This window comes from Helianthus annuus, chromosome 7 (genome assembly GCF_002127325.2).
Source record: "Helianthus annuus cultivar XRQ/B chromosome 7, HanXRQr2.0-SUNRISE, whole genome shotgun sequence".
Lineage (NCBI taxonomy): Eukaryota > Viridiplantae > Streptophyta > Magnoliopsida > Asterales > Asteraceae > Helianthus > Helianthus annuus.
This window is the reverse complement of record NC_035439.2, coordinates 93,537,140-93,609,016: the sequence shown is the minus strand read 5'-3', so window position 1 is coordinate 93,609,016 and position 71,877 is coordinate 93,537,140. Positions and strand designations below refer to the sequence as shown.

At 37.8% G+C, this 71,877-nt stretch overlaps 5 protein-coding genes and 1 non-coding gene across 6 annotated transcripts; 5 read left to right on the top strand and 1 right to left on the bottom strand.

Annotated features, from left to right (window-relative positions):
- The first annotated feature begins 31,588 nt into the window (after positions 1–31,588).
- LOC110868009 lies at positions 31,589–39,549 on the top strand. Its single transcript, XM_022117085.2, has 13 exons — positions 31,589–31,831; positions 31,954–32,112; positions 33,169–33,420; positions 33,501–33,620; positions 34,163–34,243; positions 34,991–35,086; positions 35,216–35,311; positions 35,384–35,437; positions 35,958–36,167; positions 36,610–36,735; positions 37,220–37,285; positions 37,387–37,686; positions 38,867–39,549. The coding sequence occupies exons 1-13, from the start codon at positions 31,769–31,771 to the stop codon at positions 39,341–39,343; spliced, it is 2,100 nt and encodes a 699-aa protein (XP_021972777.1). The 5' UTR covers positions 31,589–31,768; the 3' UTR covers positions 39,344–39,549.
- A 363-nt stretch (positions 39,550–39,912) lies between these two features.
- LOC110868010 (monothiol glutaredoxin-S6) lies at positions 39,913–41,664 on the bottom strand. The gene is made up of 4 exons (XM_022117086.2): positions 41,424–41,664; positions 40,419–40,492; positions 40,203–40,301; positions 39,913–40,115 (listed from the first exon to the last, which is right to left on the bottom strand). Exons 1-4 carry the CDS (start codon positions 41,615–41,617, stop codon positions 40,060–40,062), a joined length of 423 nt encoding a protein of 140 aa, XP_021972778.1. The 5' UTR covers positions 41,618–41,664; the 3' UTR covers positions 39,913–40,059.
- A 4,690-nt stretch (positions 41,665–46,354) lies between these two features.
- On the top strand, positions 46,355–48,271 carry LOC110866293. The gene is made up of 2 exons (XM_022115505.2): positions 46,355–46,547; positions 47,745–48,271. Exons 1-2 carry the CDS (start codon positions 46,476–46,478, stop codon positions 48,141–48,143), a joined length of 471 nt encoding a protein of 156 aa, XP_021971197.1. The 5' UTR covers positions 46,355–46,475; the 3' UTR covers positions 48,144–48,271.
- A 616-nt stretch (positions 48,272–48,887) lies between these two features.
- On the top strand, positions 48,888–51,351 carry LOC110866622 (protein FAR1-RELATED SEQUENCE 5-like). Its single transcript, XM_022115764.1, has 3 exons — positions 48,888–48,923; positions 48,997–51,246; positions 51,322–51,351. The coding sequence occupies exons 1-3, from the start codon at positions 48,888–48,890 to the stop codon at positions 51,349–51,351; spliced, it is 2,316 nt and encodes a 771-aa protein (XP_021971456.1).
- A 4,910-nt stretch (positions 51,352–56,261) lies between these two features.
- On the top strand, positions 56,262–62,361 carry LOC110868011. The gene is made up of 8 exons (XM_022117087.2): positions 56,262–56,551; positions 58,372–59,883; positions 59,958–60,122; positions 60,211–60,262; positions 60,356–60,504; positions 61,370–61,456; positions 61,660–61,788; positions 61,997–62,361. Exons 1-8 carry the CDS (start codon positions 56,480–56,482, stop codon positions 62,069–62,071), a joined length of 2,241 nt encoding a protein of 746 aa, XP_021972779.1. The 5' UTR covers positions 56,262–56,479; the 3' UTR covers positions 62,072–62,361.
- Positions 62,362–63,996: 1,635 nt separating this feature from the next.
- TRNAG-GCC lies at positions 63,997–64,067 on the top strand. The gene has a single exon. It is a non-coding gene; the product is annotated as a tRNA-Gly (tRNA).
- Positions 64,068–71,877: the final 7,810 nt, after the last annotated feature.

Genomic DNA, 71,877 nt, shown 5'->3' with positions numbered 1-71,877 from the left:
CTATATATAGTGGTGGGTTTTCACTTGTTCTTTCAACCATTTCTTGAAGCTTTTGCTCTCTAACTCAAATATGAGGATCCTAGTTATTGGGAGCCTCCTTTTGAGTTCCTTTCAGTCCTTTGGACCCTTTGTAAGTGTTCATTCGTGCTTAGTTTAATTGTTTGGCAATTAAAAACCGAAAAGTCAAGCGTTTGCGATAAACGCTTTGACTTTCAAACGATTGAGCCATTGTTCGCAACGAGCATGGCTACGTGATCGTAATTAGGTAGGTATTAAACCCTTTCTAGGGCACCTCCTAATTACCACGTTTGCTTAGTTAATTGTCGGGTCAATGTAATTAGAATAAAAGTCAAACGAGTCGTTTTTAAGTAAACTTCATACCTATTAATATAGAAACCATAAAATCAGTTTTCTCATTTTAAATAACTTGGTAAATATTAGTTGAACATGTCTAAACATGTTAAACCCGACAATTTTGAGTTTAGGCTCGGTACGGAACCGAAAGTCGCAAAAGTTGACTTTTGCTTTAACTTTCAGTTCTGACCTGATTTAGCTTAGTTTAGATATGCCTTAGGATTCCTTTAGGACCATGTTATAGGTTAGTATAACCCTCTGAGGTTATACAACTTGGATCCTTAGTTATACGATTCATACGCATGTTTCCGTTATATGCCTAAATGTTGACCATTATGCCCTTTTGACCTTAAAATGATATTTTTGAAAATGTGAAAGAATAGAAACCTTTATTACTTAAATATAAACATGTCCTTAAATTTTCACATCAGTTTGAGGTCTAGGTTAGGAGTTATGCTCATTAGCGTAAATGAAAAGCTTTTTATTAATTAAACGGCATAATTAGCATATAGCCTATTTAAACCCAAATTTTGATACCAAACTTTTTACCCACTGATGTAAAATAATATTTTGGGATTTTTGAAGATTTATATTTATTTTTAGGCTGAGCATTAGATAGGGTTCTAGCTTTGATTCTGTAATTGCCGGTTTTACCCTTTTGGCCTATAAAATGAGTTTTACATAACATTTTGATACCAAACTTTTTGCTACTGACTTTATATGATAAATAAAACATTTTAAGCTTTCTGGAATGATAAAAATATCAGCTTTTCTTATAAAACCCGGAAATCGCTTAAAATCGCCTTTTTACGCGTTTTTAACGCATAGTATAAGTTAAAACTATTTTTAAGATATAAGGTTTGATCCCTATTGATGTTTTAAGTAAATTTTCATAATTAAACAGTAGGCAAAAGTTTTAAACTCAGAATTCTAGTTTTGACCTTTAAAGCTTATGTGAAATTACCAAAATGCCCCTTCGGTGCATAGTTTGGTTATAATTAATAAATTTCACATATATGCAATACCATACTAATATAACTTATTAAAGTAAGTATTTTTACTGATTATATCAGACCTGAAACTCAGATTTATATTTAAACTCTTTTATAACCTTTAAAATGACCAAAATACGCCTTCGGGGTTAAATTTGAGTTTAAATTCGTTTTGGGCATAATGGTAGGTATCCTACTGATACCACAACATGTTTAAGGCATATTAACTTAGGAAACCTGTTCATGACTCTTTTGGTTACCCATTACGCACTTTTCGCGTTCGGTGCGGTTTATGTAACTAGTTTGCATAAATTAGCCAAAACGGGTCAAACCTTATCATTTCTATCTCAAAATCCAGAATGTGTTTAGTTTACCCATATTAAACAAGTATACAAGCTTATCAGGTCTAAACCACATTCTAATTCGGTCTTCGCTTAATCTTGCGTTTGAACCATAAACTTTTCCTTAAAACTAACCGGTCTAAGTTACGACTTAAATAAGACCCGTTAGGAATCTAATAGGTTAATAAAACCCTTCATTCTAGATTAAGAGCCCTGGTAAAGGTACTTGTGCTTGCTGATTAGGATATACGGCTGAGTATAAATTTCATTTTTAGGCTCAGGTAAATACTTTTAACTTATTTTCCCTATACGGGCTTGGGATACGATATTATAATAATACCGCTTGGTCGGGTGTGTAGTCATTTAAATCGTAATGTGATTAATGCATTTACATAACCTGTTTTAATTTGTATTATTTGGTGTATGGCCTTTGGGGGTTAAATGACCATGTCCCGGATATCATTGGCATCATTCAAAGAAATGGCCACGACCTAAGCACGGGGTGTAGGCATACACCTGACAGTTGCATATGTAAAAACTGGTAATCCACTTAAAGGAATCAACCTTGTGGGCATTATACCTGTGGCGTGTCAATTAATCTTAACCAGCTCTTCTAACCGGTACTAACGGACGACAAATAAGTAAAAACTGTATACAAGATTATTTTTAAATAATTGTCCCAAGTTACAAAAGAATTTTGTGCCTTGAGCATTCAAATCAATTTTCTAAAACATTTTCAAAATGAGTCGGTTAATTATATTTACCAATGTAAACTGACGTATTTTCCAAAAAGATTAAGTGACAGGTACTGTACGTAATTGGCTGGGAGCTCAGGGCGTTAATAGGGAATCTTGCAAGTTCTAGATGCCTAAAGTCTGTTGAACAATGTTATCTTTCTGTTTTAAGATCCGCCTGTGGATCCATCTTACATTCCGTTGTAATATTTGATATTACTTTTGAATCGGTTTGTAATATAATTACTTTAGACTTCTGCTGTGCATTGAACTCTGATTATTTGACTATGATGATATCAACTACGTCACGATACTCCCCACTGGGCCCACCGGTAATACGTGGAAATATCGGGGTGTGATAGAGCTTCATCTGATCCTCGCGTTCCCACGTGAACTCCAGTCCACGTCTTGAGTTCCAACGAACTCTCACGATTGGGATTCTACTGTGTTTACGAACCTTTACTTCCCGGTCCATGATTTCTATAGGTTCCTCAACAAACTGCAACTTGTCATCGATCTTCAGCTCTTGTAAAGGTACCACAAGTGTTTCATCGGACAAACACTTTTTCAGATCAGAGATGCAAAAAACGTCGTTTACATTACCAAGTTCGTCAGGTAATTCTAGCCGATTAAGGAACCCTGCCGATTCTTTCCAGAATTTTGAATGGACTAACATGACATGCATTGAGCTTGCCTCGTTTTTCCCAAATAATAGAGGTTGGCACCCCGTGCCTAGAAACCACTTCCTTCAAGTAAATGCCCGCTAGTTGCGAAAACTTATCGGTTTCCTTGATCGCATGGAAATGTGCAGATTTTGTCAAACGGTCAACGATCACCCAGATGGTATTGTTTCCACTTTGAGTTCTTGGTAGTCTGGTGAAGAAGTCCATGGCAATCTGTTCCCATTTCCACATGGGTATCTCTGGTTGCTGGAGCGAGAACCAGACGTTTTTGGTATTCCACCTTGACTTTCGCACAAGTCAAGCATTTGCTCACATATGTCGCTATGTTGGTTTTCATGCATGGCCACCAGTACAAGACTTTCAGATCCTGATACATCTTATCAGAACATGGACGAACAGAGTATCGAGACTTGTGTGCTTCCCCCATCACAAGCTCTCTAAGGTTACTGTTAGGATCTGAGTTTGGATTGATTGTGATTTATGTTTGAATTTAGATGAACAAATGAAAGAGTAGTGCAGCGGAATTTAATGGAACCAAACTTTTCACAATCAAACAGAAGAAATGCTATCAATCATACATTTTCTAACACTGAATCAAATGATTAAATTTATTTTTAAACTCTGATTACAATGTGTGTATGATATGCAAACTCCCCCTCAGCCTGAGCTCAGTGTTTGTTCGTGCAGAAAGAAGATGGTGAATGAGCTAAACAGAACAGTACAGAGTACTGTTCTATTTATAGGCACTTGCAAACCACTGAGCATCAAAGCTGACGTCACCATGAAAGTGACATCTAACCTCCTAACAAACTCTAACCTCTGATCTATACAAACACTGCTATGCTAACTACTGATATTACATTTCAATGCATAAACTAAACATAAACTGCTGCTGCATCCTTCCACTGCTATGAACCCAGCAGTACTTGTCATGATCAGCAGAGCTTGAACCAAGGCAGTAGATTGAGCAGCAGAGCTTTAGTTCTTCTATCAGACTTTGTCTTGGTCAGCAGTTGTAGGTCAGCAGATTGCATGATCAGCAGATAGGAGGTCAGCAGATGTTGAAACCACTTTCAAGGGGAGAGACTTGCAACCAAACATCTGCTTATTCTGAATCTACTGCTGTGATCCAGTTTTGGCTTTTATTATCTGTTCCTTTGGTAGGGTTCAATCCCAACAATCTCCCCCTGGAACAGATAATGCCAAAACTCTCCATTATTGTAGATATTTATTGCCTCAACAACAGTTCCCTTATTTGCCCTTTGAATTATAGTTCAAAGGTTAAGGCATTTGTATCATCTTCATCCCTGCTAAGTGGAAGATCAAGGAGATCCTGCAAATCTTCAAGTCTCAGGCCAAGAGCTTGTTCCCTTGTAAATTTTTTCACTTCAACCATCTGCCCTGACCATAGTCAATACGTGGTTCTGTTTATCAGTTTTCCACTCTTGTATTTTTAGGCGAGATGGGTTTCTTAGGAGATTATTATTTGTTGAGGAGTTTGGTGAGGCTGGCCTATTCATAACTGGCTGAGCAGTATGTGCAGACTTTTCCAGTTCAGATTCTTCTTTCAACATTAACAACATGCCCTTTTTCACAATGGCAGTTCCAGTAAGAATCTCTTGAACTGTTTCAGAACCTAACTGGCTTTGTCTCCTTCTTTTGTAGATGGCAATACTAGCAGGAGCAGTGGTTCTTTTGGGATGTGGCTTTGATGATCCTTTCGAAACCTCTGCTTTGGAGTAATCAGGCTTTTGTGGAGCTGTTGGATCTTTCTTCCTTAGCTCTTCCAACCTTTTGTAGGTGGCCCTGACCCTCGCTTCTCCCCACTTAGACACAGAGTTCTTTGACCCATACTCAGCAATTATCAGCTCCTCTTTCATTCTCTTCAGCTCCAAAGCCTTATCAGCTTCAACCTTTTTGAATTTTTCTAGGGGAGTCTGCTCGACCTTATTCTTGATCATTTCATGAATCCTGGCTACTTCCTCTTCAAGCTCAGGAATGGTCTAGTTTCTGAACATGTGTTTCTCCCCCTTGTATGTCTTGTAGGTCATTATATTTTCAATGTAGTCTTTTCTCAAGGACTCATCTGCCTTCTCTGAGATTTGCTGACATACATTTTTTGCAAACTGTTCCAGAGCTCTGACCTGTGTAAGTAGAAACTGACAGTTTTGTTGATACTCTCTATCAGATTTCCCTTGTTTGTTTTTGATTGAGATATCCTCTGCTTGCTTGGCCTTGATTTTCAAGTACTCTTCAATATTGGTTGGCCTGAGATATCCTTCAATCGATGGGAAGGTCCTTTTGGCAGGGTCATCCTCATAGTAGAAAGACTTAATTTCATCTCTGACTGTTACAAGTTCAAGAGGAAATTGAACACCTGCAGGAGGTAAGGGTTTGTACAATTGAGCTGAAGAGAGAGGAATGGGTTTTGAAACTGTGACAAGTGCTTGGGATTTTGAAGCTTTTGGTGGTGGTGATGGAGAATCATCATCTGATATGACAACCCTTCTCCTTTTTATTTTAGAGAGGGCAGATGATGTTCTGGGTGGATCAGTGGGAGTGATTTGGGTGGCAGTGGTTTGTGGCTGACTAACAGCTGTTGAAACAACTGGTGTTTCAACCACTGTTGTCACTACAGCAGATGTTTTAACATCTGCTGTCTTCTGCTTTAGGGCACGAACAGATGGTGGTGGTAAGGCAGTGGTGGTGGTGTGTGTTGAAGTGGTGTGTGTTTGAGTGGGAGCAGTTGTTGTAACAACTTTTTGGATGGAGGTTTGATGTTGGTGGCTTTTGGACAGTGGTTTTGGAGTGTGCTTAGGAAGGCTGGATGGAGTGGATTTGGGTATCCTTACTTTTCTAGTAAGTTTTCCTTTTGGAATCGGATTTTGACCATCCTTTTCACCAGAATAACCCTGCGCATTCAGCTTCATGAAAGCTTTCTTCTCCTCATTCCACCTTGACAAGGCCTTTGCCGCTCTATCCCTTTTTACACTTATGACAGCATCATCAAGTGCATTCTGGGTAACATCAACCTTTTTACTACCATCTGGCAAAGGAATTTCTCTGAGCATTGCACCTGTTACTGTATCAAGATATAGCCCATTTTCAATCCTTTTCTTTGTCCACTCCTTAATTTTCTCCCCCTTTTTGGCATTATCTGCAGGGAGGTCATCAATATAAAGCACAGTTGGAGGAGCAGTGCCAGTGGTTGTCAACAAATGGGCCTTAAGAGCCTTGATGTCATCGTTTGTATCCCTAAACTTAGACTCCATTGCCTTTTTGAGATTTTGAACATGTTTTTCATGTTGTTGCTCGGCCAACTGAAATTGTTGATGGAGAAAAGGTTGAAAGAGGTTCCAGAGCTCATTTGTAACATCTGCTGGTGGTGGAGCAGGTGTATGAGATGGAACATCAGTGGATGGTACCTTTTGAATTGTTAACAACTGTTGCAGCATTTCTTTAATTTCTGCAACAGATGTATCCAATTTTTCAACACGTTCCGTCAATTCTTGGTACTTTAAACCATCACCCAATTGAATGGGATCATCTAACTAGCAGTGGCTTTATCAGAAGTGGAGGTAGGGAGTGTACTCCAAACATCAACAACTGATGCCCCTTTTTCTTGGTACTGGGGTCTTCTTCCTTCAACACTTGATAATCTTTTGATGTTACCAGTGGTTAGTACAAACTCACTGGCAGATAAAAGAGGTGTTATAGAAGGAATTGCCTCCAAGCAAGTCTTATTGATGTAACCACTGTCCAAGTGTAAACCTGTAGGTTCAACACTTGTAGTGGCTGCTTCACTTGGAATACCACCGAGAGTTACGTGTAACTCAAGGGGTGTAACCTCCTCAGGTTGTGTTGGTGGGTTAGCAAAGATTGATACATCAAGCCCAGTCTCTTGTTGAGGTATTTTCTCATGAACGGGTGATTGAGAAGGACTGGTTTGTGCTAGGTTCAAATCAATTGCATCCAACAACAGTTTGGTGTTTGGTGGAATTGGGGATGTGAAGGTAGGTTTAGAAAGTGGAATTGCCCCGGATATTGGGTTGTGGAGGATGGAAACGAGTGCTTCCAGAGCCTCATGATGTGGTGACCCTGTTTGTACAACCTGTTCTTTTTGTGAAGAGACAGGAGGAGTTTCAGGTATAGGTTGAGATATTTCTACCAACTGCTGTGAGGAAGTAGCAGCAGTGGTTTGTTGTGATTTTTGTGCAATCACAGGCAGTTGCTCTGGTATCTCATCCTCCAGAGTTGCCTTTTTGATGGGTTTGGGGGGTTTTTGATTTTTCTTTTTCTGTGGTTTTTTGGTGATTTTAGGTGTGGGTTTCAAGACAGTTGTTTGGCTGCCTTGATCACCTTGAGCAGTGGGCTCAGCAGCAGATACCTGAGGAGCAGTGTTTGCTGCTAAAGTCTGCTCAGGCACCTCTGCTTGTGTTTTACAAGGTGCTAACATTCTTGAAAATGTTTCAGCAGTTAAGCTGTTTATTTGAAAAGATTCACCTTGGTTTATTACCGCAATATCATCCTTACTGAACGTTTTCTCAAAATAATAACTTAAAAATCTTGGGAACAGTAAGAATGATTTTGTTTCAACATTTTTAACCAAATCATTGAAAATTGCCTTGGAGTAATTAAGATTTTCTCCTTGTAAAATAGCATACCCCAAGTTTTGAATTTTCATTGGTATTTCATTAAAGGAAGTGGTTTTGTTTGAAACACACATGAGAAGGGTATGAAATAAAAATCTGGTTGCAGAAGGGAAGAAACCTTTTTGTAAGGTGTCCCTCTTCATTGTGTCTACATACCCTCTCTCAATGAAGTCAATTTTTAACTCGTTTTTAGGGAAAGAGTCTTTACCTTGCAGATCATCGAGTTGAAAGACTTCAGATATTGATTGCGGTGTTATTCGGACTGCTTTCTTCTGTAGAGTAGAGTTAATGGCTATGACATCTTTTCCTTGTTTTTCAAGGATGCAATTTTTCCAAAACTCTCTCTGAGTTTGCAGGTAAATCGGTGCATCAGCGGTTAACAAAGTTTTGTACTTTGAGGCGTTGAGCAGATCGAGGATGGAATCAAATGTGTCGATGGTACCGGGTTTTGTGAGAAGACCCAGTAGATTATGAGATGGTTTGTGTGGGATTTCGAGGGAGGTAGACTTTTGAGAGGCCCCTTTAGAAGCTTTTGCGGATGATTTCGATTTTGTCATTTTGAAGATGAGAATCGAAGATGAAATTGTGAAGGAATTTGATGAAATGTGATGGAAACTGCTTTGAGAAGAGAATTTTTGAGAATTCAATTCGACAGTGAAACCTTGTTTGTGTGTTGAAAAGGGGGTTTTATAGAAGAAGAGTGAATGCTGACGTGGCAGCAGTTACAAAAGGTCTGACCCCTAAGTACTGCCCGCATGCCATCCCCTGGTGAAGTGAAGGACAATACTTTTAAACAGTACAGGTTGTGAAAACAACTGGTGAAGACAGTAGTTGTAGTGATAATGGATGACAGTGGATGCTTTTTACCATCAGTAGATAGCCTAGCAGTGGATGCACCACTGATTTTGACCATCAGTGGGTAACCAAAAAAAATGATAACAGGGGATGACTTTCAGCAGTGGACAGACTTTTGTAGCAGCACAGACTTTTGAACCCATCAGTGGTTATGGCAGACTTTTAGGATTTTAATGAAAAATTCATTTTTAGCTATTTTTAAGGATGGATTTTTGATTTTCTGAAAACATTTTAATGCTTTTATTCATGGAAAAACAAGATTTTGCCTGTTATTCCATGTTGAGCATACCAATCCTAGAGATCAAGCTTTCAAAGGTAGATGTGTCTAATGCTTTGGTTAGCACATCTGCCAGCTGATCCTTAGTTGGAACATGATGCAGAGAAATCAAATCTTTTTCATAGCAATCCCTCACAAAGTGATGTCTGATGTCGATATGTTTGGTGGTTGAATGAGAAACTGGATTTTTGATGATATTTTCTGCTGCCTGGCTGTCCAACATGAGTGGTGTCTTCAAGGCAGTGATACCAAAATCCAGTAACTGATTTTGAAGCCAGAGCAGTTGGGCTGTACAGCTTGCAGCAGCTATGTATTCTGCCTCAGCAGTGGATGTGGAAACAGCTGCTTGCTTTTTTGCTTTGCCAAGACACTAAGCAATTGCCTAGGAATTGGCACCCTCCTGAAGTGGACCTCCTTGTTTTATCACATCCAGCAAAGTCACTATCTGAGAAACCTGAAAGCTCAATTTTACCATCAGCTTGATACCAGATACCTAGTGTGGGAGCACCTTTGAGGTATCTGAATATCCTTTTTACAGCAATAAGGTTTGACTTTCTAGGGGATGATTGGGATCTTGCACAGACACACGTTGCAAACATGATATCTGGTCTAGATGCAGTTAGGTACAATAAAGACCCAATCATGCTTCTATATAAGGTCTGATCAACCAAATCATCCTTTTCTTCAGACATGACCAATTTGTTGGTTGCAATGGGTGTACTATGTGACAACCCGTACTCTAAACTTATCTTGTGTAACGTTATATGCTCACGTGAACTATATTACTTGAACGAATACATGATATGTTATGTGTTACATGGTTATGTGATTGCGTGATTTGTTGCTTAAACCGAATAGTATTGGATTACACGAAAACCCACTCGGTCCATTTAGTGGACTCGAGACCATGAGATCGCCCAAGTGGGGTTTCGGCCCACTTCCCTTTCACACGTATATATACACACATTACCTCTAGGGTTTTGGTTTTACAAACTTAGCAATCAAGAACACACACACACACCAAACGCTCTCTCTCTCGATCGGAACTCAAGGCAGCCGACCCTCTCAAGTCTCGAAGTTCCTTGTAATCGGATCATCCCTCGTGCATACTCTAGAATCGGTTAGTATTTATGGTTGGTTGCTTATACATGATGTTTTATGATTTCATGTTTGGTGATGTTTCTTGCATGATAATCTAGGGCTATTGTATGTGATTGATGATGTTCATGTAATCGGCTCATGTATAGATCTGATAGTGTGGGTATAGCTTGAACGGATTGATAATCATATTAACAGATGTAATTACACACAGGCTAGGGTGCATGCTAGTTAGAATCGGCTGGTTTGATAAATCCGACTGGATGTTTGTTTGATTTAGTTGCTACTGTTCTTGATGATAATATGAATGTTCTTGAGTACTATTCATATGTCCGATTAGGGTTCATAGAGTTTATGTAAATATGTTGCTAAAGACTCTATTTGATCGATAATTGCCATATTTTGGAACTGTTAATTATCATGCTTGATCTGTTTCCGAAACTGATGAATCTGTTTGCTGAAATCACGGATTAGTTGTTATTGTTATTTAAGGAATTCAGGAAAGCTGTTACACGTATGGTTGCGACTCAGATTGCGAGTCGGGAACCCACAGTCTCGACTCGAGACCACAACGACATCAGCCGCAATCATGGTTGCGAGTCCCGTTGCGACTCGTAACCGGACCATGATGAACCAAGACCAGCCATTGCGACTCGCAACCTACTGTTGCGACTCGTAATCTCCTGATGTGACTCGTAACCCGGTTGCGACTCGAGATTCCCGTTGCGACTCGAGACCACCTTTGCACGTATACTGTGTTGGGCTTTCACTGTCACGAGCCCAATCAGTTGGGCCAAATAATTGAACTTATGACTGCATGTTATTGGACTGTTTTCATATCTGCTATTGGACTACTTATCTGGTTGGACTGATATGTTGTTATGGGCTATTATTGTCATTGGGCCGGGTTATGGTTGGGCCGAACACTTAGAATTCTTATCGGATTACTAATACGTGTGCGTGTTTGCCATGATTATACGTGATACAATATACGTGCTATATGCGAACCTGACCTATGTGATAACCCTGTTAGGACGTGGTTGACCACTGTTAGTTCAAGAACTCTCTTTCTCTTTGTGTATCTGCCGAGCAACCCAAGGTGAGTTCACACAGCCAAGGCATGGGGTTCCCAGGGTGGGAATGGGATTTGAATGATTTATTCGTACATACTTAGTTAATAGAACCTAATGGTATGACCCTCAGGGTGAGGATGGTGAATGATAAGATACGGCTAGACTAGTATACCTTCTTGAACAGATCTTCGCACACACGCCAAGGGTTGGCTGCGATAATTATGACTGATCTTCGCACACATGCCTCGGGTAGGCTGTGAACTAAATATATTAGAACTTCGCACACATGCCAGGGTGGCCAACGATACAAATATACATAGTCTAGGATATTTGGGAGTATTAACCCAAATCTTCGCATACATGCCGAAATGGCCCGCGATACGAACCAATACTATACATGAACAATGAACGAACTAGTACGATGCATGATTAGATAAACGAACGCAATGCTTGATATACTATTCTATTACTGAACTTACTTTCTGTGAACTCGCTCAACTAGTGTTGATTCTCTGCTGCATGCCTTGCAGGACTTTAGGTACTTCATGGAGCTTGCACAGGGAGGAGCAGGTCGTTGTGGGCAAAGGATCGTGAATACTATTTTAACACTTATGATGATTCATACATTAATGTTATTGTTTGGGTTACTTAAATGCTTCCGCTATACTTAACTATATTATACGTTCAATATGATTGGTGGTTAAGATCCTGGTCATGTCACGCTCCCAAGCGGTGATACTCCGCAGGTGGAATTTGGGGGTGTGACATACTACATGGCTTACAATCATCCATATCAAATTTCTTTAAAAGTTCTTTTGCATATTTGCCTTGATGGATGAAAGTGCCATTTTGCAGCTGCTTTACTTGGAGACCAAGAAAGCACTGGAGTTCACCCATTGCACTCATTTCAAACTCAGCTGTCATGAGTTGCCTGAACTCTTCACACATTTTATTACATGTGTTCCAAAAATGATGTCATCCACATAAATCTGGACAATCATCAAATCCTTTCCTCTCCATTTTAAAAAACAGTGTTTTATCAATCCTGCCTCTGGTGAAACCAATGGAAAGTAAAAAGGTGGAAAGAGTTTCATACCAGGCTCTGGGTGCTTGTTTCAAGCCATACAAAGCTTTGTTTAGCTTGTAGACATGATTTGGATAAAACGGATCCTCAAAACCAGGAGGTTGACAGACATATACCTCTTCTTGAATCTTACTATAGAGGAATGCACATTTTATATCCATTTAGTACACCTTGATATTGTGGTTGACAGCAAAGGCCAGAAAGAGTCTGATTGCTTCAAGTCTTGCAACAGGAGCAAATGTTTCATCATAATCAATTCCCTCTTCTTGTCTGTAGCCTTGAACCACAAGCCTGGCTTTATTCTTGACAACAATGCCCCTTTCATCAGTTTTGTTTTTGAAGACCCACTTTATGCCAATAGGACTTACATTCTCTGGCAGTGGTACAAGCTCCATACTTGTTGTCTTCTGAACTGTTGGAGCTCTTCTTGCATGGCCTCTACCCAGCTGTTGTCTTTCAGTGCCTCTTGGTACTTGACTGGCTGATGGAGTGATAGAAAGCCAGCAAAAAGACAAATGTTTTGGGACTGCTTTCTTGTGAGCACCTCTTCATTGATGTTGCCAATGATTTGATCTGGTAGATGAGATTTCAAGAAGATTAGCTCTCCTTGGTAGGGAATGATGGCATTTTGTGGTGAAGGCTGCAGATGTGTATCATCTGAGCTAACCACTGCTGGTGACTTTGATGACCCAGCAGTGGCTTCAAAAGGTGGAGGCATTGGAGGTAAAGGTGTGAACACCTGCTGACTTTGATCCACTGTTTGAGGACTTTTGTCAGCAGTGTTTGATGAGGTGGAAGCAGTGGTTAAGGGGCTACTTTGGTCAACAACTGTTGAGGTAGCAGTGGTTGAGCTTTGACAACTGTTTTGAACAACTGATGCTCCCCCTTTTGAAGCAGACTTTTGAGGAATGATGATTTCATATTCATAGTCTGGTAATGAATCCTCTGATGAACCTGCAATGTTAGTCTTGAGAGCAGTATTTTCAAAAGTGAATTTTTCAAGATCGAACAATTCTGCAGGATTTGCAGGGATTTTCAGAGATGAAAGTTCATTGAACTTTACATTCAAGGTCTCTTCCACTGCTTTGGTCTGTGAATTAAACACTTTGTAGGCCTTAGCAGTGGATGAGTATCCCAAGTGATATCCCATATCGATTTTGGCTGCAAACTTTGAGATAGAATCTTTTAAGTTCAAAATGAAGCATGGGCAACCAAAAACTTTGAAATATGAGATTAATGGCTTTATTTTATACAGAATTTCATAAGCAGTCTTTTTATGCCTGGAGTTGATTAAAACTCTGTTTTGGACATAGCAAGCAGTGTTTACTGCCTCTGCCCAAAAAGTTAATGGCAAACCTGAATCTGCAAGCATGGTTCTGGCAGCCTCAATCAGTGTTCTGTTCTTTCTTTCAACAACCCCATTTTGCTCTGGTGTTCTAGGAATGCTGTACTGCCTTACAATTCCTTTCTTCATACAGAAGGCATCCAACTCCTTATTTTTGAATTCTGTGCCATTGTCACTCCTGAAGACTTTTACTGGAAGGTCAAATTGCTTTTCAACCTATATCACAAAGTCTTGCAAAATACCTGCAGTCTCATCTTTGGAGTGTAAAAAGAAGGTCCATGTAAACCCAGAGAAGTCATCAACAATAACCAAAAGTATCTTTTCTTTTTGAGACTCATGACTTGCACTGGGCCAAACAAATCCATGTGCAGCATTTGCAAACACTGGGTTGTTTTGGACTCTTCAATGGACTTAAAAGAGCTCTTGTGCTGTTTTCCTTTTAAACAGGAAACACAGTGTTCAGGACATGAAAACATTTTTTGTGGTAAGCCTCTTACTAAGCCATTTTTTGAAATTTCATTGATTGTTTTGAGATTTGTGTGTCCCAGTCTTTTGTGCCATAACTCTGTCTCTTTGTTAGAGGCAGCTGAGAACAGACAGGCATCAGCTCTGGGACACTCTCTTGACATGTCAACAACATAAACATTGCCACTTCTTTGAGCAACAAGTTTTGTTGAGCCTTTCTTGATTATTGCTTCAATCTTACTAACCATTTCTGGTCCGACAATCCTACAACAATCCTTTGTGAAGAATGATCCAAACCCTTTATCACTCATTTGAGACACACTCAGGAGGTTGAATTTCAGATTATCAATAAGATTGACATTTTCAAATTTTACATTTCCAGACTTTACAGTACCAGACCCCAGAACTTTTCCCTTACTATTATTACCAAAGGATATATCACCCCCTCCATGAATTTTGAAATCTTGAAGAAGGGCTTTACATCCTGTCATGTGCCTGGAGCCTCCACTATCTACATACCAAAGACTATCTAAGCATGCAGAAGCTCCCTGCACATGAAGTAAAGGACTAGTTCAAAAAGGTTTCCAAAGCCAACAGGGCTTTGGATGGGGTCTCAACAGTGTCTGGGATGGAGGCAGATGCATGGACAGTTGTTAGCTCAGGGGTTTGTACATTTTTGGGAATGTATTTCTCTAACCACTGTTGGGGGTCTTGACCTATCATCTGTTGATAACCAAAAGGATGCCTGTTCACTTTTGGTTTAGAGGGCTTTTTGTAAGTCTCATAAACATGTGGAATCCTTTGGTATGATGCTTTTTCCTTGCCTTTTCTGAATTGATTGGCTGGAGGTGCATCTGTCACCTGTACATCCCTTTGAACAGATGTTTGGTTCAGCTGTTTTGTGACAGCAGTTTGGACAGGGATGAACAGTGGTTGTTTCTTGGTGAACTTAACAGATGATGCTGATGAACTTAAGGATGTTTTTGCAGTGTACTCTTTCTTCTTTTCATCAAAGTTTTTGAGATACACACATTCCTTAGTTTTGTGGTTATTTTTGCCACAGATGGTGCAGCATGCAGTAGGTGAAATGTTGCTTGTTTTGTTTATATCATATGCTTTTAGATGAAAACAATCTTTTGTTAGATGATTCTTCTTTTCACAGAATTCACAAAACAAGTTTTTGATCTTTTCTCTTTTCTTTCTTTTCTCAGATTCCTTTGCAATAGAGTTTTGAACCTTTGTTGGGATATCTTTGATAGGAATGACTCTTGCTTTTGGAGCTTTTACACCATCAGTGGTTGTGAAATCCATTGGTTTGAAATTTTCAAGGATATCACACTCATCAGACCACGTGGGTTTAAATTGGTATTTCTCAATTTCCTCAAAAGTTGAGGATCCCACAGATCTTTCCAGAGTAATTTTGTTACCAAGTTTGTTGGTTATTTTAACCTCTTGGCCATTTTTGTTGGTTGGTATGATTTCAGAAGAAACAGCTTGCATTGCAGCAGTGCTTGCAATGTCATCATATTTTCTATGACCTATACCAAACTTGACATTGCTTTTAAGCTGTTTCTCAAGCATAACCTCATACCCTTTGCAAGACTCCACCCACCTTTCACAGGTGATCTGGGTAGACTCTAACTCCTTTTTGCAAACTTGGTATTTTTCTACCATAGTTTGGAGTTGAGTTTTGGTTATGCTTTGTTCTTCTTTCAAACTGCTGATCTCTTTATCTTTTTCAGCCAATTTGTTTCTAAGTTCTTTCAATGACTTTTCAAATTTAACCTCATCAGACAAGATTTTATCTCTAAGGATTTCATTCACCTCTTTAATGTTAGCAAATGCAATAATACAGTTGTCTGAACACAATTTTTCAAGAACTTGAGGTGATACCTTAGCAGCAGCCATCATGGCACAATCACATTGATGATTATCTTCTTCATCAGCTCTCTCTTCTTAGGGCCGGCAATTTTACACGAATACACGACACGAACCTACACGAAGTTAACAGGTATCGTGTATGGCCTTAACAGGTATCGTGTACCAAACAGGTAGACACGATATTACCTGTTAATTTTCGTGTATAAACAGGTTAAATACCTGTTTACCTGTTAATACCTATTAGTACACGATAAGAAATTAAATTAAATAAAACTCATCAGCCATGTGCTTGTGGGTTCCTTAATTCCTTTCTATTTTCATTCCTCATTCAATTCAAAAAAAAAAAAAAACCCTAAACTCCCTCTATAACTCTCAGATAGCATGTCGTATTCGTGTTTTTGTTCATGTTAACAGGTATTAACAGGTAATTTTCATGTATAACAGTCGAATAGTCATATTAACAGGTATTAATAGGTAATTTTCATGTATATCGTGTCGTGTTCGTGTATCGGATTTCGTGTATCGTGTCTTATCGTGTCGTGTCTTATCGTGTACGGGTATACACGATATGCCAGCCCTATCTCTTCTTCATCACCAGCTTTCTTCGGCTCTTCTTCCTCTTTGTCTTCTTTGGACCAAGGGTCGGTCAGTGGTTCAATCAGGGTTTCTGAATTTTCTTCCAGCAGTAGTTCACCAGCAACTGCAGTAACCACTACTTCAGTAACTTCATCCACTGTTTCAGCACTTAGCTGTTCACCTTCAGCTTCATCCCCTTCTGGTATTGACTCTAATGCCATCAAACAGAATTCATCATTAAAAGCATCATTAGAAGCATATAGAGCAAAATTTTCATCACCAAGCTCTTCAGGCATGCTGCTCCGATCAACAAAGCCTTATGTGAAAAAGCTTTGCTGATCTGGTTGTGTCACAGTTGGAGAAGCTGTTTGAGGTGCAGCAGGTTGCACTTGTGCCTGAGGGACAGGGGCTTGAACATACTGAATTTGTGGAACAGTGGTTTGAACATAATGCACCAGCACAGGGGTTGCAGCATAATGAGCAGTGTTAACATGTGCTGCAGGGGCATATTGGGTATAGTGCACAGTGTTTTGTTGTTGTGGTCTAGGATTTGTGCTAGGGTGAGTTATTATGGGACCAGTAGTTTGACTCCTACATTCTCTAGCAAAGTGACCTAGCCTACTACACTTGTAACACTTGATTTTAGATTTATCCAACCCCACCCTTAAATTTCCATGAAGCCCTGGAAATTTTCTCCCTGTTCTTTTGTAGAACTTGCTTGTTCTTACACTAAGCAAGGCCAACTGGTGCAAGATGTCCATCTCCTCTAAGTCAGTGGGATCAAAATGTTGCAAATCATTCAGCTCAAAACACAAATTATCTGACATCTGGTTTTCAGTATTTGCTGTGAAAGCATAATTTGTAGAGTGAGAATCAGAGTTGACGAAGTTACCCCCAGCTGTTATGTCACTAAAATGATCATAACTCTGATCCTTACTACTACTGCCAGATTCTTCCTGGCCAAACAAAGTTGTGCTGCCGAATGAATAGTCATCAGCAACTTTACCAGACTCTTGCAACCTCCTTTTTTGGTTCAACTCCCTTTCATAGGTCAGGAGTCTACCATGGAGTTGGGTCAGGGTCAGATCTTTGAATTCAGCTGAATTCCTGGTGACAAAAACAATTGTGTCCCATTTTTCTGGCAATGATCTAAGGAACGTGCTATTTTGGGTTGCATTTGGAAATGTAACCTTAACAAGCCTTAGCTCACTGATGAGACAACTGAAACGTTCAAATTGTTGGGTTAGTGATTCCCCTTTGATGTGACAAAACGTTTCATACTGCTGATTCAGAATTTCCCTATTGTTTTCGATAACCTCCTCTGTTCCTCCGAACTGTTCCTTCAATGCATCCCACAATTCTTTTGCACTGTCACAATGTAACAGTCCAGCATGGATTTCGTTGGGGAGTGCAGAGGCTATGATGCTAAACGCTTTGGCATCCAGTTCAAACTTCTAAAAATCCAATTCAGTGTAATTTTCAGTTGGTTTAGGAATGGATTTTTTGGCGTCCTCTGCGCTTGGCACCATAGGAACATGAGGACCGAAAATGACAGACCTCCAACATCCAGTGTTTTGTTGAGCGAGGATGTGACGCATCCTTCGCTCCCAGATGTTGTACTCATTTCTTTTCAGCATAGGTGGTTTAAACAAAGAGCCAATGTTATTTTTATCATCTTGTGATTGCGACATCTTTCCAGTTGTTTCACAGGTACTGATTAATCAACTTTATTGGTGATTAAACCTTACTCTGTTTTTCAACACAACGAACAAACGATCAGTATCAACAATTTCGAGCTGAACTATTTACGTCAAAATGATTGTTAGATCAAGTTTGACTGTCCTAGCTCTGATACCAATTGTTAGGATCTGAGTTTGGATTGATTGTGATTTGTGTTTGAATTTAGATGAACAAATGAAAGAGTAGTGCAGCGGAATTTAATGGAACCAAACTTTTCACAATCAAACAGAAGAAATGCTATCAATCATACATTTTCTAACACTGAATCAAATGATTAAATTTATTTTTAAACTCTGATTACAATGTGTGTATGATATGCAAACTCCCCCTCAGCCTGAGCTCAGTGTTTGTTCGTGCAGAAAGAAGATGGTGAATGAGCTAAACAGAACAGTACAGAGTACTGTTCTATTTATAGGCACTTGCAAACCACTGAGCATCAAAGCTGACGTCACCATGAAAGTGACATCTAACCTCCTAACCTCTGATCTATACAAACACTGCTATGCTAACTACTGATATTACATTTCAATGCATAAACTAAACATAAACTGCTGCTGCATCCTTCCACTGCTATGAACCCAGCAGTACTTGTCATGATCAGCAGAGCTTGAACCAAGGCAGTAGATTTTGCAGCATAGCTTTAGTTCTTCTATCAGACTTTGTCTTGGTCAGCAGTTGTAGGTCAGCAGATTGCATGATCAGCAGATAGGAGGTCAGCAGATGTTGAAACCACTTTCAAGGTGAGAGACTTGCAACCAAACATCTGCTTATTCTGAATCTACTACTGTGATCCAGTTTTGGCTTTTATTATCTGTTCCTTTGGTAGGGTTCAATCCCAACAGTTACCGTGTATAGGGACCCATATTCGCTCCATGAAATAGCGAATACCTTCCGATTTTGTTACAAGTTGTTTCTCCATGCCCTACATGGATTTGACTAGAAGGTTCTCGTCCTTCAACACTTCAGTTTGGGCAGAACGAATCTGGTGAGGAAGGTTGGAATGGACGGTGCGTTGTAAGGCTCGAACACATTTAGATTTTGTCTCCTTCGACTGATGGCGTCAGCTACAACACTAGCCTTGCCTGGATAATACTTAACAGCACAGTCATAGTCGTTCAAGAGTTCGACCCAGTGACGTTGCCGCATGTTCAACTCCTTTTGGTCAAAGATATGCTGAAGGCTCTTGTGGTCGGTATAAATAGTGCATTTAGTGTTGTACAAGTAATGCCTTCAGATTTTGGGTGCAAAGACCATGACTCCCAACTCCAATTCGTGAGTCATGTAGTTCTTCTCTTGAATCTTCAACTGTTAAGAAGCATAAGCTATAACTTTCTCACGTTGCATCAGCACACAACCGAGACTAGTGGTGCACAAAAAACCCGAACCCGGACCCGGAAAAAAAACCCGGAACTGGGTATTATAAAAACGGTTTTCTATACCCGAACCCGAACCCGAACCCGACCCTACCCATAGGGTAAGGACCGGGTATTCATATTTGATCTAAAACCCAAACCCGGAACCGGGTTCTTTTATACCTGGTTTATACACGAAACCCGATTTTTATAAATACCCGGAACCGGTTTTTATAAATACCCGGAACCGGGTTTTATAAATACCCGGAACCGGGTTTTTTTATACCCGATTATATAGCTACCTCTAGTTTTAAGTAGATGCATCTTTGGCACATAACACAATTTTATTAATTTGATTAGTTGACATGCAAAATGCATAGCAAGTGGCTTCAGTCAACCGAAAGGTGCCATAAATATGGTTGGAGATTATTTAATGTTGTGGTTGGAGATTATTTACTGCAGAATTGTTACTATACACCAAGTCTTTGAAGACATTTAATGTTGTGGTTGAAGATTATTTATTGCAGAATTAATATGCACACCAACTAAAAAGAAACGGTAATATTATTGTTTCTATGTTTGGGTTTTTTTTTGAAAGTTAAACCAAACATCCAGCAAGAACTTGAACCAACAAACAAAACAACTAGAAAACACAACTCAATTTTACACTGAAAATCAACAAAACCCCACTCTAAAAATGGCTTCGCAAAGTGCTACGTCTTCCGTTGGCGTGGGTTCTACGGCTACCAAAGCAAGCGTCGTGGAGGTTATTCCTACAACTCGAAACCTAGAAGTTTGGGTTCATTAAGAGTTATGTAAAATGTCGTTTGGACCAAACAAAGCTTGATGCGTTCATTGTGGAGTTATGTTGAAGTCTGATTCGAACACGACGTTGGAAAACACCTGTCAACGTATTGCAAAGTTTTGAGGAATGATCCGAACCAAGGTCAACCACCATTGTCAACCGACGGGAAAATTTGGCATTATGACGTTGAGTCGGTTCGCGAAGGATTCGGAAATTACGTGATTCAACAAGGTTTGCCATTTCAATTCTTTAACCAAAGATCGACCCGTCTCATCCAAAGAGTTCTACAACCACGTTATAACCAAGTAAGCCGCACTACTCTTCGACGTGATTGTTTAAAAGCGTGGAAACAAGCAAAACAACAATTGTTTTTGACTTTTCAAAGTTTAAAAACCAGTGTGAATTTGATGTGTGATGTTTGATCGGCACCTCATGGGTTACCCGAATCGTACCTTTGTGTTACCGCGCATTGGATAGATCCCTCTACGTGGCAAATGCAAAAGCGTACGATTGCTTTTGAGTTATTTCCTTATCTACATACCGCAAACAATTTGTTTCAACTTTTAAAAGAGGTAATCGATGGTTATAACTTTGGTGACAAGTTGTTTGCTATCTCTTTTGATAATGCATCCAACAACACCGCCGCGGTCACACAACTAAAGTTAAGATATAAACCGACTTGCGACAGTGTTTTTTTCATAGCCGTTGTGTGGCACATGTTATCAACTTAGTTGTGCAAGACGGTTTAAATGAAATTGCGGATTTGAGAAAAAAATTTAAACAAATGCTACAAGAAATTTTTGCTACTTGCAAGGGAATATATACGCGATATAGAAAATATTGTAAAGAATCGGGTGTTAAAAGTTTGGGTGCGAATTGGGACGTAGCGACTCGATGGAACTCGACTTGTAGCATGTTTGAAAGCGCTATAAAACAAAAGGATTGTTTGATTGCTTTTCATGATTTGCTTGGAGACGAAATGGAGGTTGAATCATTCCCGCCGTCTAGTTGGGCTATTATTGAAACTTTAACCGATGTGCTTGGGGTTTTTAAAAGTGCAACAAAGTTTTTATCGGGAGTTTATTATCCCACAAGTTGCGAAGTTCTTAACCAACTTTTCATAATCGCAACAAAGCTTCAAAATTTGGAATATAAAGGTCCGATTTTTGTTAAAATGATGAAGCCAATGAAAGAAAAGTTTAGAAAGTATTTTGAAGTTTTGCCTCTCGTTATTACTTGTTCGGCCGCTCTAAACCCATACGTAAACAAAGGAGGTGTGGAAACATTGATTGAGAAAATATGTTTTGCTTTGGATTTGCAAGAAGAAGATCCTAATTTTGTGCCAAAAGCGCAAGCAAGTTTTAACAAACAATTTGAAAAGTTGCTTGATGTTTATTATGCAAAATATGGTCAATTAAGTTCACAAGTTCATCAAGCTTATGAAAATGCGGGTTCTTCTAGTGGTAGTTCAACAAGCCGTAATAGAAATTTAAAAATTTGTTTGTTTAATACTTTGTGAAGTGACAATGCTAAACGAGCTCGTGGTAACACCCCAAGTAGCGAGTTCGGAAGATATATTGCATCGGATTTTTTAGCATTATTCACTTCCGAAGAAGAATTTGATAATTTCGACATTTTGGCTTGGTGGAAAGAAAAGGAACCCCAATTTCCGGTTCTAGCCGCAATGGCCCGTGATCTACTAAGTGTCCAAGCTTCCACGGTAGCTTAGGAGTCCGCCTTTTCTTTTAGTGGCCGAGTCATTTCATTAAGGAGGACGAAGCATAGTCCCGAGTTGGTTGAAATGTGTATTTGCTTGAAGGACTATTTGGATGCGGCGGAGCGGATTCAACATGTGAAGTCACTTGAAGATGAAAATGGCGTTGAAACGGATATACACGAGGAAGAGGTCGAAATGGGAATGTCAAGCCCACTAGAAGAAGACTAAACGAAGACGATCAAAAAACAAAGACGACCAAAAAGAAGAAGATCAAGAAGTGAAGACGATTCAAGTCCTATCTATGTTTTTTTATCTATGTTATTTTATCTATGTTTTCAAGCATTAAGACTTCTAGTTCTTATGATTTAACAAAATTATGTATGCACCTTGATGTAATCTTGTTTAATTATTAGGTTTCTAATGATATTTGAAGTATTTGGTCATTATTCCCCTCTATTTGTTGGAAAGATCCATTGACCTAACCAGATACGACCGACCAATTTGCCACCGCTACTTAGACGTTAGAACTCATGATCACTTTAAGAACCGATTTTACAAAGTAATAACTTCCCATAAAAAAAATAAAAGTAACAGTTACTTTAATATTGTTTATATTACCTTCCATATTTCATCATCAGAGTGAAGTTCTAATGGGTCCAAGTTTGTTCTTATACTACCCTTGAAAAGTGTTGGTTCTTGAGGGATGATACTTAGTTTCATTCTGAGGTCCTTTAGTCCTATAGAGCAAATGTCCAAACCGTCTATATGAATTATTCCACTATCAGGTTCTACCAGACGGAAAAGTGCAGTTATTAATGTTGTTTTTCCGCTCCCTGTCCGTCCAACAATGCCGATGCGGGTCCCTTCTTTGAATGTGCAAGAAGCATTAATACCCGGTCGGGTTTTTTTAATACCCGGTGCGGGTTTTTTCCCAACCCGATGCATACCTGAACCTTACCCGATGAATACCCGAACCGGAACCAAACCTGAACCCGGAAATAGGGTATTATAATACCCGAATTTTATAAAACCCGACCCCAGGTATATAGGGTATACATTTTTGGTAGAAAACCCGGACCCGGACCCGAGCCGGTTTTAAAAAAAAAACCCAATTTTGTAAAACCCGATCCTACTCGAACCTGGTTCCATACCCGGAACCGGTTTTTAAAAAAACCCGATTTGTGCACCACTAACCGAGACGCTGAATAGAAGCATCACATCCACCACAAAATCGTCCGCACCATCAGGTAAAGACAATATCGGTGCGCTGCAGAGTTTTTGTTTTAAAAGCTGAAAGGCGCTTTCCTGTTTTGCTCCCTACGAATATACAACTCCATTCTGTGTTAAAGCGGTAAGAGGTTAAGCGATTTTCGAGAATCTCTCAATGAATCAGTGATAGTACCCTGCGAGAGCAAGAAATTGTCGCACCTCCGTAGGAGTCTTTGGTACCACCCAATTCTTGATGAAATCGATTTTTGCTGGATCAATGTGTATTCCCAACTTGTTGACTATGTGACCAAGAAAGTGTACTTCTCGAATCCAGAAATCACACTTGGAGAATTTCGCGTAAGGTTGCTCATTCCTCTGAAGTTCCCTGATAAGACGCAAGTGCCGCTCATGGTCCTCCTTGCTCTTAGAGTAGATCAGGATGTCATCGATAAACATAATGACAAAGTCGTCAAGATAGGGTTTGCACACACGGTTCATGAGATCCATGAAAACCGCTGGTGCGTTGGTTAACCCGAATGGCATGACCAAAAACTCGTAATGGTCATACCGCGTTCGAAAAGCCGTTTTAGAAATATCTTCCTTTCAGACTCTCATTTGATGATAGCCCGACCTTAAATCAATTTTTTTTAATAGAAGCTTGACCCTTGTAGCTGGTCAAACAGATCGTCGATGCGAGGTAGAGGATAACGGTTCTGGACCGTCACCTTGTTGAGTTCGCGGTAGTCGATACACGAAAAGACCCATCTTTCTTCTTCACGAATCGAACTAGGGCTCCCCAAGACGAAGAACTATGTCAGACGAAACCCCTATCCAACAGTTCCTGAAGTTGATTAGACAGTTCTTGCAACTCTCCTGGTGCAAGACAATAAGGAGTACGAGAAATCAGGACTGCCCCTGACGTGAGATCAAACTGAGATTCCACCTGACGGTGTGGAAGTAGACCTGGGAGTTCTTCGGATGGCACATCGGAAAAAGAAATCACGAGTAACAGGTAAGTCTTCACTCTTCTTTTCTTCGGGTTGAGTACCGGTAACCAGTGATAGAATAGCAGGATAGCTGAATCACTTTTAGGCTTCCATAGTCGAAGCGATACTGACAAACAGTGAATCTCCACCAGGGAGAGGTATACGTGCGATTTTCTCTTTACAGAGGGTTTTCTGCTTGATACTTGGGCAACCGGTCCATGACAACGACTACATCGAAGCTTCCAAAAGTAACAAGAAGAAGGTCAATGTTGAACACTTGACCTTAAAGATCGGGTTCGCACCCTAAGTGAACGTGTGGGACTTCAATTGACTTGCCATCAGCCAATTCTACAACGTGTTTGGTCTCAAGAGGTGTCGGGATCGAACAAGGTAGAGACGAAGAGGTTAATCACAAAAATGTACAGACCACCATGATGCTACCATATCTGGCGTCACCCGCGCCAATCGTAAATGCTCTTCCACGAATACCATTCCCTCCGTCGCTGTTGTTGTTACGGGGATTCCTAACATGGGTATTGTTCCCTTGTTTGTTAGCGTTTTGACTTAACAACGGCCAATCCTTGTCGAAATCACCTTCATTTCTATACTGAAGGCAACGCTTACGAGTATCAGGTTATTGCCGTGGTCGTTGCCTCTGATGTCGTTGCTTTGGAGGCAAAGTCTTGCGATCTTTCGCTAAAAGGGTCCACCTTTTTGCATTTCTTGTCACGTCCTAGGGTACTGCCCATGGCGCTAGTAATTTCCCATGCTCCTGTCGATTGCCAGCGTTTATGCCTCAATTGATTCGTAATAGTCGACTCCCTGAGGTTGCTGACTAGGGTTAGAGACTTGGCTGGAGTCACTCTACTGGTGTTTGTTGTCGGTAATCGGTGTCGCCATGATACTATGATTGGCATTGCATTGCGTTCAACTTCTCGCCGTTGGTTTTGTGAGTCGATTGAATAACGAATGGTAAGTGGTTAGAGAATTGTAGAGGTGACCATACTTCTGGATCTGAGGCGTCAATTCGTTGTGTTCAAGTAAACGAGAAAAGTGAGGAAAGTATAGACCAAACATTTGACGCTTCAACAACTACCACAGAGACGCTCACACTAGCATCTAACATTCTTATACAGTTCTCTAGATGTTCAGATACGTATTCAGGCAACACTCAATATCATCGAGATTCGTAAGGATTCAGAGGGAAGTGAAAGGATTACGTTCGAATAGGAGGCAACCATCGTTATGACTCCTATAGATTGTTGTGTTTCTCATTAGATCGAATAATGGAACAGAACCCCTTTCACACTTTTTAAGCCTCACTGGGACTCACATGCACCCCACATTATTATTATGTGTTCACCCACATTAATAATATGATTTGCATGCTCATCTTAGTTCCTCCTAACTCATGTCAAATGGTTCCTCACATTCGAGTAACAAAACAAATGATATCACAAAACTAGGAATCACAAAAGTCTAAGGGTAGTGTCACACTATTAAGCATCATAACATAAGCAAGCAACACATATAGTCATATCGTAGTGTCAAGTATGTAGTTTCATGCATTATCGTGAGTGAGTGTACACTAGGTAGGAAATGATTAAAGTAAACAAAAGACGAACCTTGCAATCTGGAGCTGAGTGTCATGGTCGATTTCAGAACTGTTCGGTTATAGTCTGGTTTTATAAAAACGTTTTAAAACCTAGTTCACTATAACCAGTGGCTCTGATACCAAACTGTCACACCCCCAAAATACCACATGCGAAAACCCCCGCGAGGCGTGTGACGTAGCAGGATCTAGCCACCAATCACATTGAACTCACAGTAATATTGTAAATAAAACTTTCATTCATTAAAATAAAGGGTTACAAAATGTTTATATTATACTCAACATGTTCAGCGGAAGCATAAAACATTAGTTATGTTTTTCATAATCCAAATGTATGAAAGCCATTAGACTTGTCTCGTGATTCCATGTATCTCGACCCATGACCACTCCGGCATTCCAGACAGCAAGTTCCAAATAGATGTACCTATAGGCCTGCAAGCATGCAGAAAAAGTGTATCAGCATAACGCCGGCGAGTTCATAGTTTTATTTACTGAAAATTGTGTTACATGTTTAGTTTCCAAATGTTTAGTTCAGTTCAAAGCAATTCCAAAAACAATGTTGATAATAACTCGATACCGTACAAGATGGCTTCAGTTTGTTTGCCCGTCCCCGATGCCCCTATCAAAGCATTGGTCATGATTTAAGGTAATTAGTTCACGCCCGTCCTCCCCGGTACGGTGTGAGGGTGCCAAACCTAATAGCGCTATCAACTAATAACCCCGTTGCCTCCTCGGCAACCATTTCGGTAGAAGATGGGACTTAAGGTGATAGGAGTGAGTGTATTATCCAACATTCCGGTTTAACATTCCAGTCAAACCCATTACCCAATATTCCTCCTCGGAGTATTTACCAGTTGTCCCTCCCCGGGACGCATGCTTGAAAAAGAGTAGTGAACTCACCTTAGTTTGCTCGGTTTGATAATATACTTCTAATATTCCTTAAGTGTTAGGTCCGTTGCTCGCGACCTAAGGTACAATATCATGTAAGTGAGTATACATGTAGGGTTTGCAATACCCTGAGTGTCCAAACGACTCAGTGTTCAGTGTTTATGTAAACAGATTAACATATTTCATCATGCTGTGCCATACCGTGGACCCTCTAGTTGGTAACAAATATTATGACTTAAGAAACTCGGACGCATGTATGCATAACATGTTTAGCACAGATACACATGTAAATTCAGGTAGCGACATACATTCTCGAATAACATATAGGCGTGTTAGTAGGCTCAGAATTATTACACAAACTCGAATAGATACCTATGTCTATTAAATTCGAACCCATGAGAATAAAGTCGGACTCCCATACACACTTTTTAGACATTGAGTAGGTATGATATCATAAAACAAATCGAAGCCCACTTAATCAAGTAAATTTCAGTACATGCTTAACAGATTAACTCGGATATGCATATTTATTACATACATGAAAAACTCGGACCAATGTATATCACAAATGATGATCAGGATTTATCAAGTACTTGAAAGACCCCCTTGTATTCGAAACTTATACTTGATCAGAATTTTCTTTTTCTAAATTCTGAAACATATCCGGCCTATACAATCTTATACTCGGCCCCACTTAAACACCCGGTCACCCATTACTTCAAGAAACCCTGACCTAAACTATTATATGCTGACCAAAACAATTCTCACATGTACACCTAATATACTCGGACTGCTATAGAGGTTAACAGATTCGGACCCTAACTAACTTGTTAAACTTTGATCATATGCTAACCTTAGTTCGGACACCTAAGATGGAATTAACTTCGGATCCTACATGTATAATCACATCAAACAACTTCAATAAACAGAGGCATTGTGTAATTATTGTTAAGAGTACCAATCGAACTTGCTCACATACCCGCATACACGCCTAAGATCATACTCCTACTCCTAGTCACAAACTTACCGTCATAAACAAGTTTCGTAAGTAAATTCACTTCACGAACTACATATACTCACACTTATAAGATCGAAAAGAAAAACAGTTTCATATACATATCACATATCACATATCACATACATTCGTATCCCATACGATATTACCCTTAACATTCGTAGTTCAAGTATTCTCCCCGCGTATAAACCCGTCCGATCATGCCCGTTCATATAATTTCACACAAACAACCAACACAACTTCATATAAAATACATCTTCTATTACAGTTTCCATAACAATCTCATATAATCCTATTCAAGTATCATAAAGCATGCACATCACAGTTTTCCATATCAAAATACACACATGTTAAAAGCTATGATCGTGCATATACTTCCAAACACCATTTTGTTGCGCATACCTACACTCACATGTAAATCTGCTATATCATATCCAACACACATAGTACTCACAATAGTTTCATGTATAAACCTATTTCTTGCAAGACCATAAGTCGAGGTCGAACCGAAACCGAGACAACGAAACTTTAATAAGAGACTACGGAGTGGGAGGCACTTACCGTTTGCAGTGGTGGCCTTGGGTGGTCGTTTCGTCGTCAACATGCGTCGTAGCGTAGGGAGAGAAGGCGGTGTGCGATGATCGGCCGACGGTTTCTTTTTTTGTAGGGTTTTGGTGTGGGGGACGATGGGAAGTGGGGTTGGGTTTTAAATATATTAATTTAAATCTTGACTTTCACAAACCCCCTCCAACTAATCAAATACAACAACTTTCTCAGAAAGTTAGGATTTTAATTTTCATGGTGTGGCTAATTAGCCTTCCCAGTTTGCGTTGGTTATCAAATGTAGTTAAACTTATATTCATTAATATGCTCGTATTTGGTTATCGTGTGGTCTGGTACTCTTTGAATTGTCATAGTTTACGCATTCAAGTTAGAGTCCGTGAACGACCTTTATTTGGTTGTTGTTGTTATTATTATTATTATTATTATTATTATTATTACTATTATAAAAGAAATTTAGTTGATATACGTGATAATAACGTGAATGGGTATTTAAGTTCGACAGCAATTGACAGAATAAGGTAACATTGTTAACCTGAAAGTGAGGGTTGTCACATAGTTACCACTGAACAAGTTAGGCATTCACAATTTTAATGCTCCAGCTTAATGGGGAATACAGAAGGAAATTATTTTTTCTTATATTATATTTTTCTTGGTTTATTGTATTTCCTAGTTTAGTCTCTTGTAATTGTGTATATATTCATTGTACCCAACGTAATTGAATTAAGAGCAATTAAGAAGAGATTTGTAATATCGTTTTGTTTGTAACTTTTTGTTGGTCACATATTTTTAATCCTAGACAAACTAGAATCAAGATAAACAAACCCAAATCAACACATGTTACATGCTCTTTTGAATACACCCTCTTTTAACCATTCTTTGAATGTTTACAATGATCACACACCTAATATCTATTATAATAATTATGATTTGGATATGATTGCGTTAAAATTCACGATCTACAAGATTTTTCCATTTTTGCTTTAAAAGAATTCTAATTGATTATGAGAAATCTGTTTGATATTAAAATCAAGAGTAAACTGCCATTTTGGTCCCTGTGGTTTGGACAGTTTTGCCACTTTAGTCCAAATCTCAAACTTATTACATCTAGGTCCCTGTGGTTTGCATTTTATTGCCATTTTAGTCCAAAATCCGAAAAACCCCCTTTTTGACTGTTGAGAGCTGCCTATTTTGTCCTTTAGTGCATGGACATTTTGGTCATTTTGCTTTTCATTTAACATTTTCTTCCCCCAAATAAATCATTATCATCCCCAAACAAAACAAAACCTAACTGACTCTCTCTTCTCTCTCTCTATTCTCTCTCTAAATCGATTGTTGTAACCCAGATCCATGGATAACATATTTTTGACTGTTGCTTGCAACCCAGATCCATGGATAACATTTTTGAACACCTCTCTCTCCTAACAAACTTCAGGTGGTTAAATTTGTTCTAACAAACTTTACCATGCTTTAGATCTCACACCTATTTCTAGATCTAGAATACAGATATGGATTCATCTACTTCAGATCATAATCCTCACAGTACCGATCCAGATGAAGATGTAGATCCATCGATTGACTCGATTAGCAATGGATTCAACAAGCAAATTGATGGCTGTTTCTTGCAGTTTAATGGCCGGCCGCCACCGCCACTGTGGTGGCATATGGCGACGACGCAAACAGAGAGGAGAGAGAGAGAGAGTAATCGGAGGAGAGAGATGGGCACGACAGCGGCGGCAGACAAAGGTGCCGTCTCCGACAACGCCAAGAACGGCAGCGGTGGTGGTGGTGCTTGGCGGTGAGAGGGGGTGGTGGTGGCAGGTGGTGGTGCTTGGCGAGATGGTGATGAGGGTACTGGGTTTGAAGATAAAGAGTGTTATTGTTCAGAAATCGAATCGGATTCAAGTTACATTAGGTAATTTATCTTGTGTTTTTGGATTGGTTTTTGTTACTTGAATCTGGTGGTTACTTGAATCTGCATCTGGGTTTGAAGATTTTGGATTGGTTTTTGTTACTTGAATCTGGTGGTTACTTGAATTTGCATCTGGGTTTGAAGAAGGAATGAGGGTACTGGGTTTGAAGAAGGGCGATTAGGGTTTATAAAGGGATTTTGGGCAGAGAGAGATGGGTGGCGGTGGTGTTTGTTTTGATTTGTTGTTGTCTGTATTTTGATTTTTGTGATGGTTTCTGGTTTTGTTCTGGGTTCTTGATTTTCTTGAAGATGATGTTCTTAATTTTCTGGGTTTTGATGATGAAGTTTGATGATGTTCTTGAAGATGATGTTATTAATTATTGAAATGTTATAATAAATTAACATGGACCAAAATGCTCCTGCAGTAAAGGACAAAATAGGCAGCTCTCAACAGTAAAAAAGAGGGTTTTTTGGATTTTGGACTAAAATGGCAACAAAATGCAAACCACAGGGACCCAGATGTAATAAGTTTGAGATTTGGACTAAAGTGGCAAAACTGGCCAAACCACAGGGACCAAAATGGCAGTTTACTCTAAAATCAAACTTTCCATAAACACAAGAGTAAACTGCCATTTTGGTCCCTGTGGTTTGGTCACTTTTGCCACTTTAATCCAAAACTCAAACTTTTTGCATCTGGGTCCCTGTGGTTTCAGTTTTATTGCCATTTTGGTCCAAAAATGAAATCAGGTCATATTTAACTTATAAAATCCTGCTATTTTGTCATTTTCCGCTGAGGCAAAATGATCATTTCTCTTTTATAAATAAATACCATATTTTATAAGACAAATATGACCTGATTTACCCCTGAGGAAAATGACAAAATTGCAGGATTTTATAAGACAAATATGATCTGATTTCATTTTTGGACCAAAATGGCAATAAAACTGAAACCATAAGGACCCAGATGTAAAAAGTTTGAGTTTTGGACTAAAGTGGCAAAAGTGACCAAACCACAAGGACCAAAATGGCAGTTTACTCTAAACACAAACATAACTGACATAAAGGCTTAACCTCTATTCTTCAATATAATATTCGACTTTGACCTAACCGTTCGAATGTTGTAACTGTCAACACACAAAGTATCACTTACTGGGCTGAATATTGTTAGTGTATCATAGAATAGACTGAAGTTTCATCCGGTTGAGCACAATATGTAGTGTCACCTACGCTCAGACGAACTCCATTTTACTTATGAACAATTGCCCATCCATATCGGTCCTAAGGTAGATATGACAAACCAAAACCTAGACAGTCTAGACCTTGTACTGAGCGGTCCGGTCCTCATTCCTCAAACTCTTTCCCTTTTGGTTTCCGGTTCGGGCCGTGTAGACCCGGTCTGCTAGTCTTTGACCGAACACTCTCGAAAGCGTCGTTAACTCGTTATGACGTTACCTCCCTGCAACTTTTCTTTTCTGCCATAGTTGTTCTTCAGCTAACCTTCATTTTACACATAAATCCACTAACTTAACCAAAATCAACACACAATCGCATCAACATCAACATGAGGAAGCGAGATTTAGCAATCCTGATGCTCGCCGCTTTCGCAATTTTCTTCTCTCTTCAGGTAAATCAAATCACCTCAATTGACACTGTTAATCGACCTAAAACCCTAGAAATTCATACTTGTAACTGAAATTAAACAATTATATGATTAATTCGTTAACTGATCTGTTTTTTTGACCCTAGCATGAAGGCGATTTTTCGTTTAAGGAGGCGTGGTATCATTTATTGGACGAGTATCCGATTAAGTACGAAGGTGAGCGTCTTCCTCCGCCAATTGTGACTGATCTTAATGGCGATGGGAAGAAAGAGGTGCTTGTGGCTACTCATGATGCTAAAATTCAGGTATTCTGATATTGAATTTAGGGTTTATGTTAGAGTAATGCTGAGAATTTTAGACACAGACCTGTTAACACAACACAGACGCATTCTTAACAGGTTTCGTGTTTGCGTATAACAGGCTTCGTGTCTTAAACATGTTAACAGGTCGTTTGGTCGTGTTCGTGTCTAGCAACTCAAGTCATCGTGTCATATCGTCATAGTTGTTAATGGCGAATAGCGACTAATAGCGATAAATAGCGGCGCTATTTTATAAATAGCAATACACTAGAAAATTGCTTTTAGAAAAATTTATATGTATATTATATCAAAATACCCTGGTGTATACGCTATTTTACATGTATATTTAACAAAAACCTAAAATCTAGCTATTTTATAGCTATGTATAAGCGCTATTTATATTTAAAAAAAATTGAAATCCCGCTTTTTATGGTTACATACCCTGTAGCGACCTCCGACCTATACGCTACGCTATTCGCTATAGCGACCATAGCGATTGTTATTGACAACTATGCTTATCGTGTCGTGTTTGACCTGTTATGCCAGCCCTATGTTAGAGGTTATTTAGGTGTAGATTTGAACTAAATGGATAGTTGATATTATTGCTGTTTTGGAGTTGGTGTGAACTGTGAAGCTACAGATACTTTTTGAAACTTTTAAATTTCAATCTGCAGCATTTACAACAAGAACCTGAAGTGTTATATAAATTAAGAAACTTATTATCATTTCAATATATATAGAGAAAAAGTGGATTAGGCATGTTTTCATTGCATTAACTTGAAATTCTCTTGACAATTAAGTGTGAAATTTACCAGCCTAATTTATAAAACTATTTCCATGATCATATATGTCATTTTGACTCAGATTTGTGGAAAAAGAAAACGTTGCTATTATATGATCAAACAAAACGTCACTTAATAAACATCAATTCATTAAAAGACAATTGTTTAAACAATGGCAACTAAAAGTCAATTTGATTCATTAGAGATAGCATTTAAACGTACAATATAGATTATCAATTTATCATGACATCTTGTACTTAGTTTTTTCAAACGGTTGTAGGTTTTGGAGCCTCACACTAGGCGAGTGGACGAAGGGTTTAGTGAGGCTCGTGTTCTTGCAGAGGTGAGCCTGTTACCCGATAAGATCCGGGTTGCTTCGGGCAGACGGGCAGTGGCCATGGCATCAGGGGTGGTTGACAGAACATTTAAACCTGGTCAAGTACAAAAACAGGTCTTGGTTGTTGTGACATCGGGCTGGTCTATAATGTGTTTTGATCACAACCTCAAAAAACTATGGGAGACAAACGTTCAGGTGAGAGCGTAAAGGGCAGTTTTGGAATATCATATTCTATGCTTAAGGTTGTCAAATATATAATTTTTTCTTTATTTCAGGAGGATTTTCCACACAATTCTCACCATAGGGAAATATCTATCTCTGTGAGTAATTATACATTAAAACATGGAGATGCTGGGCTTGTAATTGTTGGGGGACGAATGGAAATGCAGCCGCATGTATGTCTTGCTATCTTTTCTGCTCTTTGTACTTGGTTTTCATTAGAGGTGCAAACGAGCCGAGCAGCTCACCAGCTGCTCGAGATCAGCTCGAGCTCGAGCCTGGCATGTGAAGCTCGCCAGGCTCGTCGAGCCTTAGTATATTATTAGTTTTTATTAATATTTAATAACATTTACTCCTTATCTAAAGTTGTCTAGTAAACGAGCTGAGCCCGAAACTAAAAATAAGCTTGTTTAGTAAACCAGTCCGAGCCAAAGCTTCACAAATCGAGCTCCCGAGCCTAAACGAGTCTATTTTTATATTATTTTTATTTAGTATATTAATTAATAAATGATAAACGAGCCGAACCCGAGCTTGAGAAACTACCAACGAGCCGAGCTCGAACTTGAGCTCGAGCCTGGTCGAGCTCGGGCTCAGCTTGTTTGCACCCCTAGTTTTCATTACCTAACGTTGATATATACACTGTTAATTCATAATATTTGCTCATTTTTTTTCTTGGGTGTCTAATGATGAACATTCATTATATGTTGCATTGTTTCAGATGCATCTCGATCCTTTTGAAGAAATTAAAATGGCTGAGGAAAGTGCCGAACCACATAGAAGAAGCGCTAGCGAGAAAGAAGTAAGAAATTGCAAATTGGTTTTTGTATTTAGTTAGTTATTTAACCCGCCCCGCGTTGCGGCGGCACCATACGCAACGTGATAAGTTATAGAGTATAGACTACAATCAACCCAACTCATTTCCGAAGTAAATTTACGTTGAAACATATGGTAATCCGAATTCATAGCGTTGAATGAAAATGTATTATATTTGACCCGACTTGTTTCCAAACAAAATTTACGTCGAAATGTAGACCAACTCAGTGCGTTGGCGTCATACGTGGCATGATAAAGTATAGACTACAATTGACCCAACTCGTTTCCAAACTAAATTTACGTCGAAACGCATAGTAACTCAAATTTATACCGTTGAATGAAACTGTATTATATTTGACTGAATTTGTTTCCAAACAAAATTCACGTCAAAACGTAGTCCAACAAACATACATAATAATAAAACATTTCATAACTGACCCGACTCGTTCTCAAACAAAAATTACGTTAAAGTGTAGACGACTCGAATTTATACCGTAACGCACATAAAAATAAAAAGGTCAGAAATCAGTTTTAGGATAAACTCGAAACTTTAGAAACTTGAAGCGACATTTACAAAGTTAGAGGGTTACTTTTGACATTACAACAAAGTTTGGGGGTAGATTTGGTAGCTGGTTTTGCCACCGACCTTTGTTTTTAAAGTTATATATATAAATACCCTCGAATTTACATCTTTTGTTCTTATGTTAATAGAGGATAAAGATTTTGCATGTAGTCTGCAGATGTGTCGGGAGCTGTGGATTTACGCCATTTTGCCTTTTATGCTTTTGCGGGGCGAACGGGTACACTCCGCTGGAGTAGAAAAAATGAGGTAATTCGATGTTTATATTTTATACTGTTGATATGGGAATTTGTTTTTACTTCAAATTCATGTTAAGCGTGATAAGTATACTATCTTAAACCTTCTCCATTTACTAACAATTAATATATGTAATAATAGAAAATTGAAGCAGCTCCATCAGATGAATCGACACTAATTTCACAACATAATTATAAGCTTGACGTTCATGCTCTTAATAAGCGCCAACCCGGAGAGGTACTCATTTCACAACATAAGTTTGGTATACAAACATGATATTACTTTTAGCTGAACGTTTTTCAACTGTAGTTTGAATGCAGGGAGTTTAGAGAATCAATCCTTGGAATTATGCCACATCATTGGGTGGGTACAAACTACAAAGCCTTTGTTTTTAAAATTTATTTTTGAGTAAAATGCGATTTTCGTGCCTGAGGTTTGGCCATTTGCGAATTTCGTCCAAAGGTTTGTTTTTCCGCATCTAGATCCAAAAGGTTTGAAATCTTGCCATTTTCATCTGGCTCGTTAACTCCATTCATTTTTCTCCGTAAAGTCAGAGGTATTTCCATCCTTTTTGTTAACTTAAAGGGCAATTCGGTCTTTTACACTTTATGTAAAAAGACCGAATACCCCTGAAAAAGACCGAATTGCCCTTTAAGTTAACAAAAAAGACGCAAATACCCCTGACCCAACGGAGAAAAATGGATGGAGTTAACGAGCCGGATGAAAATTGCAAGATTTCAAACCTTTTGGATCTAGATGCAGAAAAACAAACCTTTGGACGAAAGTCGCAAAACTGGTCAACCTCAGGGACGAAAATGGCATTCTACTCTTTATTTTTCAATTTTTCTCTTTTTCACCAGCTGACAAGTTCCGTCTCGAGCAGGATAGGCGGGAGGATACACTGCTAAAGCTGGCACATTTTAGGCGGCACAAAAGGAAGGCGGTGAAGAGAACACCTGGAAAAGCTTCAAACTACCCGTTCCACCTCCACAAGCCAGAGGAAAACCATCCTCCCGGAAAAGACTCAACCAAAAAGATTTCGAATTTGATCGGAAAAGCTGCAAATTTTGCTAATTCAGCCAAGAGTAAGAAGGTAAAATTCTAGTAGTGGTGTATTATTATATACAACATTTGAGGGTGCCTTATGAATACAACGTTTCAGTATTAATCCAAGTTGGTTTACGTTTCGACGTAATTTTTTCTCGGTAATGAGTTAGGTCAAATATAATACGTTTTCGTAAATATTTTTATGTATGTTTCAGTTGGTCTACGTTTTGATGTAAAAATTGTGTTCGGAAATGAGTCGAGTCAAATATTTGACGGTATAATTCGAATTACTTTAAGTTTCAACGCCGCCGCAACACGTGGCGGTTAGTAACAAATTACATGCAGGAATAGTATGCTTGGCCAGATATTTATGTGGTTTGGTGTAGATGTTCTTATTTGTTTGTGAAAAATTTGGAGCCATTTTTCTATGCAACGGATGGAAGTTTATTAAAGTTTTATTGATAGAACCCTTCTTATGGTTGATGCAGGCATCACCATATGTTCCCACAATTACAAATTACACGCAACTATGGTGGGTACCAAATGTCGTCGTGGCTCATGAAAAGGAAGGGATCGAGGTTTTGCATTTGGCGTCCGGTCGCACATTATGCAAGGTAAAACAGTTTTTTATTATCATGTAAATAACTAGCATTTTTTATAAATGTTTAAGATGGTTATTGTACAAAGAATATGGAAATGTTTTATATATATAGGATTAGCCGGTTAGGTTAAAATGAAAACTCCTATGAGTTGTGAGAACTTAGAGAACTCGGCCAAAACGAATGCCTTTTCAATTTACTTTTACCAAAAATCCTAAAAAAAATCAACTTTTCCAAAAAAAAAAAAAAAAAAAAGTTTTTGTTACCACCGTAAACAACCCTTACAGTGGGTGTAAATGCTGATGTGAGCAGCTTTTTACGGTGTAAAAGGCTGAAAACACCGCTCGATTTTTTTTTTTTTTTTTTTTGCAGTTGTGTTTGTAACATTTTCATTTACGTGTGTGTAAAAAATGGTGGCATTCAGGTATCATGGGTATATTAATTTACCAACCCCCGTATATTTCTATTTTTAATTAAGTTTGCAATTTTGTTCTTCTAGCTTCACCTTCTAGAGGGTGGCTTGCATGCTGATATAAACGGAGATGGAGTTCTTGATCATGTCCAGGTTTACACACCTTCGGTCAACTGCTTTTATTTTCTTAATTTATAAAAACTAAAAAACTTAACATTTATTTGATCTTTGCATAAATTTTGTGATGTATGCAGGCTGTTGGGGGGAACGGTGCCGAGCAAGCAGTTGTTAGCGGGTCAACGGAAGTGCTAAAACCGTGCTGGGCAGTTGCAACATCTGGCGTACCCGTACGCGAACAACTTTTCAATGTTTCCATATGTCATCACTCACCGTTCAACTTGTTCCCGCATGGAGAATATTCTAGAAGCTTTGGAAGAGCTCTAGATGTAAATTCACTCGAGGTAGCAACACCGATCCTCATCCCAACTAATGATGGCCATAACCATCGCAAAGGAAGCCATGGAGATATCATTTTCTTAACAAATCGCGGGGAGGTATATATCGTTTAATGTTTTCGTTTGGTTTTCTAGTAAACTAGACTGTTGCCATAGGCCGCACGTTGCGGCGACGACGCCTTAGTTGTTTATAGCTTGCGGCACCTTAAGTGATGCGTTAACCATATGAAAACGCGTGTTTCAACGTATCCGATCTAAAGCATTGCGGTTACAGAAGAAACGGAATCGAAACTGAGTTGGTTCGTTTAGTGAACGTTCCACCTAACTGCTACACCACCCTTACCTTTGCATCAAGACTTAGCGCCGTCAAAACGTACATTAACTCGAATTTATACCCTGGAACGAAAATGTATTATATTTGACCCGACTCATTTTCAAACACAGTTTATGTCAAAATGTAGACCAACCGAAAAAGTATGCAAAAATAAGCATGAAAACGTGTTATATATGACCAGAGTCGTTAAACGTGAATTTATACCGAGACGTACACGAAAATGTGAAAACGTAGACTAACTGAAAACATACATAAAAAGAGTTAATTGCCCGGATGGTCCCTGTGGTTTCACTTTTTTCACGTTTAGTCCCCATCTTTTGGAAATAGCAGGTATGCTCCCTATGGTTTGTCATTTTGTTGCTTGGATAGTCCCCTGACATTTACTCAGGGGACTATCCAAGTAACAAAATGACAAACCATAGGGAGCATACCTGCTATTTCGAAACTAACTGACATCTACTCAGGGGACTATCCGAGTAACAAAATAACAAACCATAGGGAGCATACCTGCTATTTTCAAAAGGTGGGGACTAAATGTGAAAAAACGTAAAACCACAGGGACCATCCGGGCAATTAACTCTACATAAAAATAAGCATGGAAACACATTACATTATATTTGACCCTACTCGTTTCCAAAAAAAAAAAAAAATTACGTCGAAACATGAATTTACAACGGGGGTAAATTTGAAATGTTAGAAACCAAGGGTTGAAAATGCCATTGTATAAAGTTTTTAGAAAGTGTATGGGGTGTAAATGTCAATTTCAATAGTTTAGGTGCTGTTTTTGTCAAGTTATAAACTTTAGAGGCTGTTCTGTTCTTTTGTCAGGGACTGTTTTTACCAAGTTGGAAACTTAAGGATTGTCTTGTATTATGGTCCACTGACCTTTTGTTTTAAGGTTATATAAATTGTTCGAATCTAAGGGGGTGAGATCACGTGTGGCAGGTAACAGCGTACACACCAGGTTTGCATGGACACGAAGCGGTTTGGAAATGGCAGCTGTTAACCGGTGCAACATGGTCAAACCTCCCATCGCCATCAGGGATGATGGATGCGGGTTACGTGGTCCCCACTTTCAAACCGTTCAATTTGCGGATGCATGATAATCAACATTTGATCTTAGCAGCGGGAGATCAAGAGGCTATAGTGATATCTCCTGGTGGAAGTCAACTGACGTCGATTGACCTTCCTGCACCGCCAACTCATGCGTTGGTTGATGCGGATTTTTCAAACGATGGGTTAACCGATCTTATTGTTGTGACTTCCAACGGGGTGTATGGGTTCGTTCAAACCAGACAACCGGGTGCATTTTTCTTTAGTACACTTGTTGGCTGCTTGATCGTTGTGATGGGGGTTATTTTCGTCACTCAACACTTAAACTCAATGAAGGGTAAACCTCGAGTTCCCTCCGGCCACATTTAAAGCTCACAATGCTGATTTTGAAAGATTGACAGAGTTGTATACAAAATCAACAATCCAAATGTTTTATTTTGGTAGAGGTCTGTTTATATATATTTTTTACTTTTTAAGTTGGGTATAAGAAGGCTTATGAGCTTGTAGAGTTGTGGTATACCGACGATTTTGTATTACAAATGTGACCGCCAGGCACACCACCTTTCTATCTCCAATGACCTTAACTTCCTACCACTGTCAGGAAACCGTCACCTTCTTGCCCATAGGGGCGCAGTCCCTCTAATTGATCCTAAAAGAAGCTTACGCTGCCAAAATCTCTGATCAACATCTTTGTTGATTCTTAAAACATGTGCGAAAAGTCGTGTATGTTCACGAAAGGAAGTGGTGGAGGTAGAGCGTCTTTCAATATTGTGGAGGTGACGTGGTGGTATTGGTGTCCAACCGCTCAAGATTCAGAAAGGATATGGTATCGTTGGTTCATTGGTGGCACGATTGTATCGATTCAAGAGTGTCGATTGCTTCATCTTACAAGTGGGAATGATTATGCCACCACAGATTCCGATTCTTACAACAAATAGTGAACCAAACGCGGTTTGTATAAGCAAACAGACATTAGCCTCCTTCGAGTTATGTTATTAACCAGTAAACGATTTACACTTTACATGTTATTAGGCAGAAAAGTTAAAGCTACATTAAAAGATAATTCCAACAGTTTTCTTTCATATTCAACAAGTACACAGGAGACCTTGCAACGCACCATTCTTGACAGCTACATCAAGATCTACAAGATATAAAATCAAGAAACCTTGATAATTAAACATTAAAGTAAACCAAGACCATAACTAAGAAAACAAGAAGAAAGGCTAACCGTCAGCGCCGCCAATATGCTGCCCGTTCACAAATACTTGAGGAACAGTGCGACGGCCAACCCGGTCAAAAAGCACCTCCTGGATTCTGCCCCCATCCTCTGAAAATAACGTCGGTTAAGGTGTTTGACCGTCAAAACATAATATTCTTCCTAGTGAAATCGGGACAAAGAAAACATTTCAGTTAGCAGCCAAAAGAAAGATTAGATGATAAATACCATGATGATCAAGCTCCACGACGTAAGGCTGCTCTTTTAGTCTATTAAAGACGCTTTTTGCGACCACGCAGTACCTGAACTCGTGACATATAACACATTAGACCCACCGAGCGTTCTCAAAGTTTTTAAAAAAAGATATGAGGATGCCGCAAGGAAGATAGAAGGCAGCATTATACACATCATAACTACTGATACATTAAGCATGGTGTGCTAGCTTATGATGTCTTAGTGATCAATCTTGGAAACCATTAACATGTTAAATATGAATATGCAATCGGTTAATAACTTTTAACGGAGGATTGTATACAATGCACAAACGCATAATAGAAAAATAAAAGCAAGAACACGAAAATTTACGTGGTTCGGATTCAATGTGAATCCTACGTCTATAGACTGCAACTAGATATTTTATTATGCTTAGTACAAAGATTACAATACATGACAGACATGGGGTATACATTGAAACAAAATTAGGTTTAATTAAATTGGGCCACAAGCAGTGGCGGAGCCAGAACGTTTTTCCTTTGGTATCATTTTTTTGATACCCGGTTTTGTGATAACCCAGACTCAATTTTTTCGCGTCGGGTCTTTTTTTTCTGATATAGGTTAAGAAAATGAAATAAATTAATTGAACATGAGCTATAATGATTATTTGAATTAAAGTTTAAAAAATTAGACATGGTCCTCTAATGATTTAAAATCCACTATTAAAATTAAATTGGGCTTACTTTTAAAATCAAGTAATTGGGCTTACTTTTAAATTATATTTTTTATTGTCTAAAACGTATATAAAAAACAATGTTGTGGCTTGAATCTCTTTTCTTACCATACTTTACCACAATGTGGCTCCGCCAATGGCCACAAGAAAACAATCATCGATCAAAACAGGATCAAAAGTATTCTAACCAACACAAACATCACAAGGAATATTAAATTTCCTAAAAAATATTCGCAGAATTAAGAAACAACATGAATGTTATAAAAATCGATTGAAAGAATACTAACGGGCATTGGGTTTTGGAGAAAATTACGATCCTGTTGGAGTAGATAAGGTTCTCAAAAAAAGCCGACGGAGACATCGAACCTACGACTTTCGTAGGTGCAAACATCATCATCATCAACAACAGCGTGATTCCGAGCGGTAAGATCCCGGATTTACGGATATTATTTGATCGGAACTCCATTGTCTTCGTCTTCATCTTACCCTTATTATTTCTGTTGCGTTTGCATGGGAAATTGGTGATTTAAAGAATTTATTGATATGGTGAATGGTCCACAATTTCTTAGTTTAATTTAGTGATATGGTCCACAAGTTGTTTGGGGTTCTAATTGTTTTATCTATAAATAGATTAGAGTATGCACAACGTGACAATGCGTGCATGCATAGGTTGCAAGTGTGGGTCCGGAAATCCGGATTTGAAAGTTGTATTAGTTATTAAATTAATTTAAGAGTAAACTTTCGTGTTTTGATCGTTTAAACGACTTTTTCCCAATCATTTAAAAACAATCATTTTTCTTTAATAATTTAATATATTTTTCTTATTTTGATCCCTGGCTCTAACTCTATTCAAATTGTTTGTTAACTAAAAGGGTATTTTAGTAACTTCTAGTGTAAAACTAAGAGTATTTTAATAAAACTACAAATAAAGCTTATATTATCTAATTCTAATAAAAGAGTCATATTAATGCCATATGCCATTTTCTCATCCAAAAATCATATTAAAGCCACATGGCATTTTCTCATTTAATTCACTAATAATATATATTTATATTTCATATGCATAAATATTATGATGCATACTAATAACAATAAATATGTCATAAGGTTTGTTTAGCTATTTCATATTTAGTAATTTAAAAGTTTAATATTTCTTTAAAGACAATAGAGATGTTTTAATTGAAAAAATAATAATTAAAAAAAGAAAAATAATAAATTATAACGATAATAAAACTGTCAAAATAATAATAATTTTTACATTTTAAAAGAATATATATAATACTGAATTAATTTACCCAATGAATTAATGTTAATTAAGAATATATATACATATATAAAGGAGGGCGGGGCACCATGCGGCTTCGACAAACATTCCATAAAATGTCACCTGATAATTCGTAATATAATTGAGCTTTTTAAATACAAGTGAATTTGATCTGTAAGCTTTTTAAATTTAATATGAATTCTAATTCTAATAAAAGAGTCATATTAATACCATATGACATTTTCTCATTCAATTCACTAATAATATATATTTATATTTCATATGGATAAATATTATAATGCATAATAATAATAATAATAATAATAATAATAATTATATTTTAGCTATTTCATATTTATTAATTTAAAAGTTTAATATTTATTTAAGGAACCGTTGTTATGTAAGGTTGGTTGGTTTCTAAAAAAACCAGTTTTTACGCATGACCAATAATATGTGGCATTATCCAGAGTAAAAAGTAGAGATGACTTTAAGCCATTGATACTTGCTGAAGACGGTTAAATTACAAACAAAACTACAAATGTCATGTATAAAAAAGTGGTTAGGAATTTATAAATGTAATGTCTATCTTGATTTTAGATTGTTTAATTTATTAGGAATAATTCATTTACGTAAATTGGTTTACATATTATAAAATTACATTATTTTTATCTTCAAATCCGTGTAGTACTCGGGTTTATAAACTAGTATATATAATAATATGTAACAGAACTCATAAATAATAAGATCATCTCTCTCTATACCCTCTGTCTTCTCTCTCTACACACACTCTCTCTCTTCTCTTCTCCATCACTAACAACCACCACCACCAACCGTCACCACCACCGTGCACGCCCCCACCCGACCACCACCTTGAATCAGCCGTCGGTAGTCACCGCCACCACCAAGAATCACCACCTCGTCGTTGCTACTACTAGCACCATAAAAACACCAGAACTGAGCCAAAATCCAGAAGAAATTTGAACTGATCTGTCGAAGAGGTTTCAGATCTGCCACCACCACGCTAGATCTAAAAAGGAATTCAGACTTAACTCGTCGTCGATTTCCAGATCCTGGATGAAGGGGTAACCAGAACAAATTTGGTGGGTGATGGTTGTGCTTTTGTGAGTGGTGGTGGTGGCCAGGGGTTGTGGCTGATGGTGGTGGCCGGGGGTGGTGTCTGAATGTGGTGGGATGTGACGTGTGGTGGTTAGTGGGGGTGAGAAAGGATATTGTTTCCGTTGATAGTGTGGGGTTGGCGGTGGTGTTTGGGTGGCAACGACGTTTTGATGGAGGTGGGCAGGTTGTGGTGGCTGGTGGTGGAAGCTGGTAGATAGAGGGGTAGATGGTGTGGAGTTGGAAGAAGTGATGGTTATAGTGGTGGTGGTTGGGTTCTAGTGATGTGGGTTCAGGTGGGGTGGCGACCGGTGGTTGGTGGTGGTGGTTGGTGATAGAGAATGGAGAGATAGATCATGTAGAGAGAAAGAAGAAAGAGGAGAGAGCGTGTGGATGACAGTGATGTGTGTGTATGTATCATAGAAATATATTTACAAGTAAAGTACTAAAATGCCATTACTTTTATTCTTAAAATTATCAAAATGTCCTTTTAGTTAACAGATATTATGGATGAAGTTAAGACCATGGAGCAAAATGGAAAAAACATAATAAACTATTGGAGGAAAATAACCGTTTTTAAATGATTGAGGCATAACCATTAAAACGGCCAAACCAGAGGGAGCAAAACGAAAATTTACTCTTAATTTAATATTTTTTTAATGTGTTTTTGAAATTTTTGTGTCGTAGAAAAATTAAGGTTTTTTAAGGAGGTTTGGAATCCGATGTGGCTTACTGCGGTGGAGATTTATGACGTGTAGCATTGTGGATGCTCCTATAAAGATTACTCGAGTTTCTTAAAGCGTCTGATTGTGTCATGTACACATTCAAGACAATTTTCACTTTCATTAGTTATAATCCCTATGGGTTTATAAGTTTTAATGAACTTAAGATTGGTGATAGCTGAAAATGGATCATCATAATCAAGAGTTCAACACCATGAGTTTGTTTGGAGTTTTTTTTTTTTTTTTACACTATTCGTGTTTTATAATCAAAAATCAAGTTGTGGTAAGATTAACACTAGCCTTAAAAGTTTTGTTAGAAAACTTTTATAAATTAAATGTGAACGCATGGTCTAAGACCAAGCGGTATGGGGGTCGGCTTAGGCCCGGCGATGCCCGGCGTCGGTCCCCCACACCGCCCCCCTCGCCCCGTCGTGTGAAACCCGGCTAGTCTAAGACGATGATGACGGGCCCAATTCTTTCTCTCTCTCTCATCTTTGTCTCTCCTCTCTCTCTATCTCTCTCTAAAATCAAATAAAGTTTTATATTTTTTAATTGTTGTGAGGCCCCATCCTCCACCCTCTTAGGTTCATCCCCTGCAAGCCCCTCCTACGTGACACTAACGTATCGACCCATCCTCATGGGGATGAGCCTCTCATACCCACTAGTCTAAAAGGTTAATTATTTAGGGTGAGAGGGCACTCCCCTCTTAGGGGAGTCCCCTCTCTTACGCACACCTAATCCGTTTATGCCACGTCAACTCCCCTCGCACCCCAATTTGATGGCGGCACTCCCCTCTTAGTGGAATTGTTTTTTTATTCAAAAAAAAAGTAAAAGTTTTGATTGGTTGAAAATGAGGCTGGCCCCACCATCTCATCTCTCCCTCTTCGGTGACTTCACCCCGACCCACCTCCCCGATTGCCCTCCATCCGCCTTCGGCGGCACCCTCCCCGCTCGGTAAAACCGGTCCCCGCATGGGGTCACCGAGGGTGCCCCGGACACCCTTACATTTAAATTATCTGTGTCAGCCTTATATGGCCCCACTAGACAGTAATATGCCATCTCAGCAAATTCAATGTGAACGGCATGAATAAGAATATGCAAAATCATATAAATCGTATATTAACTTTGATTTTTTATTTAATTTAACTAGTTATTTATTTTACATTTTTTAAATATTATCGTTTAACCGTTTTCCTATCAACAATATATCTTATAAAACTTTGAGACTTCGTCTTTTATCGTGCAATTTTGATTAAATAAAACTGTGAGACTTCGTCTTTTATCGTGCAATTTTGATTAAAAAATCCAAATAAAAGTGAATTTCATGTCTATATAGCATCATTTGAATGATTCCGTCCTTGATCACATGTTTTTCGTCACCAAGTACCAAAAAAGTGCGATGATTATGATAAATTTCATACACATGTGACATCATTTAGTTGCTTTCATTATTTACGGCATAAATTTAGTCCGAAAATACAATTACAAACCGCGATTAAAAAAGTTCTTGAAGAACTATTTATTTTAAATCACTTATCAACTAAACTTTTATAGAAAGTGATCCTTTCTCATACGACACAAATTAAAATTTATTCAACGGTCATAAAGATAATTCATACAATCAAAGTGCCTGATTTTTGTCACTCAATTGCAAATCATTTCTTGAGCTACATGTGCCAATGAACTTGTGCTCCAGTGGTGGAAAGTGCTTGAGTTTTCAAATGAGGCTCAAGTTCGATCCCCATTCAATGCAAGTGAGGTGGTAAGGTTTACCCACCTTGGTGGGGTTCCTGACTGGGGTCATGGGTTCGAGCTTGGCAGTCGGGATTAAGTTTCCACAAGGTGCGAGGAAGGGCTCTGCACTGCACTCCCCCTCATTCGAACCCGGGTGACTGTGCTTTCGATAAAAAGATTGAAGCGCAGTCGGTAGTGAGTTTCCAATCGATCTACACATTAAAAGAAAAAAAAAAAAAATTCTTGAGCTACATGCTGTCATGTATTGCTGGATTTTCTTTAGAAAATCTCTTTACTTAAAAATCTGCATTAATTCCAACAACTTTTAAAAAATACAACAAAATCTTTAACATTAATTACAACAAATTCAAAACCTGCATCTCCTCTCATTACAAATAAGGGGTTTTGTTCAACACAAACATTACCTACCTTTTGCACCATTTTCACCTTCAAATTCATCTTCAATCAATAGAGCGAGAATTTAGGGTTTTTGTTCGTTGGAGAAGATGACAACGCCGGATTTTGTTCATTCTCCATGGACTCCTGAAGACGATCAGCTGCTCAGGACTTCTATTGAGGTTTCGATACGTTTCTGTAACTGTTGTTGTTTTTAATTGATATTTTGTAGATTTTCCACATGTATGTTTGCAATATATGTTATTGTTAGGAGATGTTTTAGGCCACGGTTTGTTAGATTAGATTTGATGAAATTAACATGAACTTATAAGATTCACAATGGGTAACAAAATCTGTTTTCGTCGGTTCGATTCTGATAAGTTCATGTTGGTTGCATACGATAATCAAGTAAAATGTAACTCGGTTGACACAAAAATATGTGTGTATTTTGTTCATAGAAGTTAGATTAGGCTATAGGTTGGTGTAACATGTAACTCGGTTACTACAAAAATATCTGTTTATTGTGTTCATAGAAGTTAGATTCATCTATATAAGTTGATGCATATATATGTGTATTTTGTTGCATAGAATGATTGGTTACGGGGCTAAATATATGCATATATGAGCTTATTCGAGTGTGTGTAAGTGTGTTATGTTTGTGAGACATATATGCTTTCTTTTTGGCTTTGTGTAATTATATGGCCTTGAGTTTGAAATGTTGTTTTATCTTGATAAATGAAAGAGACAAGGCCTGGTTGTATGGATATGAAGTATGTTTATACTTTATAGGCATATTGTAATCTATAACTCAACTGAAATGTGGATCTTTTCTAGCATGTTTAAAGTATTGATGTCAAATGCGGCTTCACATGTGGTAATTGTGTGATGAATATTCACATAAAACCATGTGTTATGGGTTTACAAGTTTTAACCACCACGTCATAAAGTTTATGGCATATCAATGTCATGTAAGCATGAGCTTCCACTCACTTTTTTTCATGTTTAGTGTGTAATGGCTTTATAAGTTTTGACGATCCACCACCCATTTAAAATAATAATAAATCTAATAAACTAAAAGTAAAAAAAAAGAAAGAAGAAATATGATTGGTGAAAAAAGGTTAGGACCCATCAATCACACCTTCTCACGCCCGTTAACAGCATAACCAAGTGCCCCATAAGCCCCCTTAGGCGGTGTTTCACGCCCCATAATTGAATATGTAATGCTCGAATTTTGATTTTTGACCACTTATGGAACCAACATGATTTGTATATGTATGCTTCAAGTTCTATCCTTGTGCCTAAACCTAATATTTTCCATTTGTGCATCTATATATGAGTGCATCTTATCCTTCTATTTTTGTGCCTTTTTCTTCTCACAGGCTGGATTTTCTCTAGCAGCACTAACTAACGGGGCAGTAAAGTTTTCTTGTAAATTTACGCTTCGCGAAATTCAAGATCGCTGGCATTCTCTTCTCTATGGTACTCCTGATGACTCCCCTTCACAAAATGAATCGATGATGAAAAATGCGACATGCATTGATGAATCGGGGCCATCTGAAACTCCTCTTATTGAAAAACTTACCGAAAATAACACAACAGTTTGTGGAGTATGTGGAGGGAAACACCATTTTAACCCCCCTATTTCAGATGGTAGCGCGTCTCTCTGGAGGACCATGCAAGATATTCTTGCACTTGATATGCCAGTTGATGAGAACAATGCAGAAATTCAACAGGTTGTAGAAGAAGCATTAGCACTCCATGATGATAAGAGTTTGTGAGGGCTAAGTTGATGGGGGCCATGTTATCATGGAGTAAACTGAATTAGAAGCATTATGGGAGGTGAAGATGATCAAACATCATAAGACTATGTGTGATAGTTTGTTACTTTTTTTTTTTTTTTTTTTGTCAGACCATTTTTACTTTTTTTTTTAAATCATTGCATCTTGTTTTGGTTTTACAAGTTTTCATTGCACCTCAATTTTTTAAATAATTACCTAATTATTTAAAGGTTATTTTTTTGTATTAATTGAACTAAACAAATAAAATGAAAAAGTGCATTTAAAAAAAAAAAACCATAAAATTTAAAAGGGAAAAGTGAATATGCAGCTGTTAAGCACCCAACATTACATGTGAAAATATCAAAACTACGTAGTTTTGATTATAAGTTAAAAAAAAAAGATTTTCCTTCTTTTTTTTTTTCCTATTTTCCCTCCATTAATTTAGCAAAGTTTGATTTCCCTGATTCACCACTCACATCAACCAAACCACGTCCAGACTTCCATTCAAGAAATTCTTCCTCAATTTACAATCGATCAAAATCCGAAGAGTTGTCCATCAGTCGATCAAAAAGTAAAGATTGAGACGTTTTGATAGAAATCTTCAAGTTCAGCACTATCCATCACGTTTTGATTGTCATCAATTATATGTAGAAAATACGTACTCTGAGCAAATTGATCAGCCTATCACAAGTTGATCGGATTAAGATTTTTACATCTCAAGATCTTTACCTCTCAAACAATTTAATGGCTTCAGTTGATTCTCATCAATCCGGTTACCAGGTTAGTATGAATCCGAACATTTCCCAAATTAGTCAATGAGTTAAAATTGATTTATTTTTTTGTGCTGAAATAGGATATACAAAACATGGCAGATTTACAACATCTATTTAATAAGGAAGCTGTTGAAACAAAACAAATCAATTGTTCAGATGTTGAAATAGAGGATCATAATGATGTAAACATCGATCTTGGGCTTGGGAAAGATGAAGATAATAATGTAGTGGGAACGGTTTTCGCTAGCCCTGATGATGCATATGAGTTCTACAACCGTTACGCCTTTTTACATGGATTTGGAATACGCATTTATACAGCTTTTAAAAATAAGACAACAAATGATCCTTATCGAAAGAAATATGTATGCAATAAACAAGGTTTTAAAGATTTAAAGTCTAATAGTTCTAGTGGGGATGTTAAGAAACGTCGCAGGGATTTAAGGACCGGATGTGAGGCATTTCTTCGAATTTCTAAAAGTAAAGATGGGACATGGTTTGTGGATATGTTTAATGATGTACACAATCATGAGCTAACTGTTACTCCGACCAAAGTAATGAAACACCGTTCTCATGCGAAGTTTCACCGCTCAATGGCCTGCAAATCTCTAGCGACGGAACTCAGTCAATCCGGGTTGAAACCTTGCCAAATCAAGAAGGTCATAAATACGATGAAAAGTCCAGAAGAAAATGATGTAACATCCAAACAATGTACTGACATCTTAGCTGAGCAACGAAAACAGTACAAAGGTAAGGAGTTTTATGGGCTCATTAAACATTTCCAAGATAAATTATTAGAAGATCGTAACCTTTATTTTGTTGTGGATTTGTCTAATGATGGGTCTCCAAGAAATATTTTCTGGGCTGACGGGAGATCAAGAGACTCGTATGTAAAATTTGGGGATGTTGTTGTGTTCGATGTCACGTACATGACCAACAAGTTTAAGATGCCATTTGCTCCATTTGTCGGGGTTAATCACCATGGCCAATCCATACTTTTTGGTGGTGCATTACTGGAGAATGAGAAACAAGAAACTTTTGAATGGTTATTTCAAAATTTCTTGAAGTGCATGTTCAACAAGTATCCGCACGCAATAATTACCGATCAAGATAAGGCTATTGGCAATGCAATCAAAAGCGTTTTTCCAAATACTCGACATCGTTACTGTTCATGGCATATTAAGAAACATGAGATCGAGCATCTTCGACCACTTACAAATCGTTGTAGTGAATTTCAAATGTTATATAATCAATGGGTAAAAAGTGATACAGTCGAAGAATTTGAAACTCGTTGGAAATTATTATGTGAAAAATATAATTTTGAAAGTGGCAGTTGGATAACAGAGATGTATAGCCAACGTAAATATTGGGCTAAAGCCTTCTTAAAAGACTGTTTCTTTGCTGGCATGACAACAAGCGGGAGAAGCGAGAGCATTCATTCCTTTTTTGATGGGTATGTAAATTCAAAGACAATGCTGAATGAATTTGTAATCCAATATGATAAAGCTGTTGAGGCTCGACGAGCTGCTGAAGAAGATGAAGACTTTAAGACCATGAACTCGAAGCCAACGCTTTCTTCTGTTAATCCAATAGAGGCAAAAGCGAGTTCGCGTTACACTAGAAAGTTGTTTGATGTATTCATGAAAGAATGGACCGAAGCTACATTCAATTTAAGTCATGAGAAGGCAAGCAAGAATTTGGACGAAATAGTATATAAGGTTGGACAATTGGATATTGCTAAAATATATTGGAGAACTGTTAAATTTCGTCTCTCACCAAAGATAGATGTCACATGTTCATGTGCAAAGTTTGAAACATATGGGATATTGTGCAAGCATATCTTATATATCTTGAAGAAGAAGCATGTTGAAACTCTTCCTGATCATTATATTTTACCCAGGTGGACACTTGATGCCAGGCATAAGTTGGATAATTGCAATATTGGGCTCGAAGATATACATGGTAAAAATGAAGTCAGTGCATTAACGTTATGGTGTGTTCAGTCAAATTTCAGAAAAGCAATCGAACATGCACGAGACTCCCTGTTTGAGATAAAGAAACTAAATACCTTACTGGTTAAGTTTTTAGATGAACAAAGTATTCCAACGAAGTCTAAACAGTTAGAGATTGCATCACAAGATTCTAATATGGGAAGTTCACAAGTAAACATGATGCCGCAAATTTCTATTCGGGATCCATTAGCTCCTGTTAATACCAAAGGTCGTCCTAAAAATGCAACTAGAATCAAATCTTCACTTGAAGCACCAAAAAAGAGAACTTGTTCTTACTGTAAGGGAAAGGGTCACTACATCAGCGGATGTCTGAAAAAGAAGGTAAGAGTATTGTATATGAGTATTTAATGGCGAATTTTATGGAAATGTAATACTCATATTTATTTGTTTCAGCAGGAAGATGCTTTAAAGGCGAAAGAAGGATGATGTGTGAATTTGCTTGAAGACTTACTTGTTTTGAAGATCATGTGTGATGCTTACAGTTGTTTGAATAAAGTAGATTTTTTATTTGAAACTTGAAGTCATTCTATGTTGGAATTTCTAACCCACTATTCAATTAGTGGGGGTTTTTTTATGAAAATGTTACAGTGATTTGCCTTGATTTACTTGTGAAAATATTACAGTGCTTCTGATGAACTTAAATGATATAAAAAAGAATTGAAGTACTTGATCAAAATATAGCGAGTTCATGTTAAATGGTTAAATAGCGAGTTAATGTTAAACTGGTCCAAATATAGCGAGTTAATGTTAAACTGGTCCAAATATAGCGAGTTTATGTTAAGCGGGTCAGAATATAGCATTCTCGTTAAACGGGTCAAAATATAGCAAGTTAAGCGGGCCATTTATCCCTAGAAACAAAAACCGAAAATATGTTAGAACTCGTAGTTGAATTCTACAGACTCGAATCTACGGACTCCAATTGCCTCGAAAGGGACTGAAACGTATCTGTTTGCAATCAGATTAGCATCACTCTTTGAGGATTTTTATCAAACACCTGTTGTGCGTTGTACACGAGTCATGCCTAAATTGCAAACATCATCCAGAAAAAGGTAATGCTAACTAAGTTAATCTTTAAAAAAGTCAAACCTTATTCAAATTTAAGGTGCTTACACATATAGGGCTGATGGTCAAAATCTCTCAATGACTCTCTGACCACATATATGCACAACATCAAAGAAGTTGTAATGGATATTTCCCCCTAGAAATAATAAACACCAGATGGGAATTAACTCAATAAATAACTTAAAACCACACTACCATCTTTAATTACCTTGCACTTTGATAAACACAGCAACCACAAAAGTGGGTGGAGACATTCCCAAACATTCAACGAACTGGAAGAAAATGATATTTTTTTTAAATTGATGTAGATCGATTGGACAGGTAATGAAGAACGAATGTGTTGTAGCTTGAACGATTTACGTAATCATACTTATATCTCCTCGATCGACAAATTAAATGGGGAAATCAAAATTTATAGGTTTTAGTTGAGGTACGATACTAGATGTAGGTTAGTTTTTCAAGGAATAAGGATTTATAATCAAAACTACGTAGTTTTGATATTTTCACATGTAATGTTGGGTGCTTAACAGCTGCATATTCACTTTTCCCTATTTCTAATTATGATAATAAGTTTCACAATAGCCTTGAAGGTTTATGCAAGAAAACTTTTTTAAAGATTATTTTACATTTAAACTTATATGGCCCCACTAGGCAGTAATATGATAGGTCGGCTATTTATAACAATTTTTGGGACATGCTTACGGACCGTAAGCCATATCCCTTACGGTCCGTAAGGGACACCTATTTATCATAGGTCGGCCACGGTTGGGACTAGCTATGCTGAATCAATTAAATTAACCAATCAGCTTCCTATAATGATTATTTTAGATAATCGTCCAACTAGGGTTTACCCCCTTTGAGTTTTAGGGCCCCTGATCCTGATTCTGATTGTTCCGGAACTTTTAGGGTTAATGGAGAATTACTTGGGTGTCTCAGCTATGGTTTCCTTATTGACTTATTATCATCCTAAGTATTGATTTTAGTGAGAGTTGTTACATCCTCCCCACCTTAAGAAAAATCTCGTCCTCGAGATTTACTGAAATAGATGAGGGTATTTCCGCTTGCCGTTTCGACTGTAAAGATTTGTCTAGAACCTTCCCTAATTTCTATTTTCTTGGGTTTTTCGAGAGGTAAAACGTTGAATTCTATAGGTTCTTCTATGTTTGGTATATACATATTGAAATCTCTGGAAACTTCTACTCTTACTGGATAGAGATTTAAATTTTGAAGGGCCTCAGACAAGTTACTCATGCTGTTTATCAAAATACATATAATTACTACGTTAAAATTTATAACAAAATTTTATAGAAATATTATTTTATACTGGGTAACTATTAAAACAACTAAAATTTAAAACACATAAGGTTTTATTTGTAATTCTTATGATTTCCGAATAAGACTTCTAGACTGTAGATAATAAAGGTACTAATACTTGAGTCAAATTATTTAAGAATTTGCATTAATTGCTACCTTGGCTAACATATAATGATTTGTCCATACTGTGCATAATTATTCAGATAATAGAACACATAATCATGAAATAGTAATTAATAAAAATTAAGTATTTTCTAAATACTTAATTGGCTTTAAATCAGTGGCTTGAGAAGTGGCTCTGATACCACCTTATTTCTGTCACGGCCCCCGGCCCGGTTTGACCCGTTTCAGGAGCCGCAGGACAGAAATCTTGCAGTATTTAATTTAGGCGACAACGGAAGTCTTTTTAAAACAGGATCTTTTAGTATTTAAAACTCCTCGTTTACATAATATGGGGATAAAATCCCATAATTTACAATAATGTGATTTCACGAGGAAATCTTTTATTTCTCAAATCATGTTTCTTTATTTATTTACATTGAGCCACTTTTCCAAGCTTGTAGTGCTTCATGGCACTTTCTTTGCTCACAACAGATTACCTGAAACATGTTTGAAAAAGGTTTTGTCAGCGGGGAAATACTGAGTGAATCATTCTATTTACATAAAATGATGCGTAGTTATTAGTTACAGCATAAGAGCGATTACAATGGTTTATATCTTTTATTTATCTGGCTTTCTGTCACAATGGTGACAAGTCACAATGGTGACGATGGTCATACCACTATTAGATCAATGAACCTAAATAGTGACGATTATCACTGTAGGTCAATGAACCTAACAGTGATTATCCCAAGTAGGTCAATGAACCTAACTGGGAGAAAATTAGTAATGTGCACAATACCCCACTAACCAATAAATCAAGATATCCACGACTTAGTCCCTGTAATTCTAACTTCTTGAAAATAATTTGGAGTATTGTAAAACATTTGATAAAAAGAGAATGACTCACTTTGCAGATTTAACGAGCAGTGTATAAGCCTACTGATTAGCCTTGATTATCCTAATTGAAATAATAATGCATACACACAAACGGGTTAGTGATCAATACAGCATTTACGTTAACTCACGAGATCAAATTCTCACAACGAACGACAAAGTGCAATACTTAAACATCCATCGATTTAACGACGAACGACATAGTATAACCCTATGTGGGCGGCACTTAAACATCCATTGGATATATTGATCAGTCGGAAAATGAATCGTAATAGCGATTGAGTGATTACCCTGATTGCGGCAGCACCTCGTGATCGTGTGTGTTTAATTGTGGACTGATTGTGCTATAACTCTACGTACACAACGAATTTCTTTGTCGAAATAAGAACAGAATTCAAGTGTCAATGTCGGCTATTTATAACAATTTTTGGGACATGCTTACGGACCGTAAGCCATACCCCTTACGGTCCGTAAGGGACACCTATTTATCATAGGTCGGCCACGGTTGGGACTAGCTATGCTGAATCAATTAAATTAACCAATCAGCTTCCTACAATGATTATTTTAGATAATCGTCCAACTAGGGTTTACCCCCTTTGAGTTTTAGGGCCCCTGATCCTGATTCTGATTGTTCCGGAACTTTTAGGGTTAATGCAGAATTACTTGGGTGTCTCAGTTATGGTTTCCTTATTGACTTATTATCATCCTAAGTATTGATTTTAGTGAGAGTTGTTACACCGGTAAAACCCGTTTTGGCTTAAGGATCGAATTCAGATTTCCCCGGGTCTCCTATCATTGCCCACCAGTGCCTCACTCTGCACCAAATGGGGGTTGAACCTGCATCTCCTAAAAGAAATACAAGTCTTTCACCACTTAATCTAGAGATCATTGGTTCAACAAAATTAAATAAAAAATGTGAATAGTATGATTAAGAATATGAAAAATCATATAAATTGTAATGTAATTGTAATGTAACTGAATTTTATATAACTAGTTATTTCTTTATATTTTTTTAAAAATAATACCGTTAACCATTTTTTTATTAACAACACATAGTGCGAGACTCCATTTATAAGAAAATCTCAAAAAGCGAATTTTATGTGCACATAATATCATTTGATTGATTTCTCCTATCCCGCCCTCACAGCCTCACTATGTTACGCCCATGTTAGCAAATACTAAAAAATGTAATAAGGGGGTGTTTGGTCTAGCTTTTTTATCTAAGCTTATAGTTTTTTTAGTTTATTTTTACAAAATAAGCACTAATGGGTGTTTGGTTTAGCTTTTTAAGCTTATGCTTATTAGCTTATGTAAGCTAATTTCAAGAAGCTTATGGGAACATGGTTTTTTTAGCTTATTTAAATAAGCTTATTTGAAGAAGATGGTTTTTTATTCATTACACACAATGATATTATACCTCTTCTCATAATACAAAATAACTTAACAAACAACTAAAGATTAATTATTAATTATCAACTTATAGAATATAAGCTAATCCAAACACTTAAAAATAGCTTATCAAATGAAAGAAAATAAGCATAAGCTAGTTTAAAATATAAGCATAAACCAAAAAAATAAAAGCTAGGCCAAACACCCCCTAAGTATAATAAATTTGATGTAAACATAACATCAGTTAATTGATTTTATTCTTTACTAGATAAATTTAGTCTGAAAATACACACCATAACTCAATAAGTCCACATAGAACTATCTTTTTATATACATATTTTTAAACACTTCAACTTTTATAGAAAGTGGTCCTTTTTCAAATGACACGATTCAAATATTATTAAATGGTGGTCCTTAACATAAATTATGCAGTCAAAGTCCCTAATATTTGAAATTTAAAAATAAAACTTAAATTTTGAAAAAAAGCATTAATTCCAACAACTTTTTTAAAAAAAATATAACAAAATCTTCAACATTAATTACAACAAATTTAAAACCTGCATCACACATTCACACTCTCTATACATATATGGGGTTTTGTTCAACAAAAACATTACCCGCCTGAACACCATTTTCGCATTTTGCACTCACTCGAACCTTCAAATTTGAGATAAATTCACCTCAAATTCACCTCCAAATTCAAATTCAATCATTTCCGATTCATAAAACAGTTACAAATTTCATTCCTGTAGCTCGTAGAGCGAGAATTTAGGGTTTTTGTTCATCGGAGAAGATGACAGCAACGGATTTTGTTCATTCTCCATGGATTCCTGAAGACGATCAGTTGCTCAGGACTTCTATTGAGGTTTCGATACGTTTCTGTAACTGTTGTTGTTTTTAATTGAAGATTTTGAACATGTATGTTTGCGATAGGTGATTGTGTTAGTGTTAGGAGATGTTTTAGGGCACGGTTTGCTAGATTTGATGAAATTTACATGAATTTAAGATTCACGAAGCTGTAGGTTTGATTGAGTATCGGTGGAAATCACATGTGTAACAAAATCTGTTTTCGTCGGTTCGATTCTGTTAAATTCATATAGGTTGCATGCGATAATCGAGTAGTGGATTCTTCGGATCACTGGAAGTAGTTAGTAACTTGTGTGACATGATTTGAATCTGGTTTGCTGATATTAGAAAGAATTCATATATGGTGTAAACAGTTGGTCAGATACTAATGGCCCTAATACATATATGATATATAGTTGTGTGTATTTTGTTCATAGAAGTTAGATTCGTCTATTTTGTTCATATATTTTAGGGCACTGTTAGTGGATTTGATGGCATGAACATGATTTTATAGTTCATGAAGTTTTGGTATGAATCAGATCTGTTTTCGTCGGTTGTTCTGAAAATTCGTATCGGTTGCATGAGTGGTGGATGCTTCGTATCACCGGAAGTAGTTAGTAACTTGTGTGATGTGATTTTAATATGATTTGCTGATATTAGAGAGAATTCATATATTGTGCATACAGTTGGTTGGATACTAGTGGCTCTAATACAAAAAAATATCAGTGTGTATATTGTTCATAGAAGTTAGATTCGGGTATATAAGTTGATGTAACATGTAACTCGGTTAACAAAAAAAAAAAATTGTGTGAAATTTGTTCATAGAAGTTGGATTAATCTATATAAGTTGATGTAACATATAACTCGGTTAACACAAAATTATATGTGTGTATTTTGTTCATAGAAGTTAGATTCATCTATATAAGTTGATGTGACATGTAACTCCGTCAACTAAATTTGGTCTAGTTAACTGATGTGAAGATTAACTGATATTTGTTGTATAGAAGGATTGGTTGTTGGGCTAAATATATGCATATATGAGCATATTCGTGTGTGTGTGTGTGTAAGTGTGTTATGTTTATGAGACATATATGCTTTCTTTATGCTTTTGTGTAGTTATATGACTAGGGATTTGAATTGTTTTCGTTTATCTTGATAAATGAAAGAGATGAGGACTAGTTACATGGATGTATGCTCAATGTATGTGAAAGTATGTTTGCAGGCTTAACTATTAGGAATATATATCTAGTGTATGTATGCTCTTTCTATCCCGAGAAGCATACATGTAGGTTCTTGAGGGGGGATTCGTTCTTGGCGGTGGATTTTCCTTTTAAAGTTACAAGATTCTTAACATTATGAATCTCGAATACAAGGATACGCGTACACACCTTAGATTGCATATCTATTCTTGGAACGTTGACTATTTTAGAAACAACTTTCGTGTTTATCCTGTTTGAAATGCTTATCAACTTTTACATGTTTAGTCTTATTATGTTGGATTTATTACTAGCGATGTTGATTGCTTGATTGTAGATATATACTTGTAATAATTCCGATTTTATCTTACGATGTTCTATGCTTTATTTAGCAACTTAGATTTTTCTTTAATTTCTCCAACTGACCTTATCTCTCATAAATATGCAACACTGGAATTTTGATTTTTGACCGATAATGGAACCAATTACCAACATGATTTGTATCTATGTATGCTTCAAGTTCTATATACGAGTGCATCTTATCCTTCTATTACCCAAATTTTAAGTTCTATATACGAGTGCATCTTTTCCTTCTATTACCCATTTTTTTTTGTTAATTTTGTGCTTTTTTGTCTTCTCACAGAATGGAGCTTCTCTCCAATCACTTGCTAAAGGGGCAGTAAAGTTTTCTCGTAACTTTACGCTTCGCGAACTTCGAGATCGCTGGCGTTCTCTTCTCTTTGATCCGAATGTTTCTAATCAAGCTGCTGCCCACATGGTTGAATTTGAATTAGACAATTTAAGAGGGGAAAAGGTCCCTGAAAAGAGAAAACATGGAAGCGTACGCAGACATTATAACGCCATGCGAAAAAGAATAAAAAACGATTTTCTTAGCTCTCAAAATCTTCGGTTTTTTGACAACCACCAAGAACATAAATTTGAAGGCCATGGTACAACCAATGACGGTGACACTATGCTAGACGATTGTCTTGTAAATAGTTTAGGGTTCGAGGAAAAAGATTTCGAGATTTTACGACAGGCGTTTCCGGAATCATTAGGGAGTATACCTACTAATGCTACTACCGTCACAACTACGGTTGTCGATAATCCCGCTAATGTTTTTCATTTGGAACGATGCAATAAGTCGGCTGAAAATGTAGATGTATCCTCTTCACAAAATGAATCGATGATGAAAAATGCTACGTGTATCGATAAACCGGCCCCATCAGAAACTCCTCCCAGTGAAAAACTTACGAAAAATGATATATTTGGAGGGAAACATCATTTTAACTCCCCGATTTCAGACGGTAGCGCGTCGTTTCACACAATCGGGGGGTTTCCGTCACCGTCAACTAGGGTGCCACTGTGGAAGACGATGGAAGATATCCGTGCACCCGATATGCCAGTTGATGAGAACAATGCGGAAAGTCATCGGGTTGTAGAAGAAGCGTTAACGCTCCATGATGATACGAGTTTGCCGGAGCTTGATGGGGCCCACCTAGGGTCCATATTGGGAGACAGACCTCACGGTTTAATCAATTGTATTGAGTATACCGATTCGCTTCTCAACTTGTCAAACGAGGATGATATTCTATTAATGGACGAAGATGCAAAAGACGCAAGCCCGAACGTAGAGATTCCTGGTAATCAATGTTCCGAAGAATCGAAAGATTCATTATTTTACGATGAGCGTGACGTTTGTCATCAGGAGGTTAACGAAGGGGAAATTATTTGCACGTTAAACACGGAAGACTCGGATATACCATGCAATGATGATATTTTCTTGCTGATTCACCCCTCTACTCAATTTGCTCCTTCGGTCAAACCGCAAGTCGCGACAGATCGTATCGGTCCATTATCGTCGTCATCACTCGAGAAGGATGGTGAACAGGGGCTAATTACAAAAGGGAAAGATCCACTGAGTTTAACGCAGTCACTTACGGGTGGACTGAATGCATTGCCGGACTTTGTTTCTCTCCACTCACTTGCTGGCTCTGCGTTCAAATACAAGCTACCGGATGGTGAATATCAGGGCCCACTTCCTGGAAAGGCTAACGATGTTGGAAATCGTAGTCAAACTATGCCTGTTCATACACCGCTAGAGGTTAATGGGAATGGAAAGCTGGAGGAAGATGCTAGTAAAGTGGAACCTCAGGTAATGGTAAATAAATATAATATAGTCACACTAAAACTTTCAATATCTGATTTCTTCTATCTCATTGCTAACAGGGTTTAACCAGCTCAGCGATGCCTAGAGAGACGCCATTGCCTTTAGAAGTTGACTCCGTCAAAACGACTGATCTAGCACCAATGGATGATTCTTACATTAGTGATAACAATAACAACTCTGATAGTGACAGTGACATACCTTACTTTTCTGACGTCGAAGCTACGGTAAAGTTTTGTGACACCGTTGTTTATATTCATTTCGTTTTTCAGGTCTCCCCGTTCTAATAGTTGATGTATCATTTCACTATTTCAGATACTTGATATGGACTTGCTCCAGAGTGATAAGTCATATTTCAATAGCGAAGGTAATGCTTATGGTGTTGTGTTCAGTGTATGGTGTACAACTTCTGATCTGCATTTAGTTTTGGTTTCTTGTTATTAATGTTGACAATCTACAGTTGCAAAGTATCGAACTGATGATGCTATAAGGATGGCAATGAGGCTCGAACAGTCAGCTCGTTCTTCGTTTCAGAGAATCATGTCATCCCATAAAGCCCTTGCCGCCTTATCTAGCCGTCATTTGACGCACTATATCAAGAAAGCTGAGGTACTCAGATTAACTTCTTAAAAAAGAAAGATATTTTTACTCTCGTTAGATTATAGCCCAGATCTCGAAACACTGTATTCTAGGCCTGTAAATGAACCAAACGAACACGAACGGGGGTATGTTCGTGTTCGTTCATTTAACTTTAACCGAATACGAACATATAACCGAACACATTTTCTTGTTCATGTTCATTCTTTAAGAAAATGAGCATGTTCGTGTTCGTGTTCGTTTATGTTCATTCGTTTAAAACTAGACGAACAGTTCACGAAAGTAAACGAACATAAACTACCTAACTTAAATGAACATAACATAACTTAACAAACTTAAACGGACACAAATGGACATAATTAAACAAACATAAACGGACATAAATGAACACAATTGACCAAACATATACGAAGACAAACAAACATAAAGTAGTTTTTATATGTAAGCTAGTGATTGATTACAATAAGTTCCATTGTAAAGCCCATTTTTTTATAACTCGAATGCTCAATTACAAATTAGTTAGTTTTATATAAGTATTTAGAAAACCCCTCTTAGGTTTATACAAATTTAAATACTTATGTGTATATTTAAACGAACATAAACGAACGTAAATAAACAAACATAAACGAACGTTTGTGAACATTAATGAACGAACAAAATGTGTGTTCATGTTTGTTTGTTTAATTAAATGAACAAAAAAATTTGTTCATGTTCGTTCGTTTATTAAATAAACAAACATAAACGAACTTCCCGCTGAACAAGTTCACGAACAGTTCATGAACGTTCGGTTCGTTTACAGGCCTACAGTATTATGTAATTCTGTTTACCTCAAACTTTTCATGGTATAACCCAACAGAAGAAAATTCGTGTTTCGTAGGTCACAATCGGAAGATCTACCGATGACACTGAGGTTGATATTGATCTCAGAAAAGAAGGCCGTGCCAACAAGATATCTAGGCGGCAGGTGAGACTCGTTAAAAGACTACTTCACCCCTGTATAAATACTGACAATATGAGACGTCACATGTATGAATGTGATTCAATATCTTGTTGCTACCTTGGTTTATAAACGTGAACGTGATGTGCGCGTGTCATGCTGTTGCTATAAACCAAGACGGCATGCATGTAATATATTATACAGATTACGCATTTTTTTAATCTTTTCAGGCTATCATAAAGATGGAAACAGATGGATCATTCAGTCTCAAAAACCTTGGGGGCTCTTCAATCGCAATAAATGGCGAAAAAGTTGCTCATGGAGAAGTGGTTGCACTTGCTTCAAGTTCTTTTATTGATGTAATCATACTTTCCTATTTTGCTATTGGTGGGATAAGGCTGTTTACATCTCATCCTCCTCAGACCCTACCTTAGCTTTGCTATTGGTGTGATATACTGAGTATGATGATGATGATGATGATGATGATACTTTCCTATTTTGCGTACATTCTTACCTTCTTTATCATTTGAAACGCAACTAACTCATGTTATCTTTAATATTTTACAGATAAAGGGAATGTGTTTTGTTTTTGACATCAATGACAAGTATGTGAGACGTTTCTTGGGTAACAAGCCAAGCTAGAGTAGTCCGGTAAAACAACGTTTGAACAGTTGTTGCATGACTTCCAAACCATGAGAGGAAGAGTATCTATTTTAAGTGTGCCCTTCTCATATTCCTTAGGATGTATGTGTATGTTGCCCCATAAATATGCAATTGTGTAGATATGTAATATACAAACATGGTTGCTCATTCTATTTAATCTTGGGGACATATATGATGAATATAAATGTGATATGGTGATTAATCATATTTGTTATGAAAATAACAAAAGTATGCTTACCCATGTCTTTTTTATTTTTATTTTCATATAACAAGGTTTATTATTTACTCCAAATTTCATCATCATGCTGTACTAGATCTCTTCTTTTACCATGGATCCTTGATCCTTTTTACTAAGATTGTTATGTTTGATTTTGAAATAATTAGAAAGACAAAAAAGCATTTACTAGAAACGGATAATGAGATTCTTGTAAAAAGGACTTTTTTCATGAGAAGTGTGAGAAGACGGAAATTGACATGTAGACTTAGGCATGATGTTTTGGGTTATTTTGGCAAGAAAACACCAAACTTAACAATTTAAAACACAATGCAACGTATTATGGGAGTGAAATTTAAATCACAACTAAAACACACTGCTTAACACTTAAAACACATTACTTAACGTTCTTGGCATGGTGTTTTAAGTTTTAAGTCTAGAATTCATTACATTGTGTCTTAAATTGGTATGTTCGGTGTTTTTCTTGCCAAAACAACCCAAAACATTATCCCCAAATCCGAAACATGATGCTTACATGTCAATTCCTTCTCACGAAAAATGCCCTTTTTACAGGATCCTAATTTTGATGATAAAAAAAAACCCCTAAATATCCACATGCATGTTTTTCTCTTTTCTCGAATTTAACTACATGTTATTGACATACATTTTTAAAAGTTCGAATTTCATCAAAGTACAAAACACTTTGTTTTAAAAGTAGAAGACGTTATGGAATAAGAGGATGGAATTGTAATTCACATTGAACTACAATATGTGAACTACAACTCCATCCTCTTATTCCATAACGCCTTATACTTTTAAAACAAGTTGCACCTTCATCCGGTAAACATCCCTACAATTCTGTCCAACATGGAAGAACCATGAAATCTACAAATCCGAGCAGGATATCTTCACCAAGAGCTTGCCAAGACCTTAGTTTGAACACTTTCGGGATATGCTTTGTTTAAGGCCCCCACCATTTCGCTTGAGGTGGGATAATATAGTCCACAGTCAAGTCAAAGTCAGTTTTAATGATTATTCTCAATCAGTTATATAATTATTGTATATCCTTTCCTTGTACACAAAATCATTATATAACGCAACCTAATCTCTCCATATCGGCAAAAGAATTAGGTATGTCGTCTGTCCGTAGATGGTGGCATGAGTTGGCTTCATTAAGGTTTCATTGCGTTGCTATGGTTAATCTTGCTGACTTCCTAGAACTTGCAAATCAAGCAATAGTTTCTCTTGGCCTAGCCCTTCTAAAAACAAGAAGTTGAAAACAAAAACTGAATCCGAGAGGTGTGGTGGTGATTGCTATAGCCAGAGTGGCCATAGGGTAGGTGAAGGAGATGAAACATCAGAGGCATTGGTGAAGCAAGTGATCGACGTGAGGTTTCGAGTATCCACAATAAACTTTAAAATATTTATGATGTGTCAATAATTCGATAAAATCAAATTAATAAAAACAAGAAAACTAAAAGGATTATCGGCGATTGATACATGTCACCTTTTACATTAGATGATAACGGTATAGATATATTAAATTCACTAGTAAAACTACATTTTATTTTATCTATTGACATTCAAATAGGTTTGTAACCATCAAAACAAAAGATTTCTATATTTAACTTTCAAAAGTTCACAAAGATAAATGACTTAAGTATGAAGTATCTGATTATAATATCAAGTGGCACCAGTGGTCTAGTGGTAGAATAGTACCCTGCCACGGTACAGACCCGGGTTCGATTCCCGGCTGGTGCATACTTATTTTTGCTGCCGTCAAACAGAGGTAAAATAAATTGTGTTTTTTCCAGTTTCCCACTAGCTCCTTTGGTTGAATAATAATATTATTCTTTACTGTTTTAATATAAAAATTCACTAGTTTGAAACTTCGAAGTGACTTATGGAATTTGTTTGATCTTATCCTTCATATGTTATCACCCAACTAACTAGCATGTGTTTCAATATTTTTTTTTCTACTTTAGGACCATTACACTGTTTTTTTTCTTCGACTAGTCACTAACTTGAAACTTCAGATTGACTTATGGAATATCTATTTAGTCTTAGTCTTGTCTCTATAGGCTATTAGACAGCACTCCCTTTATCATCATGGCTTTCGATTAAATAGTGTCAAACACTCGGTAGTTAATTATTATCTGGAACGTGATAAAAAGTATAGAGTGAATTATGAGATTCGATATATCCTAAACAATATACTTCAAGTTCCCCTTGGTTCAAAACTCAAACAGAAAAAAATGCTCGAAAAGTCCCTGTGGTTTGTCCATTTTTCACCTATAGTCCCTAACTTTTTAAAATTACACCTATAGTCTCTAAGTTTTTGAATTTCGTTCCCGGATAGTCCTTGGCGTGGATGGGGGTTAGTTTTTTTGTGTTAGGTGCGTGTGAAATAATAAAAATACCCTTACTGTCAAATTAATTACTAAAAAGTTAAAAGAAATATAATTAATATTTGATAATTTAGTGACGGATGCAGAATTAAGGTTTTTATATAACACTACAAATCTCTATAAAACACTACGAATAGCATATAACACCATATAACCCTTTTATAACTCTATATGTAACACTACAACATTATATATAACACTACAACCACCATTCAGAACTGTATAGTGTTATATATTTTTATATAGTGTTATATGATGTTATATGGTGTTATATAGTGTTTTTTTGGTTTTTTTTTGGTGTTATATAGTGTTATATGACGGATGTATAGTGTTATATAGTGTTTTTTGGAGTTATATAGTGTTATAGTGTTATATTTTTCTGATAGCATGTCTATGATAGATGTGTAGTGTTATATATTGTTATATAGTGTTACACAGTGTTATATGGTGTTACATAGTGATATACGGTGTTATATGGTGTTATATAGTGTTATATGGTGTTATATAGTGTTATATATTTCTTGTAGCAGTTACATATTTCTGGATTTTTTAGAATGTCCGGATTCTAGAATAAGTTTAAAATTGAATCGCTAGAATTTATGAGTAAATCGCTAGAATTTAGGAGAGGTTACCTAATTTGAAACATATACAAAGACGCTATTACCCCTACAATTTTCAAATCAGTCCAAATAATTAAGACACAATTTATAATTTGGTACTTATTGATCTCAACCATTAGATCAAAGATCTAATTGTTTAAAACACTTCTTACATTTCTCACACTTTAGACACTTTGTACACTATCCCTACCCACGATTTGGGTTAGTTATAAATTTACTTTTGAATTTAAAGATTGTTTTTTTTTTTACCTAATTTAAAGATTGGTTTGGTTGAATTCAGGTTTTCTTGTATTCGAAATGCAAAAGGTAATAAGTTGAAGCCTTCAAAGCTCACATGGACTGCCATGTACCGGAAGCAGCACAAGAAGGTAAGTCTAATCAGTATACTGCATTTCTTCAGAGCCATAAATTTCCCAACGATCGCTGTTGCGGCAGGGCGATCTTCAGCGGTGATGATGGCGGCGGTGGTGGTTGTGGCGGGGATGGTTGTGACAGTGGTGGTTACGGTGAAGTGTGTGTGTGTGGGGGGGGGGGGGTAGATGGTGGTGGTGGTGTGGAGTGGGGAAGATGAGGTGGGTAGGGTGGGTGGTGGGCCCCACATAAACTGTAAAATATTAATTATATTTCTTTTAATTTTTTAGTAATTAATTTGACAGTAAGGGTATTTTTGTCATTTCACACGCACCTAACACCAAAAACTAACACCCATCCACGGCAAGGACTATCCGGGAATGAAATTCAAAAACTTGGGGACTATATATGTAATTTTGAAAGTTAGGGACTAAAGGTGAAAAATGGGCAAACCACAAGGGACTATCCGAGCATTTTTCTCAAACTCAAATATTCAAATCACTAACGGTGGAAGGAGTGGTTCAGGCAAAACCAAACAACTTACCGATCATTCCACTCCTAGGTGACATGTTTTCATTGGGTTGAAGAAGATGGTTGAATCCACAAGTACTTACCAACCCTTGCCGCAAATTTATGAAGGAATCTCCCAATCACATGCCGATTGAAATCTCACCTTCCGGCAAACCCATACCACCCCTTCAGCAGGTGTGGCAATAAAACAATTCATGAGGTTGTGTGCGTTTAAAATAGACTTGACTTTTGGCATACAAGAGATATCCTATTCTTTTGGGTTATTTCAGAATTTGTAGAATTCTATCTCTTATTCTCATGCAGCTGTATGCCTGTATGATACTTATATCCTCTTCTTTTGGGCTATTTCAGAATTTGTAGAATTCTACCTCTTATTCACATGCAGCTGTATGCCTGTATGATACTTATAACTTGACCTGTTAACCATCAAATCAGGCCCAAATATAAACACATAGAACAATGAGTCACGAAGCAAAAGCTGCCAAAATATACATAGTCGATACATCATTGTCGCAATTCAAAACAGGAAATCCATACATCATAATATTTATATTTATGAAAGGTAAACTGCAATTTGTTTAAACGTTAATCTTTAAACTTTCATACCCTCGTCCTAGAAAATCTCCTTATCCGCGCGCCTTTGACTGTTAAGCCAAATATTTAATTGTGTTAAGTTAGAGGGTTATTATTGTACCTAGTAGAATATATATAAACCTCTTTGTAATCAATATTGAATTAGGAATGAAATTATGAGTTGATATGGTATCAGAGCCTATCAACTTGTAAACCCTAAATCAACTAGCCGGCGATAACTTGAGGGCCGGGGATTATTATTCCCTAATATTTTTTTCCGATAACAGCGATAACTTGAAAGAAGATAGCATATGACAATTGTAGCATATTGTTTTTTGTGAAAGAAAAGAAGATATTTTGAAGATAGCATAATTTTCGAATATAGCTATTTGTTTTCGTGAAAGTGGTGATCAGAAGCAAAAGGTCAAAAGCAAGTGGAGGATTTTAAACTTCTTTTGGGGATTAATAATTTCCGAAAATCAGTAAAGGATGAAAAGGATTCCTATTTTTACATAACATCGACCTGCAACAACTCTGCAGCCAACATCGAATCAACAATTGTCACAATCATCTAACCGGTTCTACTCTCAGGTATCAAAATCATTGTTTTTCTCATCATGACAATGATTACTGCTTTTAGTATTCAAGAACGTACATCCCATAATTCCCACAAGTTTGCATTCAATCTTACACCAAACAATTATGGCTACTGGAAGGCCATGATGGAACCATTTCTAAAGGCTAATGCATTATATTGTTATGTTGACAACACGTTATCTTGCCCGGAAGAGAAAATTACAACCGGTGATGCTACTACTATAAACCCTAATTTTACAAACTGGATTGCTAATGATGCACACGTCCGCATGATTATTATATCCACCGTTTCCGAGTCTTCGTTTCAACACATCCAAGGAGACACGGCTCGGGAAGTGTGGTTAAGTCTAGCACGTGCATATGCTCCTTCGAATGCATCTCATGAGTTCACACTAAAAACGCATCTTTTAAAGATTTCAATGAAAGATGGTGAAAAAGGTATCGATTATCTCAGCCGCGCTCAAGAATATGCAACGGCTCTTGCAAATATTGGTGAACTCGTCAAAGACAAAGATCTCGTCATGCTTACTATAGCCGGGTTACGTGAGGAATACCATGGTTTGAAAAGTAATCTTCTTGCCCGCTCCCCACCGGTTCAATTTAACGAGCTTCACGACCTTATTGGTGATCATGAATATATCACTCGGTCCACTGTTTCTTCATCATCGGCCTCTCCACAAGTCTTCAGTGTTACCACTACCGCAACAACTACTTCCCCGACCCTCGATTTGGCTTCGATTTAGCAGCAGATTACCAACCTTCAACTTTTGGCAGACCAACTTGCTTCACAACTCAACCGTCGGCCTCACCATCGGCTCCTTAGGCGAATTATGCTTCTCGGTCTGCTTCTTCAAGACCGACCCGTGGATATGGCCAGGGCCGTGGGTTTTCTTGCGGGGGCTGTGGCCGTGGTGGTTCACAAGGCTCTCTTCAATTTGCTTGGGCGTCCACTCAAAATATGGTTTACGGTCACTGCAATAGGTGCGGTATTGGTCATATTCTCTCACAATGCCCGAATCACACCGGATCCTCTCGTGGATCACCTCAAGTGAATTATGCTAACTCAGAGGCGGGCTCATATACTACTTGGACCTTGGATACAGGCGCTAATTCCCATGGTACTCCTGATCTTGCTAGTATGGACAACTCGGACATCTATTACGGTAATGACTCCCTCTATGTTGGTAACGGTAATTCTCTTCCAATTCTTCATGTCGGTTCAAAATCCTTTTTTACCTCAAACAAAAACTTACAACTTAACCACATACTTCATGTCCCGGGCTTACAACATAACCTACTTTCCGTTCACAAATTTTGCAAAGATAACAATGTTTTCTTTGAATTTCACACTTCTTTTTTTGTTGTGAAGGACGAGGCTACAAGGGCTATCCTCGTCACGGGCCCTAGTGACCAGGGTCTCTACACCATTCGCCTACCTTCTTTTTAACCGGTTTCCAAGATGGCGTTCACTGCTTTTCGAGCTACATCTACTATGTGGTATCAACGACTTAGGCATCCTCACTTTCGAGTTTTTCAACATATTATTAAAACATTTTCTTTACCTGTTTCTGACAAACTTTGTTCATCTTTGTGTACTTCTTGTCAGTTGGGAAAAATGTCCAAACTTACTTTGCCTATTTCATTTTTTCGTAGTAAAAACATACTTGATTTGGTTTATTGTGATGTTTGGGGCCATACTACCACGTCCTTTGACGGTTATCGTTATTTTTTGTTATGTGTTGACCATCATACCCGCTATATGTGGTATTTCCCGCTCATGCAAAAATCCAACGATTTTACCACCTTTACAAATTTCGTTCGCCTAGTTGAACGCCAATTTAACAACAAACTAAAAAGTGTTCAAACTGATTGGGGTGGCGAGTTTCGGAACCTTACTCAGTTTTTTACATCTCATGGTATTTTACATCGTTGCTCGTGTCCTCATACGAGTGAACAGAATGGTATTGTCGAGCGTCGCCATCGCCACGTCGTGGAAACCGGTCTCACCTTAGTAGCCCAATCCAAACTACCTCAAACTTTTTGGTCATTCGCCTTTCAAAGTGCCGTCTACCTCATCAATCATCTACCTTCTCATCTTTCCTCAAACAAATCCCAATGTCAACTAGTTTTCCAACGTCCTCCCAATTACTCATTTCTTCGAGTTTTCGGATGTCTCTGTTTTCCTTATTTACGTCCATATAACCAACACAAAATTGATTTTCGTTCTACTCCTTGTATATTTCTCGGTATAGCCCGTCTCATCATGGATATCAATGCCTTGATCAAAGTACTCACCGAATCTACGTTGCTCACCATGTCCGATTTAATGAGCATGTTTTTCCCTCCCTTACTGAACCCTCCATCGACCCTCCTTCATCCTCCACAGCCGCTACTTCCTTTTCTACAATTCCTGATCCGAAATTAGCCATTTTCGATAACCCAACCATTCCTACAACTGAACCATCGCCACCCACCCCACCTATTTCCGAACCTGTCCAAACCGCCCCTATTCCTCAGACCAACACCACCCAACCTACTTCCTCTCCTTCGCAACCAACCACGCCCCGTTACCGACCTGCTCACCTTAGGCCACATCCTAAACCCCGAAAATTTTTTGACTCTTCAGCCAATATCGCCACCACCGCTACCGTTCTTTCGGAACCGACTTCCTTTACTGTTGCCAACGAATCTGCGGAGTGGCGTCAAGCCATGGCAGTCGAGTTGCACGCACTACACAGAAACGGAACATGGTCGTTAGTTCATCTGGTTCCAAATTCTAATGTTATTGATTGCAAGTGGGTTTACAAGTTGAAAACTGATCAGCATTGGAACCTGACTAGACACAAGGCTCGATTGGTAGCAAAGGGTTTTTTACAGTAGTCTGCATTGATTATCATGAGACGTTCAGCCCTTTGGTCAAACCATCCGCAGGGTTCTTTCTCTTGCCGTCTCTAACAATTGGTCTCTCAAACAACTTGATGTGCAAAATGCGTTTTTACACGGTGATCTACATGAAACGGTCTACATGCGTCAACCACCGGGCTTCGAGGATCCTAAACATCCTAATCATGTTTGCAAGTTGCACAAATCCCTTTATGGCTTAAAACAGTCGCCTAGGGCATGGTTCACCAAACTCTCAAACGTCTTACAACATCTTGGTCTTCATGGTTCCAAAACTGATCCATCATTATTTATCCTTAACTGCTCGGGTACACAGGTTTACCTACTAGTTTACGTGGACAACATCATTATTACGGGCAACGATCCCAACACAGTTAATCGCATTATTGCCTCACTTGGTCAGCAGGTATCTCTCACTAACATGGGTCGTCTTACTTACTTTCTTGGTATTGAAGTTCTTCACTCCTCTTCTTGTCTTATCCTATCTCAACGGAAGTATATTCAGAAACTTATTGATCGAGCCGGGTTAAAAGAATCAAGAAACTTATTGAAACAGTAACTCTGCGATGCACCTATTCTATCTTTGCCCGAGGGTAATGACGATTTTGTTGTGTACTGTGATGCTTCAAATTTAGGCCTTGGTTGCGTTCTTATGCAAAGAAACAAAGATATAGCCTATGCATGAAGACAACTGAAGGTACACGAGAAGAACTACACCACTCATGATCTTGAGTTAGGTGCAGTAGTCTTTGCTCTCAAAATCTAGAGACACTACCTTTACGGTACAAAGTGTGTAGTGTTTACTGACCACAAAAGTCTCCAGCATATCTTCAATCAGAAAGAACTAAACATGAGGCAATGACGTTGGGTTGAACTCCTAAACGACTACGATTGCGAAATTCGCTACCATCCTGGTAAGGCGAATGTCGTGGCTGACGCATTGAGTCGTAAGGAACGTGTCAAGCTTCACTGTGTTCAAGTTCGACCTGACATTCAAACCCGCATAATTCAGGCTCAACATACTTGTGTTACACAAGACTTGATGGGTAAAGAGTTACTGTGTCATACTAATCCTAAGCTTGAACTGAGAGATTTTGGGATTTTCTATTACATGGGCCGTTTGTGGGTCCCAAGTATAGACAATCTTCGTACCTTGCTTATGGATAAAGCTCATAAGTCTCATTATTCTATTCATCCTGGTGCAGACAAAATGTATAAGGATCTTCGAACCCAGTACTGGTGGCCGGGTATGAAGAAAGACATTGCCTTATATGTTTCCAAATGCCTTACTTGTCTCATGGTTAAGGCAGAACACCAACACCCCTCTGGATTATTGGAGCAACCAGAGATTCCGGTTTGGAAATGGGAAAACATTTCTATGGATCTCATTACCAAGCTGTCGCGCCCTAAAAGAGGTCATGATGCCATTTGGGTTATTATTGATCGTCTAACAAAGTCAACACATTTCTTGCCAATCCGTGAGGATCTATCTGCTGACAAGTTGGCCAAAATCTATTTTGATGAGATTGTATCTCGACATGGTGTTCCTTTGAACATTATATCTGACAGAGATGCTCGATTCTCGTCTCG

What these genes read in the sequence shown, in the direction of transcription:
- LOC110868011 (XM_022117087.2), top strand. Translation starts at nt 56,480, where the DNA reads ATGACAGCAACGGATTTTGTTCATTCTCCATGGATTCCTGAAGACGAT. An exon ending in TGCTCAGGACTTCTATTGAG is followed by an intron (nt 56,552 to 58,371) that starts GTTTCGATACGT and finishes GTCTTCTCACAG; the next exon opens with AATGGAGCTTCTCTCCAATC. An exon ending in ACTATATCAAGAAAGCTGAG is followed by an intron (nt 60,505 to 61,369) that starts GTACTCAGATTA and finishes CGTGTTTCGTAG; the next exon opens with GTCACAATCGGAAGATCTAC.
- LOC110866622 (XM_022115764.1), top strand. Translation starts at nt 48,888, where the DNA reads ATGGCTTCAGTTGATTCTCATCAATCCGGTTACCAG. An exon ending in CTCATCAATCCGGTTACCAG is followed by an intron (nt 48,924 to 48,996) that starts GTTAGTATGAAT and finishes GTGCTGAAATAG; the next exon opens with GATATACAAAACATGGCAGA. An exon ending in GCGGATGTCTGAAAAAGAAG is followed by an intron (nt 51,247 to 51,321) that starts GTAAGAGTATTG and finishes TTGTTTCAGCAG; the next exon opens with GAAGATGCTTTAAAGGCGAA.
- LOC110868010 (XM_022117086.2), bottom strand. Translation starts at nt 41,617, where the DNA reads ATGAAGACGAAGACAATGGAGTTCCGATCAAATAATATCCGTAAATCC. An exon ending in CGTGGAGCTTGATCATCATG is followed by an intron (nt 40,302 to 40,418) that starts GTATTTATCATC and finishes CGTTATTTTCAG; the next exon opens with AGGATGGGGGCAGAATCCAG. An exon ending in GCATATTGGCGGCGCTGACG is followed by an intron (nt 40,116 to 40,202) that starts GTTAGCCTTTCT and finishes TATATCTTGTAG; the next exon opens with ATCTTGATGTAGCTGTCAAG.
- LOC110868009 (XM_022117085.2), top strand. Translation starts at nt 31,769, where the DNA reads ATGAGGAAGCGAGATTTAGCAATCCTGATGCTCGCCGCTTTCGCAATT. An exon ending in CAATTTTCTTCTCTCTTCAG is followed by an intron (nt 31,832 to 31,953) that starts GTAAATCAAATC and finishes TTTTGACCCTAG; the next exon opens with CATGAAGGCGATTTTTCGTT. An exon ending in ATTCAGCCAAGAGTAAGAAG is followed by an intron (nt 36,168 to 36,609) that starts GTAAAATTCTAG and finishes TGGTTGATGCAG; the next exon opens with GCATCACCATATGTTCCCAC.
- LOC110866293 (XM_022115505.2), top strand. Translation starts at nt 46,476, where the DNA reads ATGACAACGCCGGATTTTGTTCATTCTCCATGGACTCCTGAAGACGAT. An exon ending in TGCTCAGGACTTCTATTGAG is followed by an intron (nt 46,548 to 47,744) that starts GTTTCGATACGT and finishes TTCTTCTCACAG; the next exon opens with GCTGGATTTTCTCTAGCAGC.